This window comes from Pleurodeles waltl, chromosome 1_2 (genome assembly GCF_031143425.1).
Source record: "Pleurodeles waltl isolate 20211129_DDA chromosome 1_2, aPleWal1.hap1.20221129, whole genome shotgun sequence".
NCBI lineage: Eukaryota > Metazoa > Chordata > Amphibia > Caudata > Salamandridae > Pleurodeles > Pleurodeles waltl.
In genome coordinates this window covers 205,204,239-205,276,327 of record NC_090437.1, presented here as the reverse complement: position 1 = coordinate 205,276,327, position 72,089 = coordinate 205,204,239, and positions in this window count along the sequence as shown.

Here is a 72,089-nt window from a genome sequence, read left to right as displayed (position 1 = left end):
GTCGGTGGTGTCGATGTGTTTGTTCCGGGAGAGGGTCGCAATAAGTTAGTCTTCGGTGACGTTGTTCCAACTGCGGTGGGGGATCCATTGTGGGTGGTGGTATGTTGTGGGTTTCTTGAAGAAGAATTGGATACAGCGGTAATCTGTTCAGTGGAGTTTGATGGTGTGGCTGAAGGAGACATGATTGCTGGTGGGGAAAATAGGGTTGAGTGTGTGTCCTGCAGAGTGGGTCTGTGTCATGACGAGCTGTTTGAGGCTGAGGTTGGAGAGATTGTCGAGCAGGGTGGCAGTGTTGTTGTCGTTGGTGTTCCCAAGGTGGATGTTTAAGCCCCCTGGAGTATGTAGTCAGTGGATGCAAGAGCATGCGTGCTGATGACGTCGGTGATGGAGTCGCTGTACTGCTGTCAGGAGCCGGGGGCCTGTAGACGAGGGTCCCTCAGAGGGTGGTGTTTGGGTCAGTGTGGATCTGGAAGTGCAGGTGTTCGGGGGTGCTGAAGGTTTCTTCGGTGCTGGTCGTGATCCTGAGGGTGTCCTTGTGGATGATGGCAATGCCTCCTCCAGGTTTGTTGGAGCGGTCCCTGCGGATGATCTTGTAGCTGTCCAGGATGGCTGTGGCGAGGTCAGGCGCTAAGGAGGGGTTTATCCAGGTCTCAGTCAGGAAGGCGATGTCTGGGAGGCTCAGTTGAGTAGATTCCATAGCTCTATTGCGTGCTTGTAGATGGAGTGGGTGTTGAGGAGGATACATCTGAGATGGTTGCGTCCTGCCTTGGTGGGTGGGTCGTTGGCGTGGAGGCTAGTGAAGGTGCAGTTCCAGCAGGAGAAGGGTCTGCGAGTGTTTTGCGGGGAGGCTTGAAGGTAGGCGGGGAGCGGCCGGTGTTGTGGGCGCAGAGGGTGGCAGTATTGTAGTGAATGCGTGCGTGTCAGCAGTGGGGGGGACAAGAGCCAGGGGTTCTGGCGCTGGGGCAAGATCTAGGCATGAACGGGCAGAGACGGGTTTGCCTTTGGCCGCCATTAAGTAGGGAGGTGGGGAGGAAAGGACAGCTGGTATGCGGGAGCGGGGGTGAAAAATGGCACAAAAAGGTGGCGGGGCTGCGGGGCAGCAGCGGCGGGAGTGCAGCGCGAGAGAGAGAGAGGAGGGGGGTGGGGCGCAGGCACCATAGCGGCAGGGGATAGAAAGAGGGGGGAGAGCAAAAGTGAGAGAGAGAGAGGAGTGAGAGAAAAATAAGGAAGAGTGTAACACAAAGCAAAAGGAGCACAAAATGGACAGACACAGAAGTGAAAGCAGAACAGACAGCAAAGCAGAAAAAAGGAGGAGAGAGTCAGAGGGCAGCCTAGTAGGAAAGCAGAGCTCTCACACTAGACACCAGGAATGAGGCGCAGGCAGAAGTCTGCGGGTGGAGGAGGGCCTCGAACTCCTGACAGGGGTCAGGAGTTCAGAAGAGCGAGGGATGAGCGCTCTACTTACCAGGTGGAGCCACGGGAGGCAGAACAGTGCACTGACCAGGTGCAAGGGTGTGTGCAATTGTGCAAGGGGGTGCACATTAGTGACAAGCACCAGTGTGTGTCCCAGCACAGCCTCAAAATGTGTAATCTGTAGTGACAAAACCATCCAAATTATACATGCTGTATGTCTTCACACATAGTGCTACAGTAGGTGACTGTGTTGGGTTGTGTGTCAAGTAACACTAAGACAACCACTTACAATGCATTAAGAATGTGAAATGGTCCTTAAATGACTCAAATGTGAAGTACACTAACTTTTGACCATAAGCCTCTCACAATAAAAACATAAACCATTAAAGACTGCAGGGCAATAGCTACATCATGTACTCAGCTCAACATAATCAATGTTCTTAACTCTCAATGATGCAGTAATTATGATATTGTACAAATAGAAAAGGTTTTATTGATGTGAAATCTATTTAAACAAACTGCAACTACCTATCCTACACTAACTAACCTAAACACTACCTTATCCTATCTAAACCTCTCCAAAAACTACCTACATCTACATATCTTCACTACCTATCCTACACTAACTAACCTTAACTCTACCTTACACAAACTTAACTTATCCTAACCTATCTAAAAAACAAGACACAAATAACATGTTAATCATCAACCCCCCAACAACATAGATTGACACAATACAAACTGCAACTTTAACTACACATGTATACCTAAAAATATATATTTTGGGGTTTATTTATATTGTTTTATTTTAACAAATACTACACATCAACCCCTTACAGAACAATGATTCATACTCATGATGATGTCCGAAGTTTAAATTGGCCACATGGTCCAGAATGTGTGTTTTGGAATTGCATCATGCAAGTTTGCTGATCCTTATCCATCAACATAAATTAAAGTGTTTAAGGTGATACATTCCAGGCAGTGTGATTCTCCATTGCAGACCCCTTCTGTAACACAATGCAGCAGACATTGCTGAATTCACTTACTCTGTGTCAGATAGCCAATACATGGATGTGGGTTGTTATGTATCTCCTGCAGAATATGACTCGGTATATTACATTTACTTACCCTCAGGCAAATGTACAGAAATGTGACATGTAGCTTCAACTTCACACTTATACCCAAACACACGGTGAGTCATACTTGAACATGTTTCTGTACACACATCATCACAAGGCTGCATTCGGCTGCACCCATTATAAACTCAGTAATGTGTGTATACATGCCGGAGTACTCATCTGACCAAGAACATTGTTGCATATATTGCAGGAACCCTTGCCCCATGACTCTGAGGGAGGCTCAAGAAACCCTGAGATTAGATTACAACAGCCATACCTAGAAGAAGAAACTGAAGATCTAGGAGTCCACATAATAATATACAAACAATCAAAACAGTCACACATGTAGCCATGCCATTTGTTGTTATGGGTCAAATACATTATTTATGAAGAATTGTGTACATCACAAAAGAGTATGCCACAACTATCATATTCAAAATTGGTTAGATTGTGGTGACTACCCTGCTGACACTGTCATACATTTATTAACAATTCTGCTGTAGGCTTCTCATTTTGCATCAGGGACAGGTATATTGTCTACAAACAAACTAGATGTATGTTTGGCCACCATTATGGTCAGTCAAACAGAAATTTTGTAGCCCTAGAGCTCAAAAGTATGCAGCTTGTCAGAGTAAAATATGCTCCATGCTGATGGATCATATGTTGCATAATCACTGTGTCACGGTACTGACGTAGCGGTCTGCGATCAGCAGCCAGACAAGTACCCCGGGGATATGATGCCAAGAAAACCGACAGAGGCGTCCCCTGGGTGCATGGAGAGAAAACTCATCCTCCATGAGGACGCTGGGAAGACCAGGAGCGCAACGGGAAGGAAAGAGGAAGACGCCTAGAGCAATGCCGCCGAGGACTGGCACGCGCAAGGGGAGGCAGAAAAGGGGAAGCGGTACGCATCATAGTAGAAAGAAGATGCAGGACCTGGGTTCCAGATGACAAAGACGAGGCCCCCAGCAGCAGAGACCGGAAAAGAAGCACCAAGGTTCCCTGATCAACCAGAGAGATCCGGGGACCCTTATAACCTGGAGGAGCCCAGCCACATCCCTGGAGGGGCATGGCTCCACAAGGTACAGAGCCATTTTAAAAAGGGAAAGGATCTTACTGATGTGCATGCACGGAGGAGAGGGCAGAGAGAAAAATAATAGGAGCAATATAGCCTTTATTAAACAAACAAAACCCTGGTGACAGTAACTTAGGAGGAAAAGTACACCTATGTATGACACTGGGAACGGGAGCTAAGAAGGGAGAAAAAAAAAACCTTCACTCACTGGAGTTCACACTCCTCCCCGGTACCCTTACCCTTCAACCCACATAATAGTACACTTACCTGAGCCAGTCCTCTGTTTTATTTTTTGAGGAAACAAGATATTCTCTAAACCTCCTGAAGACTGAAGAGGAGATTTGACGTACCTAGAACAGACAAGAAGGACATTTTGAATAAGACTTATTTTTCTTCCACATAATAATTACTTCAAAATAAATAGATTACTGCTTTATATAAAGGACCTTGCAGGACCTGGTTCTTTCTAACATAAATTGCCACACACACAGTGTGAGATTCTGATTTCATGATACCTACCTGTTCATGCTTGCTAACAGTGTATGTGTATTAATATCGCACATCATCTGCAGATGTCTAATGCACAATTTTAGGTTTATGCAACATAACCCTGCCCAGACATGTTTAGCAATACACATTTCACTGTGCTGTTACATACGTGAAACATGATGATCTATGTTTGTGCCATTTATTGTATGAGCTAATGTGTCAGTGTTGAACACATGCAGATTCTGCACCAGATGATGGTTACTGTGCCCAAAGCCACATGACTATAGATCTGCAAACATTAACACAATCCTAGGTCCTGTGGTCCTGCTTACATACACACTACACTCACAATGATACTCCTCGTTGTTCATCCCAAATGAATCTGTGGGTGGGTTCTGTTCTTTTTCATATACTGACAGCAAATTGATAGTAGGTGAGTGTCACCTCCCACAACACATCACAATGTTACATTTCACAAAGAACACACACAGATGTCAAATGCTACATACATGTACTTATAAAACTTACTGGTAGCATTGGGGTTCTGGAAAGAGTTCACATCTACATAGGTAAATGATAGATGTCCACCTAGAAGACATCATTTTGGGCACTGTATTGTGAATAGTGCTTTCACATATTCTTACATTTATGTCTTGCAAACTATGCTACCACAGCTTTTCAAATTTGCACAACAGCTTAGACACATAAATCTAAATATGACCAGATTATCTGATGCAGCTAGTCCGCTAGCAGGCTGGAGCAGGTTGGATGATGTAGTTCAGCAGTATCCGTCACCATATGCCCGAAGCATGCCTCAGGCATGTGATGTATTTAGTAATGCTGGTCAGCATCATGTAAGGCTCCATTGTACCATGACACATGGGTGACAACATTGACCTTTAGAATATACAAGTGGTGCTTTAGTGGAAAAGGACAGACATACACAATATGTAACATCATAAAAGCCGTATAAGGGTTTACTGGCGAACAGAGTGCTGACTAGTGTTAAACCTTTGTACCTTTAAATTTTGTGCAAGAAAGCATGTCATGTCAGTAGGTACAATGTTTTGATGTTGCCCTGAAAACACTCAGATCTGCATATATAGATATTTATGAGGCATATTATTCTGTGTACATGCTCAGCACAATACAGCACACATGGAGGATTTCACATAAATGGAGTTTGGACAATGATCTCCTGCTTAGCCTTCAAAAGTGGGTGCTCTGGCAATTCAGAAGCATCCGCTGCCCATTCATGTATGCTATCTAAGCAAATGCTCATAATTCCATGAATTTCCATTTAGAACTACCACCTACTAACTATTGAACAGTCCCTTGTGCCATGCTATGGGAATGGAGAAATTGGCACTGTGCTTGCTGTATGTTTGCTTAATGTAGGCACTCTGAGGGATACAAAGGTCCCTTAGTTTCCCTCATTTCCTTGTATCTTACTTTATTTTATTTTGATATACATCTAGCATGTTGCAATATGAAAAAACAGCAAAACAAATGATGTATAGTCCTTTTTTATTAATGCCTTTGCTGAAATAGCTACGTCACAAAAAGCAGAATGAACATTCATGCATACCCACGGGCCCACCAATCTCCAGTCCAAAAGGTCGATGAGATCAGCTTCCAGTGCAACCACATCAATGCTTTACCTGGATGCTGGTTTGATGAACCTTAAATGTTTTCTGGTGGTGCCAGTGCACACCCTTCCACTGACCCTTCTTAACATTGGCTGGATAGCCCTGGGTCACCCTACCCCAGCTGCCAACATCCTAGGCAAGTAATGAATGATTAACCATATCAGTCCACCCAACTCCACCCCTGAAAAATTCTTCCCCCTCCCAGATATGTCCATATGCCTCCGAAACACACTAAACCCAAAATAACACCCCCTAGCAACTATAACTACCCCTAACAAATTAACCCCCCAAAAGTCAAACATCCAACAATACAATGACAAATATCTTGATAAAACAATTAAAAACGATAATAGGGATTACAAATACACAAGACAGGGACAGTGCACACACTAAAAAGACCAAAAAATCACCCATCGCACAAACACTCTCAAAACACCTCCAGCACCCAGGACAAACTAACAAAGAGTAAGAGAAAGTCAAAGTAACTTCACACTTCCTAGTATGCAGCCTGCCACATCCATTGCATCATTTCCTTGGTGTATCCCACCCGTTCTGTCAAATGTGTTCTTTTTTATGTCGCATCGTTACTGAATTTGCAATTGCGTGATTACACTGCATTGCAATTATGCAGTTTTTTTCCATGCATTGGCATCAAAGCGCTGTTTACCACTAGTGCAAGTGGTGCAATATGTTACACAACTGGGTCGATGCATGGCTTCTGACCCAGGCAACTGGCCTAATGTGTGGGATCTACTGTAGAGAACTGTGCAGTGCATTAAAACACACCTTGGACACATTTTCATTAGTCCTGTTTTTTTTGACAGACAAGTTGAAATTTTGCTGATATGTGACTTTTCAGTAGTCATAGTGTGCTTGTGTTTGACATTTTACCTTCTTAGGTGTGACCTATTGAGTGACAATTTGTTTTGAGGTAAAACAAGTAAATATTGTAGTGTATTGAGACATATTCAAGTTTTTCTTTGTTTTGTGGTTAGAAATAGCCTTCAGTGGACGTAGATAGCTGCAGTGATGCCAGAAGTATGTGATATATGTTAGAAATGGGGTCTCTAGTTGGCAGTGGTTTGCACCCTGTCCAAGTAGGGACCCTCAGTTTAGTCAAGGTAAGGACGTCACACAACTAAGATAAGCTTGGCATTAGCAGTCAGGCGTATCTCAGAGGCAATATGTAAAGTATTTGTATAAACACCCAGTACCACAGTGAAAACACCACAAAAGTACTCCTGACCAGTTTAGAAAAATAGCCAATATTTGTATCAATAAAACAAGATCAAAGCAACAAAAATTCAACATACACAATCAAAGATACAATTTTTTAAAGATTAAAATTCAGAATAGTGCTTAGAAACACAATAGCTTGAACTGAGGCTATCATGATGTAATTGATGGAGTTGTTACCAACAGTCTGGCGCCACTCGCAAGGGAGTGCCGGCTGGTCATGGAGTGTTATGGACCCCCTGGTACAGTACCTTTGAAAATTGATGAAACAAAGATGTTGCACAGAGTTGGGGAGGTGAGGCATCGCTGGAGCCGGTGCAGCGTTGGTTCCTTAATGCTACCGGGAAAGTGAGGTGTTGGTTCCTTACTGCGTAACAGAGGAGGTTATGTGTTGCTTCCTTACCACTGTAGGGGAGGTAATGCAGCATTGGTGTTGAGGCATTGGTTTCTTACAATCCAGTGGGGTTGATGAATCCAGCAGGTCAAGAATTGTTCCACCTACTTCTCAGTGTCGCAATCTCACTAATGGGTCACAGGTGCAGCGGTGGAGCCGGGTGTCTCGGATGTTGGGAACATGGCACTCAGGACTCACACTGCAGCGGGACGTCTGAGGCACTGCAGGGGTGTCGGCCCTGTGGAGTCAGTCGTGGTCATTGCGCTCATCAGGGTCCATAGTTCCTGGTGCAGTCAGCTCCAAGGAGTCAGACAGCAGCGCCAGTTCTGTAGTTGCTCTGGAGTTGATGCACTTGGTTTCTTCTTGGTTTTACCAGAACTCACTTCCAAGGGCCCAGTGACTGACTTGACAAGTCAAGACTCTCAGTAAGAAAGCCCAGGTGCTGGCAGAAAATGTATTTGTTGTCCCAGAGACTTCTCCGCAGGAGGCAAGCTCAGTTCAAGCCCTTGGAGAACCTTGGAAAGCAGGATTTAGAAAGCAAAGTCCAGTCTTTTCACTCTTGGGGCAGAAGAAGCAGCAGCAGGCAAGCATAGCAAAGCAGCAGCCAGAGTGGCAGGTCCTCCTAAAACACCCAGCTCTTCTCCCTGGCAGAATGTCCTCAGTCCAGAACTGTTCTGAGGTTGTGGGGTCAGCAGTCCAAAATGTATATTCATTTGTGCCTTTGAAGTAGGCAAACTTCGAAGGAAAGTCTTTGTATTGCACAAGACCCTGCCTCTCCATCTTCTGTCCCAAGACACACTCTAACGGGTTGGAGACTGTATTGTGTGAGGACAAGCACAGCCCTATTCAGGTGGAGATGTCAGCTCCTCCCAACATTCTAGCCCCGGAAGACCCATCAGGATATCCTGGACAAACCTCAGCTCCCTTTGTGTCAGTGTCTAGAGTGAATTAAAAAACAGCCCAACTCTCACTCTGACCCAGACCTGTATTCAGCAGCGATGCAGAGGCATTTTCAAACCTACAATCTAAAAACCAACTGTAGCAAATTATGTTTTTTTTTTTTATTGTAAATTCAGAGACCCCAAACTCCACATCTCCATCTGCTCCCAATGGGAAACTGCACTTGAAAGATCTTTCAAGGCAATCTTCATTTTACCCTAGGGGAGAGATAGGCCTTGCAATAGTGAAAAACAAATTTAGCAGTATTTCACTATCAGGACATGTAAAGCACACCAGTTCATGTCCAGCCTTTTAGATACACTGCACACTGCTCCTGGGGCTGCCTCGGACCTATGTTAGGGTTAACTTACATGTAGAAAAGGAATGATTTGGGCCAGGTCAAGCTGGCAGTACAAAACTGCCCACACAGAAACTGCAGTGGCAGGTCTAAGACATGTTTACAAGGCTACTAATGTGGGGGAACAATCAATGCTGCAGCCCCCCTAGTGGCATTTGATGTAATGGTCCTTGGCACCTACAGTACACCTTACTAGGGACTTATCAGTAAATCAACATGCCAATCATGGAGAAACCAATCACCAATCCAATTTAGACAGAGAGCACTTGCACTTCAGCACTGGACAGCAGTGGTAAAGTGCCTAAAGTCCTAAAGCCAACACAAACAGTTCAGACAAAATAGGAGGAAGGAGGCAAAAAGTTTGGGGATGACCCTGCAAGAGGGCCAGGTCCAACACATATACATTGTGTTACTATGCTTATGTGCACTGCCACTGTATTCCTTATTCTGCTGAATATCTTTATTCGGTCAGTCTGTCAGGATTCCTGCCATAAGAAGTGTTACAGATGCAACACACAGTTAGTGAAGCACAGAGATAGGCTGGATCACCCATCTTGCAGTGTCTGTGCCAGTCAGCTTACAGATATACTGGATTATTGAAAAAGATATGGTGTAATTCCAATATGGCACATGTGATTGTCAGGCACACAAAGCTAGGCAAGATCTACCATGTAATGTGGTGGCAATGACACATCTGAACTCAGGTCTATCTGTCTGAACCAATATGTGTGGTGCCTGCAGACTGCACCATGGTAAATGTGCTCCACAAATCTGTTTGCCTATTGTTTGAGTCTAACACACTCTCAGCATGTACACAGTATTCCACATTGCAACCTTTCTGTTATGCATGTCTTGCACGGGCACATGTGTTCTGCACATGGTGTTATAATGCACACATATTTCTTTCAACATGATGTTGGGCAGCGGTGAATGTGACACACAGCAACAGACCTTTAGAATAGGTGAGTGAGCCATTAGGCCTCACTGCAGTAAACCAGGGTCACATGGCCATTTTCACTACTGAGGTTCGATGAACAAAATGCTGCCAAACACATAAGATCTCTATCTTAGTACTGTCAAGGTTAGTAGGAATACATCTACTCTGAGGAAAGGTCTTTGTGTGGCCCTCCACATCCAAGAAGATTGCATTTCCTGACACAGGCATATGTAATGGCACACACTCAATTCCCATTTCCCCAGTGGGATGAGTCAAGATTTGTGATCCCCTCCGCTATGCACTTGTACAACAGATCAAGGGTAAACTACTCTTGACATGCAGAGGTAAGTTCATATCCAAAGTCCTACATTACACCTTCTTCAAAGAGTTAGTATATGTACACATACAGGCCCGTATTTATACTCCGTTTGCGCCGAATTAGCGTCGTTTTTTTCGACGCAAATTCGGCGCAAAACTAACGCCATATTTATACTTTGGCGTTAGACGCGTCTAGCGCCAAAGTATGAAGAAAGAGCGTAATTTTTTAGCGTGAACGCCTTCCTTGCGTTAATGAGATGCAAGGAAGGCGTTCCCGTCTAAAAAAATGACGGCGACGCAAATGCGTCGTATTTATACTCCCGGGCAAAAATCACGCCCGGGAGGTGGCGGGTCAAAAAAACCCGCATTTGCGCCTGAATTTAACGCCTGGGTCAGGGTAGGCGTTAAGGGACCTGTGGGCTCAGAATGAGCCCACAGGTGCCCTCCCCTGCGCCCAGGGACCCCCCTGCCACCCCTGCCCACCCCAGGAGGACACCCAAGGATGGAGGGACCCATCCCAGTGAAGTACAGGTAAGTTCAGGTAAGTATAATTTTTTAAAATTTTTTGATTTTTTTTGTGGCATAGGGGGGCCTTATTTGTGCCCCCCTACATGCCACTATGCCCAATGACCATGCCCAGGGGACACAAGTCCCCTGGGCATGGCCATTGGGCAAGGGGGCATGACTCCTGTCTTTACTAAGACAGGAGTCATGAAATGGCGTCTGGGAGTCGAAAAAATGGCGCAAATCGGGTTAAGACGATTTTTTAGCATCAACCTGGCTTGCGCCATTTTAAGACGCCCTAACGTCATTTTTTCCCAACGCCGGCGCTGCCTGGTGTACGTGGTTTTTTTCCACGCACACCAGGCAGCGCCGGTCTGATTGCGCCGTCTAACGCCATTCCATAAATACGGCGCCCGCATGGCGCTTCAGAATGGCGTTAGATGGCGCAAAATTTTTTGACGCTAAACTGCGTTAGCGCAGTTTAGCGTCAAAAAGTATAAATATGGGCCACAGTTTTCTATGTGGCTTTTGACATGAACACTTCACACTCTTGACAACTCTGTATACTTCCGGTGTTATGTTACTTTAAAAAAACATCTCCATTATCATAAATCTCTGAAAAATTACTCACTTTACAACATCATCTGCTCATATTGTTGTGTAACAGGAGTTTGAGTCTCACATTGATGTGTGGTGCCTGTAAAATGTGTATTTTGAGAACTGTGGCCAGAAATGCTATATATGACAATGTGGCCAGGAACTGACTCACATGTGTAATGTTGTGAAAATTCCCAGACATGCCTGTATGCATTCTGTACAGACAACATTTTAAGCCATGGCCCCTTGTTGCTCAATGGGTCTAACAACATGATTCATACATGTTTAGGCATACTTCTAGTTGAGAATATGTGATTGACTTGATGTTTATATTGACTGTGGCATGCAGATAACACAATGAATGAGTTCAAACATTTATTTTCATGTAGAACATTGATGATTTTTTCAAAATTTTCGTCCATTGTGGAAAAACAAATATGAAAAGAAATTAGACACAATGAAATCACATTGCTGGTGTCCTGTGTTGTGTGTTGCGAGTCTACACCATTGTCCTCCTCCTTTCCTCCATTGACTCACTCTTCTCTGGCTCAAAGTCCCATGGCACATCTGTTCATACACAAGTGTGCAAAATGGTACAAACCAAGATCATCTTGCACATCATAGGGGATGAGTAGAACAATCTTTCTCCAGACATGTCCAGGCACCAAAACCTAAACTTCAGTACCATGTTCTGCATCCTGGTCAGCACTTTGGTATGCCTTTTTTCAGCCCCCATCTGGGGATGGGGGGAGGTGGGGTCATGGCCCACACGTGCAGAACATATACGTGGTCAGCTAGAAGTAGAAAAAATAGATATGTTAATTATTATGCACAAAGTTACACAGACATACGTGTCCATGTGTATTATGCATCCTGACTAACTAATAGATATTTTATACAGTATAGAACTTTATCTGTTAAAAATACAGTTGACCAAGGTTTAGCATATGTCTCTTCCAGTTAACTGTGTCAATGCTAATGTTGTCCATGTCCTGATACTTTGGACACTTCCACATGCTGATTTCCATGTTCAGGTAGGAGGTAATTGTGATAGGTATTTCTGAAAGTGGACATCTCTATTTTCTGTGCCTGTGTTGCATACATTATCACTTTAGTGCAAGAAGGGGCACCTTCCAGCATATAAACACGCTTTAGAGGCATATTTCTCTGTCTATGTGTGCCACAGCATGCAGCACAGACAAAAAGCAGGAGTGATTTAGACCAGTGGTTCCCAACCTTTTGATTTCTTTGGACCCCCACTTTAACATTAATGGAACCCAGGGACCACCACTGAATCATCATGGGAATCAGGGGACCCCCACATGAGTCATTACTGGAAGCTAGGGTCCTAATTTGTCAATATTTGTAAATATTTTTTAATTTCCTAGGCTCTCGCGGACCCCCTGAGAAGGCTTCGCGGACCCCCAGGGATCCCTGGACCACAGGTTGGGAACCACTGATTTAGACAACTCATGTAATTTAGCTTTGTTATAAACAACCTGGGAAGGCATATTTATTTAAGGAATTCCCAGGTTTGCCATATTTGGTATACATGACATGCATCATCAGACATGGTTGCATGGATACACCCAAACACACCCACATGGAATACCTCCTTTACGCACAAAAATGCAACACAGCATTTGTCACAATATTGCATGTTTCCAGATTTAGTACGACATTCCAAACCACACAAAGTGGTTTGGCTAGTCCTCAAATATCTGACTTAGGAGGTTGCATCAGACATGTACCACAATGAATGGTGCAAGTTTGAGGCATACCTCTCTTCCATATGGCCCAAGCTCCATCAACAGACACAGAGATGGCTATTATGTCATACATTTCTATATGTTTGTTGGTATGTTGCGTACTTCAGATTTACTTACCAACAAGTAGGCCATTCCCATATCGATCATTCCAGAAACGCTTGTTGATATTACTGTGCCGGAAGATGTAGGCATCATGAGCAATTCCAGGGTATTTGGGCAGCACATTGATGAACATCCCCAGATGATTCATGATGGCCTAGACATTGATTGAGTAGGTATGTTCTGATTTTGGAACAGGTGTGCTGTTTTTGGCTGGTGTAACCAATTGCACATGTTTGCAATCCATAGCACTCAAGACATGTGGAAACCCTGCAATGGCATAGAATCCTTGCTTGGACTCCTTCTGTTGTTGGTGGGTCTTGAGAAAAGAGGAGGTACTGGGGTGTGAGGTGAATGATGGCAACTAGGACAGTTGGTAGGAAGGCAGAAAATGATGCCTGGGATATTCCTGCTCCTCTTGCTGTTGTGGCCTAGAATGAACCAGTGGCCAGCCTGTGAAGCACAGCCATCAGTTTCATCTGGGAAGGACTGCTGATGGGCCTATCAGTTAGTGCAGCAGACTTGGCCCAAACCTCTGGAGCAATTCTGTTATGGACTCCATCCTGAGCCCATAGAATTTTATAACCTCATCCTCCCTGAGGTTGATGAGAGTGATGCGCTGACAGCACACATGCTCCCTCCTCCTTCACTTCCTATGTGGTGGTGTTCTTGCAAAGCCAAACTGCAAGATCACAACCTCCATGGAGTAGTTGAGCTTGCCAAAGTGTTTTTGATATTCAGGTTTTATACCACTGCATATTTTCCTGGGTTACTGTTCTGCTTTCCCTCATATCTCATAACCGAGCTTACAGAACCTCTCTGGAATGCACTTCTGAGTTTAAAGAAGACATTTATTGTTATTAATTCCCCACCCACAAGTTCCTGAGAGACGAAATTAGTAGATTGGAAGCACACATTCAAAAGTAGTCGCAGCAATGAAAGCAAAATATATCAAAGTACTTCTCAGTTGCAATGTACACAGCAAATAGATGTGATTATATCATAGCATAACTTCAAAGCAAAGCATAAAAGTCAAAATTCATCACCGTATGGGCAAGGCGGTAGGGCCTATATTCAGCTTCATCTTTCTGGGGTCTGCAAGTTGATGACTCCGGTCAACTGCGAGAAAGAGATTCTCTACCCAAACGGGAGACAGGCAACTGACGTCTAGTTCCTGTCTGAAGTCAAGCAAATTCAATCTACCTCTCTGTAGCCCAGAGTCATCCTTAAAAGCAAACTCAGTGTGAGAGCCGAAGAACCTTGGAGAGTAGCCAATTCTCCCAAGCTCACTCGCTCTCAGACTGGATTGCGAGGTAAACACAAAATCTATGTGCTCTTATCAGCTAAGGTCTGGTGTGAAGAAAACAGCTTGGTCCATCTTGTGGAAAAACACAGCTTGGAAAACACACAGCTCATCTGCAATGTCTCAACTGCAATGTCTAACCCCACGTTAAAGCCAATAGGCAGCTAACCTAAATATCAAATGTAATGTCTAATGTCATGTCAAAGCCAATAGGCAGCTAAACTGAATACAGAATGTAATGTCTAATGCCATGTCAAAGCCAATAGGCAGCTAAACTGAATACAAAATGTAATGGCTAATGCCATGTCAAAGCCAATAGGCAGCTAAACTGAACAAAACATATAAAATGCTACTGGTGAACATTGAGCAACTAATATGCGCAGTGGTGAAACACAAAGTCTTTGGTCAAACACAATTAATTGCATCACAGTTACCAATGCACAGATTTTCTGGCGCATTTCAGGCTTTGCATGCTGCATCCAAATGGTGTGTCACACATTGCCTAACCCATAAATATCACTGCTTTAGTTTTGCATGATATTTTATGGGGGAATGCCTACCTTTTATATTTTTATTTGTAAATAAATGGTGCAGCAGGTTTCGGTACAGCTTTTGCCCGATGCAAGCCTTTAAAAAATATGCATTTGGACAAATGCATTGTTACATAAACATGGAGTAGTGCTTGCGCCACAGTTGAATCAAAGGTTTTGGTGCAACAGCAGCGCATGGCTCTCATGAATATTCCCCTTATTAGTGAAATTGTTTTTATCATGGCTTAGCAGCATTGACAACCACCTGACTATGCTACACCATATGAGGTTCCACAAAGGTCCATTCTTGTTCCCTTCCTGCTTCTCCAATGCATGCGACCCTTCGGTAACCTAAAGGATTTGGAACTGGTTACTACAAATAAAGTGATTATTCTCAGTTATAGTTATCATTACAAACCTTTGATGATGGATACTTTCTAGTCAATTGTCTACAAATCAAGTCCTGGATATCACAAATAAAGCTGCGTTACAACCACATGCTGTATTTTGACTGTAATTTTCCTGAAAAGATAATTCCCTGACTCAAAACTACCATGCATCTCTCACTGGCATTGCTGACTAAGGTGAAATGTTTGGGCTTCAGTAGCTAGGTGAATCTGGATTGATTGTACTACTGAATATGAACACCAACAATATTGTGTCATATTAATATTGAGAACAGAATGTTGAGGGACAAACTATGAAAGGTAAGTACATATAGGTGAGTATAGATTTACTATTCCTAACTCCAATCTACGTACCTTGAAGCATTAAAAGAATTGAGAAATTATGACACCATCATCAGCAAAGAATCTGATAAGGGAGGTAACACTGTGATTCTGGATCGTATGAAATATATTAAGGAGGCAATGAGTCATCTCAATGATAAAACAAGCTATATCAAACTAAGCACTAATCCCATGGCTGAGGATATGATGGAGTATCACGACAAATTAAAAAGTTGGCAAGATGTGGGTCTTCTTGAGGAAGAAGAAGTAAAGTACTTAAGGATAGTCGATCTCATAATTCCAACAGTATATTTCTTGCCAAAAATACATAAGAACAAAATAAACCCCCCAGGAAGTCCAAAAGTAAGCTCCATAACATCGTTATTAGAAAACACCTCAAGATTCTTGGATATATTTTTGTTTCCTTATATTCCAAACCTTCCATCTTATCAGAGAGACTCTATAGATTTTCTTAATAGAATCAATAACATCCCATGGAAGAAGGAATATATTATGGCCACAATTGATGTAGTTTCTCTTTATACTTCCTTAAGACATGAGGATGGTCTGGAGGCTTGTAAATATTTTCTAAGAGCAAGATCTATCAGTTTATTACAACAGACAGAGATGATTTTGAAGATGCTGCAATATTGTTTAACTCATAACATTTTCCTCTTTGATGGTCAATGTTACTTACAAAAGAGAGTAACAGCAATGGGTACTTCCTTTGCACCAACATATGCTAATCTTGTTATGGGTCGGTGGGAAGCAGAAACAATTTGGTGTGAAGATAACTTAGAAAGTTTAGAACATGTGGTATAATGGGTCCGGTACATTGATGATCTGTCCTTGATTTGGGAGGGAGAGCAAGAAGCATTAGAGAAATTCATCATCTCTTTCAATGATAACCCGCAACAGTTAAAATTTACATATGAAATCAGTACAACAAATATAACGTATTTGGATGTAGATGTGTATATAAAGGAGAATATGATATGCACACAGACTTATATAAAAGCTACAAGTGTAAATAGTTTATTGCATGGCAGCAGTGGTCATCCTCGAGCTCTCCAATGGAGTATAACGTATGGTGACTTTTTTAGGGTAAGGCGGAATTGTTCAGATGAATCCGCATTTGAAAGGCAATTGAAAGATACGTACATGCGCTTCATGCACAGAGTATATCAACATATTGTCTTAAAAGATGCAATGATGAGGGTGAGAAAACGCAAACAAATTGAACTCTTGATACCAAAAAATAAGAATACTTCAGTGATTTCTGAAGAATGTGAGATCAGATATATTATGAGATTTGATACTGCCAGTCTTGAGGTTAAAAAACTGTTGAACAAAAATTGGAGTTTATTGCAATAGGATGAGACACTGAAAATGATATTACCAGCTTACCCACAAGTCACGTACAAAAGAGCATTTTCCTTAGGAGAACATTTGGCTAGTAGTTTCATGGCCCCACAGAAGAAACATATTTGGAACTGGTTAGACCAGAACAAATTTGGATTTTGGAAGTATGGGAAATGCAAAGACTGTTCCTTGGAAAAAATACTTCTACCTTTCAGACCTACAATGGGAAGATCATGAAAATTAGGGAAAGAATTACTTGTGAGACAACATTTGTAATTTATGTATTGGAATACAGATATGGCAAACAATATGTGGGATATACAGTGAACAAATTAAAGCTTCGGATACTCCAACATTTGAGAGCAATAAAGATAGGACATACTCAATGGCAAAGCACGTTTGGGAACAACACAATGGAGAATACACAGGACTACAATATTATGGGATACAATGCATCAATCTCCACCCCCGGAGGTGGAAATCAAGAACAACATTTGCGGAGAACTGAATCACAATGGATTGTCCTAATTGACACTCAGAACCCTTGGGGGTTTAAATGTAGATGCAGAGTTACATGTTCATCTGTAACATTAGATCCCATGAAGGTTATTCAATATCAAAAGTAAATTGTATGTCTCTATGAGTAAAATCTGAGAGAGAGAAGATAGCAAAAATAAGATGAATAGGCATCCTCTGTAAGAATTAACTTTTCAATAATTATCAGTAACGTATAGAATTAATTGGGCATTTGATTGGAATAAAACATTTTAAGGGTGAAGCACAGGCACTTTATAGGGTATTTTCCCTTTAACATATTTGCTGAGCCATCACAATCCTTTCGGTCATCATTTTATTTGAACAAAAACAATCTGTGAAACTAATTTTAACATCAAAAGAGAAGAAACTGGTATATATATTTTAGAAACTAATGGGTTCTGATCTATTGCAGTTAGTGTGAGTTATTATCACACTAACTGAAGCTTACCATTCGCAGGCTTCCAAGTCACTCACATTTTCAGGGTTCTGATTGATCAGCAGACTCATGGTCACGTTGTGAAGGTTCACTTCTGCTTTCTCTGCTGTTCCTTGGATCCTGGACCAAGTACAGTTTCCGGCTGGCAGCCAGTGGTCAGCAGCCAGTCTCTTCCACAGCTGCATGCTTTGCAAGGTACTCTTTTTTCAATTACTTTTTAGCAACTCCAAAATTGTGCCTGTTTTTTCAAGTGGTCTCTCCTCCTTCACCACATTATGTCTGCATAGTTGTTCCTTGTTTTTTAGTAGGCTTTTTAAAGTTGGCTGTGAGAAGCAGAAGCACTACAATAAAATAGCTAATGAAGGCAGTCAGGTGCAATTTTCTTTTGAAAATGCATACATGTAAAGGAAGCCTTAAGGACATGTATCCGATTGGAGCAGAGTGCTTAGAAATGCGTCAGGCTGAGCCCTGGAGCCTAGCGCTCTTTGATGGGCCGGAGTAGTGCTCTCATGCCAGTATTATCATATCAGTAAGGGGATAGCCTGGGTACTAATATAGATCGGGCCAGGCCTTGCAGGCAGAGGGGCAGAGTAGGAGCAGGGAGAGTAGTGATAATTCAGCATCAGCCTTTGTCTGTGCTGTCTAGCTGGCGCCAGCAGCCTTTGAATTGCTACTTTTGCCTAGTGTCTAACAGCCGCTTCCCCTGCACCCACTCACTCCGATCGGCAGCCTGATTGGGGATGGGGGAAGATGAGTATTGATCATAGGTAGGGCATGTTTTTTTTCTTTACAAATGGAAATACGTTTTTGCTATTACCAAGTCACGTTTCTTTCCTTGGCAGCAACCATAGTAGGTGTGTGCGCTTGCAACATTTATCTGCAGCCATTGGCCTAAAATGGGCATTGGAGTTTACTTTACATAATTATTAATAATCTTGATCACTACCAGTCAATTCCACAGCTAAACACTGAAGGGATCAGCCATCCTCTGCGTAATATATGAAAGTACAAATATAAATCACGTCTTTCTCTTTTTATGGCACAGTGACATACAAGCTGGACTGTTAAAGGGCAACTACAGGCCCATTCTATTTTAATAAAGGCATCCTTGATAGGTTTTGCCTGCACAGCTCTTGTGCTGTGCTTGTGAAATCTATTGTATTTAATGTAAATCTTAAAAGGGGTTTACATCCCGGCACCTCGTTTTCTCTGCTTTTTATTGGTTCCCAATTTCCTGCATTTGCCAATGCTTGTTCTTCCTGTATTTGCTCTTATCAGTGAACCAAGTCCCAAGTACTGTGTACACCCATTTTGGTTTCTGAATTTCTTTTCTTAATTGATTTGCCACTTTAAACATAGGGTGAACACCAAAGAAGGTATCGGAGCGCTTTACAGGCACTGAGATAAAGTGATTTACACAGAAACATTGGACATTGTACAGCCCACTGAGACTTGATACCTGATCGCAACAGCACTCACCAGTCCCCCAGGGCAACACGCACTTATCAGTTGGGGGGACTGATCTAAAGCCTCACCGTCTAAAGCAGGCACCCACGCTAGTGCTCCTTTTTGTTGCAGAGGCCAGCAGTTGTTTTACCATCTTGTCTCTGAAACCTTGGAACTAATTTGCTTTTGAAGTCCTGGTGCCTACATAAGCTGCACAGCACCACTAGCACGCATCGGCAATAGACGTTCTCAATCAATGCCTCACTGTTATCCTGGTGAAATACGTGCAGCTTGGGACACACATCCTAACGTGCCTGAGACATTTTGAGAAGTAAGTTACACTTCTGGAGTATTTAGTTGTATCTTTCTCTTTGGTCCTATTTAAAAAGGTTGAGCTAGGTGTTTCACTTCCTGTGCTTGTGAAGCTTCAAAGAAAAACACCTTATTGCACAAAGCAGTTAGATTGGTCAACAGACTGGATTTGACAAAAGCACAGCCGTGGGGATCAGACAAACACCAGTGCTCAGTGTTATCATGTATCTCTGCATTACATCAAAGGTAAAGTTTCCAGTGTTTTTAAATTGATGGTAATAGCTAACTTCTCCCAACTGTTCAGATACATCTAGCTACTTAGAGCTGACACCGTTTTAGTCAAACTTTTAGTTCTTGCTTGTGCACAGTCTGGGTGACCTATTTTATACCCAATGCATATTTTGTTACGCCATTGTTTCTCTAGCCTCTTAAATGTGCAGTGGGTGGAGAGTGGATTCAAATTGCAAGTTTAATCTTGTGAACATTGCTTTTTCAAACCAAGGACGTGTTTGCCAGTCAAATACAATGTTGGCAAGTTCATAGTATATTGAGTTAAATAATGTGCAGTCCTATTTTAAATGTGACCCAGCGTGGATGTATTTAAAGCCCACTTTTATTTAGTAAGTCTAGAACTGAAGAGCAAACAATCGAATTAAATATGTCTAAAACATTTGTGAGATGTAAGTTACATACCTGGATCATTTTGTTGTATCTTTCTCTTTGGCCAATACAAAAAGGTTGAGCTGTGTGGTTTCGCTTACTGTACTTGTGAAACCTAAAAAACTGCCTTATTTCACAAAGCAGTTAGACTGATCCACAGACTGGATTTCTCAAAAACACAGCAGTATAAAGTAGAGAGTTGTTAAAACAACTGCTAGGCTTCTTATTTCTTCCAGTGTCGCTCTCATTCCGCTTTCCAGTTTGTGGCTTACCTGTCCCTCCCACCACCTCACTCCTATCACTGCATGCCCCTTCTCCACTTGCTTGTCCCACCCGCGACCCCACAAACTGGTACTCCAGTAGTGAAATTGCAATGTACCACCACTTTCTCAGCCAAAAAGTGCTTAAAAGTGGTTCTGTGTGGGCCCTGCTATAGCAACAACAAAACTCTGTAACATAACATTAGGCAAGTGTTGCATCACTTCTTCATCTCTTCAGACTATGGTAGCCCAGCAGGTTCGTGCACCTGTCCACTGCTGCGGAGATCCATGTGCAGCCTGCAAGGCAGGGAGTTGAATGCCAACATGTTGGCTCATATTTTCATCCTCCTCAGGATGAGAAAACTAGCGGCATTGGAATAGGTAATAAGAACGTCAGCAAGGTTGAGGTGTCATGGTGTTTTCACCCTTGTTTACAAGAGGCTTTTTTGTGCAGACATGAACTTGCTATTTTTTAAACACCTGTTAAAGTTCATCAGGCCTCTGCATACACCACACTTTCTGATGCATTAGGAGTGCCCCATCACAAACCCCTAGAACGTCATTGGATTTTTACAAATGGTGTATCTCTGTCATGTGTGCTCAAATGAGACCTTGTTTCAGTGTGCAGGTAAAAACACTTTTGTGTTTGGACACGTGTCAGTTGAAAGGAAATATGGACAGGTTTGATTTTAACACTCGTAGACATGTGCCTATTATGCATACATAAATATGTCAGTTTTTCTTTTAACACTTGTTGATGTGTGTCATGTGCCAAAGGAACCTGTCACTATCGTAGCACTTGTCTGGCCCTTCATTCCCCTGACAAGGCCGCAAAGTGCTTCTGTGTGAATGAGAAATAGAGCATACAATTTGTGGTGCACTGGAGTGTGGGATTATGGTGTGGACTATGTAGTGACTTCCAGGGTTTAACTGCCTGTACGAAAAGCAAGCATTGGAAAATACAATAGGATAAACCTATGCAAATTCTATTCGACTTTCTCAATGGTTTTACATGTTTCAAAGCACTTGCGCTATTGTGCAATATAACTCAAAGTAAAAAAAATATTCGCTGTGATTCGGACAATGTTCGTTCGTTAAACTTTATTTCGGCAAATATTGCCATAAAAGTCAAGACAAGAGATAAATACAACATACATATATACATTTCACAATTAAAATATAAGATACAATACATACAATTTGGCAAGGAATATATGGATGTCTCCATGATTAAGCAGTGCCGCATATAAAATATAGGTAACAATTTATAAATAAATTAAAAGCCAGAACTAAAAAAAATAATTAACTTGGCTCGAAGAAACAGTGCATCATATACCTATACAAGGAAGGGAAAGAGCGGGCCATCTAACAAAATATTACAGTTTGTGACCAAGTCGTTTTCTAATAAGGTACACATTGAATAAAAATCTACTCGTGCCAAACACCACTAATTGTGAAGTATTAGACTGGAATATGCGCTCTGCTTCTTTGTAGGATCTAACCCCCACATATTTACAGACGGGTTTGATCCAACAATCCCTTGGTTTCTTGTATACTGGGCAAAAGAAGAGTAGATGAACAACATCTTCTTTAGCCCCTAAAGTACAGAGAGTGCAAAATTCACAACCTTTTGCCCCTCCCCAATTGCATGTGTACGCATTAGTCTGTAAGACCCCATACCTAAACTGTAAGTATAGTGTTTTTGCCAGTGGAGGACGGATCTCATCCAAAAATTGTTCGAAATAAGGTGTATCTTTTATGTTCAAAAAGTTCAAAGTCAAAACACCAATCGATGAACTATGCAATAGCTCTCCGTTGACATAAGACCAAAAGGTGTCCTTTACATATTTCCTAGTACATGTTGTCATATTCTGAGGAGCTTCCCATAGGTGTGATAAACCCAATCTCTCATACCACTTAGATACATATTTTAACCAAGGGGTATTCATATGACCATCTATCTGAGTTAATTCAGTCAATCCACTCTTGTAATCACTCAACTCCGGGGTTACCCATAGCCTAACCCAATACAGCAGTGGTCTTAATAATGCTTGATAGTCTGCTCTTTTAAGGTTGATATCGAGGAAAACAGGGAGTAGAGGAGTTCTTGTCGGTATTTTGAGTAGCCTTCGTAAGAAGCGGTTTTCCGTTTTTCCAAAGTTATTATTACAATAGTAGCCCCAGAGTTCAGCACCATAAAGGGCGGCCGATTGGGCCTTTGCTTTATATACTTCAAGTGCCGGTGAAATTGCTTTAGAATAACTAGCTCCGTGTACTTTTAAAATAGGCATTGAGTTTTGTTTAAGGGATAAGATGCTTTTATCCATCTGTCCTTTCCAGGACAGGTTACTATCCAGTATTAACCCCAAATAATTAAAACTCCCTACCTGTTCCAGTTTTTGATTCTCCAAGGACAGATTATTCCTGAGGGATTTCTTGGGGTTTATGGACATATACTTAGTTTTGGTAGGATTTATTTCTAACCCCTTCCCCGCACAATACTTCTGGAAAGAATCCACCAAGTTTTGCAAACCTCTCGGAGTTTGAGAAATAAGGATAGTATCATCGGCAAATAATAATGCCGTAACCGGCTCACCACCTAGCTTCGGGGAGTCATGTACACAATTCCTTAAATAGCTTGGAATATCGTTAACATATAATGAGAAGAGTGTAGGTGCTAATACGCAACCTTGGCGCACACCACGGTCTACAGGTACGGCCCTTGAGGTTTCACCTTCTTTTCCCCATCTAATTTTTGCATAGTTCCCTGTGTGTAGTTTGATAAGTTCTTTAAGTAGTTCCCCAGGGACCGCCATGTCCCTTAGTGTAATCCACAACAAATTGCGAGGAACAAGATCAAAGGCGGCCCTTAGATCCGCAAATGCCACATAGAGACTACCCTTCCTTATGTTTATGTACTTCCAACAGATGCACATAAACCTAAACACCTGGTCAACCGTACTGATTTTTGTTCTAAAACCAGCCTGATATTTGGTTATTATTTTAGTCTCTTCAATCCAGTCCAAAAGCCTATTTAAAATGTGTCTGGCATATATCTTTTGAAAAGTGTCTATTAAACTTATTGGGCGATAATTGCTTGGATCATAGCGATCACCTTTTTTAAAAATTGTTGTAATTTCTGCCCCTTTCCATGAATCGGGGATCGGTGTGCCTGCCACAATGGAATTGCTCAGGTAATTTATATATGGCCCCCACACATCCACATCATATTTTAGTAGATCGCCGGGAATTTTATCAGGGCCTGGGGCTTTGCCCATTTTCACAGCTAATAAAGCCTTATTAGTTTCTTCTAAACTAAAAGATAATGGAGCGATACTCATTTCTAAGTTTGTCTCATAGTCCCCGAAGGGCAAACTCTCCTTTTTGTTAGCATAGAGCTGAGTGAAGTGATCACACCAAGTATTTTCATCTAAAAAAATATCCTTTGTTGATCAACCCTGCTTATTTCCCTTAGCGATTAAATTCCAGAACACGCTCTGATCCCGTAACTTAGCTGCACTCAAGAGATCATCCCAAAGATTTTCATCCCATACTTTTTTAGCTTGGGCCATAGCGTTTTTGTAGGTTAGTCTACAGCTTTTTGTATCCAAACAGTTCCCGGATTTTACTGCCTGGATCAGTCTTGATTTTGCTATTCGACAATCTTTATTATACCATGGGTTTGCTTTCTCAAGATGGTTCCTTATCCTATTACCATCTTTTTTATAGATTTTACTCACTAGTGGAGTTAGTGCATCTACCAGCTTAAGATGTAAATCAAGAACACCTTGTGTTCCCACTAATGCTGACTGTAAGTCTCCTACCGTTTCGGTAAATACATTGTAAATATTTATCAGCGTTTTTTCTATTCCCAAGATATATGGCCATCTTAGAGCACGCCTGTTATTGGTTACCTCTAGTTCCGCGACCGTGGTATTTAATAGGGTCTCTTCTTCGGATCTAATAATAAATGGTTGAGAGTCTAGCCATAGTTGGAGGGGGAAATGATCACTCTCCGTCCTATGGTCTACCTTGAAGTCAATTATTTGGTCCCATATATTCCGGGTAGCCATTACAAAATCTATGTGTGACCTGGAATTTCCCTTAAAATAGGTTGGAGCTGCTGGTCTGTCTGATCGAAATCGACCATTACAAGCCCTTAGATCATGTACCACAGTCAACTGTAAAATCTGTAGGGCGGCTTTTAGCTGAACTTGCAGATTCTAAGGGCAAGATATCATTAGCAGCATCTTGTTCATCAAGCAATTTTTCCAACCCCTAGACAGGCTCATATTTACAGTTAAAATCCCCACCAACTAACACCTTTACATTATCTCCTAATGAGTCTAGAAAGGAGTCCAAGAGTTCTACCACCTCTGATTCCTTGTTAGATGAGGACGGTCTATTATATATATTTATTAAATATATAGTTTCTTTCCCTCTTGTATCAATTTTAAGGCCTAGTAGGTCCAGAGAGGGGATGGATAATTGGGTGACAACTATTTCTAGAGTCACTTTAACCCAGATAACCAGCCCCCCTGAGGCTCTACCTCTAGTTGATGGAATAGCATAAGAACAGTATGTTTTATACCCCAACCTATGGGGGGTTTCTACCATCCAAGTTTCCTGTAGGAATATAATATCGTAATTTTCAATATAGGAACACCATACCACGTCCTCAAGGTTCCTGGCTAAGCCAGCTATATTCCAAGATATCAGTCTAATATTTGCTTTCCCTTTTACACAGGGTGAATCTAATACTACAGGTAAGTTATCTTTTTCTTTAACATCCTGTAGTTCGACTAAAGGATTTAACTCTTTGTCTTGGTTATAGTCTTTACTAACATCATTAACCTCCATTGACACTGTGAGGCACTTATCAGGTACGCCCAAACTGATTACCTCACTCAAAATAGAATAAGGGGATTTAACGCTATTTACCAATTTAACTGTCCATGAGCTTCTGGGGCTCGAAGGTACTAAAAGTTTTGGTTCTAAATATTCTATACTCTGTTTTTGTTCCCACGTCTGGGTATATACTAACATTTCTGTGATGGATTCCCCTGCTCGTGGGAGTCAATCGTTTTCATCCAAAGTACTCAGTACCGAAAATCTATTTTCGATTGGAACATAAAAATTTGTGTTTCTTCTATTAGTCAAGGGTCTGTGTTTTTTAGAAAATTCTGATGTACTGGCTAGGTGTCTATAAAAATAACCCAGAGGGTGCACACCCACATCAGACTCCCCTACATCCAGAGAAGCTGCTCTAAGAAGAACGGTCGCAACATGTTGAGGGTGCCTAAAATTAACAATTACACAATCCCCCTTACATTTTTTCCTCGCGTTTCCGATCCATGATACCCGTCTAGTAGACAGTATATCGTCGGATAGATGTGGGGGGAAACCACAATTTTTGTTTAGCCAAGCAACTGATTTCCGTTTGAGAGAATCATGTGATTCCTCACGGAAATTCATTGCTGTTGGGTCTAAGGGGGGAACATTCGAAAGGACTATAACATATGGTTCACAATCAGGTGGGAGATTAATATGATTTGGTCTGTTCTCGGGAGTAGTGTACCTCACGGTATTGGATGCAGCTGCTTTCATATGAGAGGTACTATCCACCATACATGGTGGCTCCCTAGATTCTGGTAAACATGGCCTCTGTGCTACAACCAATTGTGCAGTGTTACCAGATTGGACGGGTAGCTCAGACTGTTTCATAGTCTGTTCCTTACACATCTTATCTAAAAGACCACTCAACCTAGATACCTCCGTAGATAACAAATCAATTTTTTCCATAAGGGGTTTAGTCATATGGTCTAGTTTTTCCTCAAAAAGCTTAGTGATGTGACCCAAGAGATCACAATTCACTTCGTCCTTATGAATTATAATCTTGTTATTAGCTACATTACTTCTATGGCCATATTCTATTGTTGGTTTAAAATGTATGTTCCCCTGCTTTTTTTGCGTTTTTCTGCATTTTCTAACAGCTCTCTTAGGAGGAGAGTGAGACAATACAGACTCACTCGGGAGCTCCAATGGGTTTTGAATTGGTGGTTCTAAGACTAAGGGCAAAATGGCTGGGTTTTCCAAAGGGAAAGCTTCAATATTGGGGGGATCCGCCATAATAGAACCGCTACCATCGTCTACAGAAGGAAAAATTTCTGAGGTGGACTCCTTCCCTAAGGATTTCCTTCTATCAATGTTTATCTTGCTCACCATTTTAACTAAATAATTATCCAGGGTGGAAATATTTTTAGCCATTCTACACCACCCTCACGTATTTAACAACCACTACTAGTATTGATATAATACTCGATGGACTGTCTAGTATTTTATAACCCTGCCCTACATAGAGCTTTTATATCGTAACAAAGTATAGGGCACCTACATATATCAACAATAACACAGAACAGCAGGTGTATATGACCCAAAAGGCACAATAACTCAATTAAATGGAGCCCAAGTATACAGCTTGCTAAAGCGTAAAAATAGAAGCAATTAACAGCTTAGCGAATTGGCCCAACCCGACCCCTTCCGGCCCCCTAACGGCTATACAGCGGCCCGCCCTTTACCCGCGCTTAGCCCGGTGCGGCCCGGGCGCGGTCCTGCTCAGCCAGGGGCAGGACCAGTTTAATTGCGCCTTCGGGCACGCAAAATGCGTTGGTTCTGCTTCCGGGGTGCAAGGGGACCTAGGTAATGTAGTCCTGTCCTGTCCCGTCAAACGCTCCCCCCACACAGCGGTCGCGATGTCAGGCGACGGCGGAGGGGAGACGTGGAGGCCAGCAGAAGGAACAGCAGTCCCGAGGACCACAGGGGCACGCAGGTATGCAGCACGATGCGGGCGTAGGTAAATTTACTGTAATCTCTGACTTGGCCTCATGACATAAGTGGCCAACCAGGACGTTTCCAGTTCCGTTGCTTACAGACAAGAGAGGTGTGAAAGGAGACTTTAAGGTTTTAGATAACCAAAAGTGAGAGTGGAAACAGTTCCAAATGAGTAAGAGCGACAAGCTAATAAGCTATAGTTTCAACCAGACTGCGCCTTTTAAATGGGGTATTTATTAATTGTGTAAGCCAGGTTAATATCAACCCAGCTAAAGTAGTTAAACAATCTAGCAGAAAGTGATGTGTATAGAAAACACTTTGCCGAGGGGTAACAATCTGTTAGAGTATAAGTTAGGATTAAAAAAGGTGGAAGATGAGAAAAAGAATGAATAAAGAGATGATTGTCACTTATTTGTCCAGCGTGTGGTTGCTCCTGAGATGTTCCTGCTCTTGGTATCCCAACGAAGGCTGAAGGCGAGTCCCGAAGTTCCCAAAAAGACGCTGCTGGGCGGGTCAGGAAGGACGATAGTTCTCCGTTCCAGTTAGTATTTCACTTTCCTTTATGAGCTGGGGCCCTCAGAGGGCAAGTGAAAGGGGGGGGCCCAGCCCAGCCTCTTCCGGGCAATGACGGGCAAGGACGGGCCCGCCCTTGGCCCCGGCTTGGCCCGGGCGCCGCCCGCGCGCGTCCCACACAGCGGGAGCGCTAGTTGAATTTAAAGGGCTCCTGCCCTTTCACACAGCTACTAAGAGTTTCCCCGGTCTCTGGCTGTAAAGCGCTTCCCGCGACGGCGGGAGCGCGAGTTGGATTTAAAGGGCTCCTGCCCTTTCACACAGCTGCTAAGAGTTTCCCCGGTCTCTGGCTGTAAAGCACTTCCCGCGACGGCGGGAGCGCGAGTTGGATTTAAAGGGCTCCTGCCCTTTCACACAGCTGCTAAGAGTTTCCCCGGTCTCTGGCTGTAAAGCGCTTCCCCCGATTCGGACAATGAGAAAGCCAATAGATTTTGAATAGGTGATACCTATTGGCTTTGCCAATGCTTGTTGTAACATGTGCAGCCGCCGTTTTTTAGCTTCATGGCACTGCATATGATTGGTTGCACAACTTTATAGCTAATGCTATGTAAAATGTGTGCAGATTTTTTAACTAGATGCATTGCTTGTTGCTTGTTTTCAAAATGCTTTTTGAAGTAGCCTGTTAGCAGCAGAATCACTAAAGCTAATGAAAAAGTTAAATAAATGCTGACAAATGCATGTACTATTTTCCTCAACGTGGTACCACATAAAATAATCCAGGCTGTCTATACTGATTATGTCAGAACGCTGAAAGCACTTAACTTCTGCTGTTTGCCTTCAAGGCAGGGCCCTTCTGGGAAGGATTAGCTGGATGAGCTTCATGAAGAAGAAAAAGCTGGAGTGACCTTGTTTTGCTGCCTTGCACTAAGGTCCGAAAGAAATATTCGCTCCACAGCAGGGTGGGCGCCTTCACTGGATTCCATTGGTTGCTTGCTCGCTGAAGCAGAGGACTGAGTCTACAGAGTAGAATGTACTGTGCTTGAGGCCACATCTGTGCGAGTGCTGCATATGTGCACAATGTGGTTGTTTGTAGGTGTAGATCAACTCTGCTTCCCTCACGTGAAAGGAAGAGAAACAAGCATGCCATTGCTCAGTTTCATTTCAAGCACATGACAACCATTGGCGGTAGCATTAAAGCAAACTGCAGTGATTTTCTGCATGCCTTCCTAGCTCCAAGCACAACCACCTTCCAATGGGTCCAAACCTTCGCACCTCCCCACCCCTAGCAGTGATTTCCTTCCTGCTTGGACATGCTCAACTGTCCACTGTGAGAGGGGGTCAGCTGTCGAAGTGCGTTGATTAAAAGAAAGGGACATGTGATGTTGCATGCAATGTGGACGGAGCCAGTGAGCATGGGGGTGGGGTCACAGGTGTGGCTAAAAAAATAAAATATTCTGTAATCTTTTTTGCACTTTCATCATCAAGTAGATGCATATCAAATAGCATGCAGCTTAAATAAAAAAAATAAAAAAAAGGTTTTTACTCATTGAGAAATATCCATTGGTACATTTTGAAACCTTTATTAGTTAATGCACTGCAGAAGTATGTATGTAAGCAGAGAACCACTATATTAAATCTAGGTTAATGCAGTGGAGAAAAGTGACTTGTGTATTTTTAGTGTTACAAGGTCATAGTATGTGATAGAAAACAGTGTGAATAAGTAATTCATCATTTTAAACTTGCATTACACACAGTATAATATAGATTGCTACAAAATGTGCAAGATGCTTAAGATAAAACGGTTCTGCCAAAATATAGATTTTAGTCATACCCAGAGGGTATGTAGTGCATTTTATTTACATTACTGTTCCTTAAACACCTCCTGGTGTAGTAAACGTGATATAAATGCATTTATAATTAAAACCACGCGTTTCACAGCACAGTTGTTAACTCTTTGCACTACCACTCAAAAAAATAAGGGGCATATTTAGGAGCCCCTAGCGCCACCTGAGTGTCACCTTTTGTGATGCTCCGGTGGCGCTAACCTCCGCACCATTTTTAGAAGGTGTAATGCCACTTTTTGTGGTGTTATGCCTCCTTGTAAATATGGGCCCCTATGACACAGTTTTCTGCGTCAGAGGAGCGTGCAACGGGGTGTTGCTGTGGGCGTTCCACTGCAACACTCATTGCTTTTGACACTGCCCCAGATTTATGTGAAATCGTAAATCTGTGGCAGCACCAAAATCGAATGCCGCCCCAGGGTTGGAGTTAGCATGGCAAAACGAGGAGGAAGGGTTTTATTCCTCCTCATTTTTTGCTTTTTCTGCAGCACACATAGAAGAAACAAAATGCCATGGATGATTGTTTATGTGCAGGAAGGTACCCCTTCCTGCACATAAACAATCATTCTAAAATGACGGTTTGGTACTTCTATATGTGCTGCATTTTGCAGCGCACATAGAAGTGCCAAATCGCCATTATAGATTGTTTATGTGCAGGAAGGGACCTTCCTGCACATAAACAACCTATCCCCTCAGTACTGCCACCCTTGCACTATGGTGCATGGATGCCTGCACTGGCAGCTTAATTCAGTGTCGACACAGGAGGAAACGCAGGGGTGCGCCATATTCCTGTAAATACGGCGCATCCCTGCATTTCAAAATTGGCGCAGTGCTGCTATTTTTGGCGCAGCACTGCGCTGTGCCACTTTTGCATAAAGTTGGGCCTATATCTGTGTCATCAGAAACCTTTGAGTGATTAGTATAAATTATAGCCAGTACCGGCTCCAAAGCATCCTTTACAGTTGCAGATTAATATATACCTCACATTTGCATTTCTGTTAGACAAACAGCACTCTAGCAGGAGGGCTTCTTTAGCTGCATGCCCAGCTTCAGTTTCACCGCACAGGAGAATCACTGAATGACACTCAAGCTGAGGCATTTAAACTGTTGGAATTAACCGTCCTAGGATGGGTGCTTTTTTTACAAAGGTACGGGAGCAGTGTTTCATAAATCATTGACGTATGGGCACGTTGTGCCCCTTCGATACCGCCCACTTCAACCACTAGTTGGGGTAGTGAGTGAGATGTAGAGCACTATTTGTTCTTTTACTTCTTTACTTCTCAATGTCATGGTTGATTCGTCCTACAAGACTTTACTGCTCTCAGATTTGTCTTTGGGGTTTGAACTTTGCGTTGTTGAATCTCCCAAAATGAGAAGGGGCAGCCACGAATGAGGAATTGCCACTTCAAGAAATAACATAGAACTCTGTTGCTTCCCACACATCCCTCATGTTTATTACTCACCCTAAGCCTATAAATTCAAAGATTCTGTATTATCAGTGCGTGCATTGTTTGTGCATAAATCGATAAAGCCAACAGATTTTTGCATGGGCGAAACCTATTGTATTTGGCAATGCTTGTTACTTATAGCATTCAAAAGTCTAACTGAATTACATGAAAATGTATTTAGGCAATCACATTTCCTCCAGCCATCCACGCCTGTTACTTATTATTATCTCATTATTCGCTGGCCTTATGAAAAACACTCTATGAGAAGTGTCTGAACACCATGTAGACATTATAAAGCAAAACCATCTGAGATATTGAATGGCTAAATTATCCATAAAACTAGATCAAAATAAATCTGATTATTTGTTGTGCTGAATAAGAGTGCCTGATATTAGCTCCCAGAAGAGATGTATTTCCTGGTTTTCCAACAAAGTGATGGGCTTTCAATGTGTCAGTTGATGATGAATTAAGTAATGCATTCCATTAGTGTGCTCTAAAGACTAGCAGTTCCGTTTTTGCATTATATTACGACTGAAAATGCCCCTTCATTCAGAAAAAACGCTAAAGAGTTGGTTTCTTAGAAAAATAATTTTGACGGCATATCTTATAGCGAATAGTGTGACTGTATCAACGTTTGTTGAGCTGTGTGTAAACTTTGCTTTTAAGGTAGCCAAAACATTCAGGCCCATATTTATACTTTTTTAACGCTAAACTGCGCTAACGCAGTTTAGCGTCAAAAAATTTAGCGCCGTCTAACGCCATTCTGAAGCGCCATGCGGGCGCCGTATTTATGGAATGGCGTTAGCCGGCGCTAGCAGACCGGCGCTGCCTGGTGTGCGTGGAAAAAAACCACGTAGACCAGGCAGCGCCGGCGTAGGGGGAAAATGGCGTTAGGGCGTCTTAAAATGGGGCAAGTCAGGTTGAGGCAAAAAAATCGCCTCAACCCGATTTGCGCCATTTTTTTCGACGCCCAGACGCCATTTAAATGACTCCTGTCTTAGTAAAGACAGGAGTCATGCCCCCTTGCCCAATGGCCATGCCCAGGGGACTTATGTCCCCTGGCCATGGTCATTGGGCATAGTGGCATGTAGGGGGGGCACAAATAAGGCCCCCCTATGCCACCCAAAAATTTATTTTTTTTTAAAAAATTATACCTACCTGAACTTACCTGAATGTCCCTGGGATGGGTCCCTCCATCCTTGGGTGTCCTCCTGGGGTGGGCAAGGGTGGCAGGGGGTGTCCCTGGGGGCAGGGGAGGGCACCTGTGGGCTCATTTTGAGCCCACAGGCCCCTTAACGCCTACACTGACCCAGGCGTTAAAAAGTGGCGCAAATGCGGGGTTTTTTGACCCGACCACTCCCGGGCGTGATTTTTGCCCGGGAGTATAAATACGACGCATTTGCGTCGCCGTCATTTTTTTAGACGGGAACGCCTTCCTTGCATCTCATTAACGCAAGGAAGGCGTTCACGCAAAAAAATGACGCTATTTGCCCATACTTTGGCGCTAGACGCGTCTAACGCCAAAGTATAAATATGGCGTTCGTTTTGCGCCGAATTTGCGTCCAAAAAAACGATGCTAATTCGGCGCAAACGGAGTATAAATACGGGCCTCAGTCTTACACTCCCTTGGTAAACAGAATCCAAAATTACGTAGGCACCCAGGGCGATCGGGCATGCAGTTCATGGTTAACGAACATCAGAAAAAAGAGAAACCGAAAAGGAGGGACTTTTGCTCCTACATTTTACATTCAGTTGGTATTTCTGCCTGGAACTGCCCGTCAATATTCTTGAAGTTGAGTTGTTTGAAGATGTTCATGAGTTTTGTAAGTGCAGAGCAATTGAAAAGAAGCAGAGACGTGCTGATGTGCATGCTGGGTCCCCATGAAAGTATGGAACTTCGGCATGATGTCTGACCACCGTGATTAGCAATGGCACACTGGTGCTCCTGTGGTTGGTAGGTAGCTTGAGGTACTTATACCTGATTGTGTAGGTTTTTTTAGGAGTTTGAAAGGATCTGCTTTATTTAGATGAAAATTTAAACTCATTCAAATCTGCTCTGGTGAAGCAGGTTCGCAGTGGCGTAGCAAGCATGACACCGCCCCCAGGGCTAGCAAGAAAAATGTCTCCGTCATCAAATTTAGCTGCAAAAGCCTCCTATCGGGAGTCGTGGGGCTTTCACTCTGAGGGCAGGCTTTAGGGCGGTGCTAGCGGTGCGACCGCACCAGGCGCTGACCTCCGGGAGGCGCTGTGTTTAGTAATAACGTCCGAAACTTGCGATTTGAAAGCACCTGCTGAAAAGTTCCTTGTGCGTTTAGCCTTCAAGAAACAATTAAAATGTCAAGATACCTCTTGTGATTAATGTTCCTGCTAGAGAGAGAGATGGGAGTTTTGCCTATTAGCAGCTTTGACTCAACATAAAGTAGCATAGAGGGTTAATATGCCTGCTGCAAAAAACAGAACTATGGGCATATTTAAGAAAAGTGGCGTTGCACACAGTGCAGCACCACTTTTCTTGCAAACCTTAGCGCCCCCCCCCCCTAACGCCACCATGTGTGCATCATATTTAAAACACAGTGCACCGTGGCGGTAGTTAGGGGACTAGCATCAGAATTTTTTACACTGTTCCGGTGCTTTGCAGGATTAGCATCAAATCTTGCAAAGCACCCAGAGGCCCATTTTAACCAATGGAAGCCTCCTTTTAGTGCCTGCTCTGAGCAGGTGTTAAAAGTGCCGGGAAAAAATGACGCAAAGAAATCTGATAGATTTCTTTGCATCATTTTTTTTGGACCCCCTAACCTGGGGATGCCCCCTTTGCATACATTATGCCTGCCGCAGGCATAATGTAGCGCAAAGGGTTACAAATATGGTGCAGCATTATTGGGCTTCTAACGCCACATTAGTGTAAAAAAATGACACTAATGTGGCATTAGATTGGCACTAGGGGCTCTTAAATATGCCCATATGGCAGTGCTTCATTTGTGCTTGATGTTTCTGGTGCTGAGTACCAAGCACTTATTTTTCTGCCTCAACCATTTACTGTGAGAAAAAGACACATAAGGGAAAGACGGAGGAAGAGAAAAACAAAAAAGCGTCACAATGGGAAAAAGCAGAAATCCGCAAGAGTGAGCTGAAGGGGCAGGGAGTGCCTGTAAATGGATTGAAGAGGCCCGAGATGGCTTCAGGATTACGCTGCCTCTGTATTCCGTGTTCACACATTTATTTGCAGCAGCCGCGTGTTTAAGAGGAGGGCTTTGGGCACTGGCACCTTTTTATTTACAAATTAAGCACTGCCCTATGGGGTATAGTTGAAAAAAGTGGCACTGCAAACAGTGCTGCGCCACTTTTCTTGTGCGCGTTAGCACCCCCCCAACACCACCATGTGTGTGTCATATTTAAAATTCGGCACACCATAGCTGTAGTTAGGGAACTAGCGTCAGAATTTTTTATGCTAGTCGGGCGCTTTGCAGGATTAGTATAAAAAAAATTGATAATAATCCTGCAAAGCACCTAGAGGCTCATTGTAAGCAATGGAAGCCTCCTTTTAATGCCTGCTCTGATCAGACGTTAAAAGTGCCAGAAAAAAATGACCCAAAGAAATCTGTCAGATTTCTCTGTGACATTTTTTTGGCCCCCCTAATAGGGGGATGCCCCCTTTGAATACATTATGCCTGGCGCAGGCATAATGTAGTGCAAAGGGCTAAAAGTGGTGCATCGTTTTTGCCTTCTAACACCACATTAGTGTAAAAAAATGACACTAATGTGGCGTTAGAATGGCACTAGAGGCACTTAAATATGCCCCTATGGGGGTTCTTAATATGTGCTTGTTGTTTACGGTGCGGAGCACCAGCACTTATTTTGGAGGGCCGGCGCTTATTTTTCTGCTTCAAGCATTTACTGCGAGAAAAAGTCACATATGAGAAAGACGGAAGAAGAGAAAAACGAAAAAACAGAAATCCACAAGAGTGAGCTGAAGGGGCAGGGAGCACCTGTAAATGGATTGAAGATGGCTTCAGGATTACGTTGCCTTTGTATTCTGTGTTCACACATTTAATTGCAGCAGCTGCATGTTTAAGAGGAGGGTTTTGGCCACCGGCACCTTTTTATTTACAAATTAAGCACTGCCCTTTGGAGCAATTCCAAAAAAGTGGCGCTGCACACAGTTCTGCACCACTTTTTTTGTACCCCTTAGCATCCCCCCTAACGCCACCATGTGTGCATCATATATAAAATATGGCGCTCCATGGTGGTAGTTAGGGGACTAGCGTCACAATTGTTTATGCTAATCCGGCGCTTTGCAGGATTAGGGTAAAAAAAATAATCCTGCAAAGCACACAGAGGCCAAATGTAACCAACAGAAGTCTCCTTTTAACACCTGCTCTGAGCAGGTGTTAAAAGTGCAGGAAAAAAATGACGCAAAGAAATCTGTCCGATTTCTTTGCGCCATTTTTTGTCCTCCCCAACAGAGGAATGCCACCTTTGCATACATGAATACATTATGCCTGGTGCAGGCATAATGTAGCGCAAAGGGAAATAAAATGTCGCGCAATGCATTTATTGCTCCACTTTGTAAATATGGCACTGCGTTTTTGGCCTTCTAGCACCACATTAGCATGAAAAAAATGGCACTAATGTGGCATTAGAATGGGGCTAGGGGCTCTTAAATATGCCCCTATATTTTAAGTGGCTAGCTGAGTGGATTAGTAAAGCCAGCCTTTACAAGTGCTTTAAAACACATGAATGCATGTGAAAGGGGAGCACTGGAGAGATGAGGGGCACATTTGCCGGGTGGTAGTGCATGAAACCGAGGAGGAGGTCATGGGGTGGAGGGCACCACAATAAACTGTCGCACAGGGCGCCACCAGTCCTAAAGCCGGCCTCTCCTGGGTGATGGTTTTCCTCAGTGCTTAATTTGTAAATAAAAAGGTGCCAGTGCCAAAGCACTGCTCTTAAATACGCGGCTGCTGCAATTAAATGTGTGAACAGGGAATACTGAGGCGCCGTAATCCTGAAGACATCTCGGGCCTCTTGAATCCATATAAAGCCACTCCCTTCCCCTTTGATCACTCTTGCAATTTTTTATTTTCTTGCTTTGTGACGCTTTTTCGTTTTTCCCTTCCTCTGCCTTCCCCATATATGTCTTTTGCTCGCAACAAATGCTTGAGGCAGAAGAGTAAGCCCCGGCCCTCAAAAATAGGTTCGGGTGCTCAGCACAGGAAACAACAAGCACAAATTAAGCACTGGTTTCCCAGCATCTTTTGTGCGGATATTAGAAACACCACAGTCTAAAAGGTAAATTGAAGACGTCAGGTAGACCTCTGAAAGTCACATAACTGACTTTTCTCCAAGGACACCGGCACCTTCATACACTCTGGCACATATTGGAATGTTAAGATTCCCATTTAGGCCTGCCCATGTTTGCCCGCTCACTGCCGCGCTTCTGGACAAGGGCTTTGCCGACTAGCTATTGAAGTAAGAGTGAAATGGTGACAGCTTCGAGCGAGACACAAAGAAGAGAGAGCTGCAAGCAGGAGAGGAGTGCTGGTGAAAGAGAAGCAGATATGAGCTTTTAATTCAATAAACAGAGCTCAAGGATCCATCGATAGGTGCCACGCGCATCAATTATTAAAAAAGGTAACAGACGGTTTACCGACCCTGCTCTCCTTCTGCCAAGCAAGCCAGTCAACACACTCTATTGCTGCCTGCAAATACGCTCTCGGAGAGCAGCATTTGAGCAGAGCTCTTCTCTCATCCACGAAGAAGAGCGCCAAGGCTTGAAATACAAGTAAAGAATGTAATGCGCATCGATCCATGCATAAGGGACAAGCATCTCTAAACAGTAGCTGGGGAACAGGAATTGAGAGCATCTGCAAGCTACATGTGTAGCGTAGAACAAGTGTCTCCAAATTAAAGGTGCACAAAACGTCGAGCATGTTTTCTGAGATATAGGTGTCTAACAGGCAGAGTAAACTTCCCAAAACCACAGGAGCAGGAGGGGCAGAAGTAGCACCTCTAAACTATAGGGGAATGATATGAAAATAATCTTCTCTTACAGTAGCTGCAGGACAATTAGAGTAAGCTTGTCATATTCGTATGTGCAGTTTGACAAGCAAAGCAAACTCCTGTAAAGTACAGACGCATGACAACTGCAGCAAGCTTCTGTAACCTATAGGTGAAGATCAGACAGAGCAAGCGCCATAGGCACAGGGCATGTAAAGCAAGCTTCTGTATTCTGCAGACGTAGAACAGAGAGAGTAGGTTTTTCTAAATTATAGAGCCAGCATTGTTGGTTTCTCTAAGGAACACATACATAATAGGAAGCAAATGTATGGTACATGAAGTGAAGGCTTCTGCAGCGCATAGGTACCTAGCAAATCTCTATGAGTGGGAGGAAGAAGACAGGACAGGCAAGCTTCTTTGAATCAGAGTTACAGGTCAGGCAGGACAGCTTTGCTAAATCACACATGCAAGACGGAAAGAATAAATTCTCTAAACCCACTATGAGACATTTTAGTCATGATTCTGTTGGTTGTGGAAAACATCTAAGGTAAAGTTACGATTTCTCTATCGTCACTCTAGGTTCAGCATACAAGGCCTGCAAAGTCATTGATGATACTCCAGCTCACGTGACTCTTCAGTGGTAGAAATGGGCAAGCCATGAATGTCAAATACAAGAGAGTTGCTGCGTAGGGTGGTTTCAAAAACACTACAACACATTATCAGGCAGTATCCACATCCTCAACGTTACCTTATATTACAACACACAGCTCATCCTCTCATGGCACTCCCAGCACCTCAGTGAAGTGTATAGAGTAAATGTCAGAAGTCGCCCTCTGGATCAATTCCAACTGCCTGAAGCTCAACTTGGATAAGATAGAGATGATGCACTTTTGAAAAGATACTCACTGTGACCTTCTGCTTGGTGGCTGTCAGAACTTGGACACACCTCGTCAAACCAAACAAGGAACCTCTGGATCATGATCAACAGCCATATTATGAGGTCCAGCCAGGTTAACCTGATAGCCTCCTCTTGTTTCCACACCCTGAAGCTCCTCAGAAAAATGTCTGCTGGCTTCCACTTATCACCTGACGTACAATCTCCCAACTCTAATCACCTGCGAGTTAGACTAAGAAAAAGCACTTCACGAAGAATTCTCCACACAACTCTTCAAGAGGTTCCAGGTCATCTAGAAGGCTGCAGCTAGAGTTACATTCAGCCTCCCACCACCCACACAAATCTGCTCACCTCAAAGACCTCTGTTGGCTCCCCATCAACAAATGCACCCTTTTCAAATTTCTTACGCACACATACTGAGCATTGCAGGAACCTAGGACCTGCGTTCCAGAAGAGTCACAACAGCTTTTACACCACCGCCAAACGCATTCACCCCACCAACCATCAGCTCAACTGTGTCCCTCAGATCTGAAGAGCCAGAACCGGAAGCCACACCTTTTCAGACCTGGTTCTTAAATGCAGCAGCAACATCCCCCTCAGATCAGAGACACCTGCACAGTCCCGTATTTCTGAAAGATAATGAAAACCTGGCTCTTCCAACGGGCTAGTTTGCTCTTCTGTAAGCAACAGATTGCCCCACTTGGGTGATTTGCTTGCTCTACAAGTGAACATAACATAACATAACGTCATAATCTATAACAGACAAGGATTATTCAAAGGTTTTACATTTAACAGTTGTGCTTTATTATTCACGTAAACTAATAAATCTTTTACAATGATAATTGTTAGTGAACCTAACTGTCTTTTATCCCTCATGGTTCACACAATATGACCTCAAACAGTTTTATCACAATATAGCATGGAGTAACAGATTGTCGCTATGAGTGGAACACTGAAAGCTCACTCTTTTGAAGTGTACAGGGAAATGGTGCACCTCAACCTTTGCATGTCCACTTGACTTAACTAAGCTTTACCATCCTGGTGAAATTGCTTTGTTTCTCAGACAGTGTGATATTTACAAAAACAACACTGAATAGTCAGTTAGCAAAGCAACAGGCATAAATGGCTGCAAGTGTGTTTGCTAGGAGAGAAATTAAATGGATTTCAAGATGTTCAAATTTGTGGATGTATCTTTTTCAATTGTTTAGTGGGTATTCAAATATGAGAAATGCATTTTTGTTCAAACAGAATAAAATCAATGATGCCATATAAGACACAGGAACACAGAGAGGGTGAAAGTCCAGAAGACTGTTGATTTCCTGAGCCCAGGATATGCACAGGAAAGAGAATGCAAGGAAATAATAATAGTGATCATTGAGTTATAGCGAAGGTAATGTTGCAGATACGTTAATCACACTATACTACTATACTACTCTTTACACGTCCTGTTCTTATTGGTTCAAACAAAACAATAGGAGCAGGGTTGCAAAGGAAACTACTAGAGTGTGTTAAAAATTCTGCAGAAGTGTCATAACCCTGGGGAGACCCATGAATACATACACATTAAGAAACAATTTTATTTTCAGTACCAGTGGCTTGACTTCACTTCATGGACATGTGGCCTGGGGGTATTTGGACAAAATATTGGGAAAAAAATATTGTGATACAAAAATATTGTGTCAAGAATATCGGAATATCAAAAATATCATCAACAGGAATATCAAAGGTAAAAATATCCTTTTTCTTGTTAGTTAGTATCACTATAAAAATATCACTGTAGAGAATTTAGTTGTCAGTAATACTTTTTTCAAGCATATAATATTTTGGAGTGTGTTTGATTGTATATGTTTATTATTTTTATTTATTTGTGCATGTGGCAATATAAATCTTTACTTTTGAAATGTTGGAATTGGTATTCTTAGTTGTATTGATGTATGTACATAATTGTTATTTTATTTTTTTAGTTGCAGGATATTGGGTTTGAAGGGATAGTGTTGAGGAGATTTGAAAAAATATGTTTAAATAAATACATTTACGTTAATAATTTTAAAGATATGCAAATTAATAATTTAGAATTTTTAAATGACATTTTATATCCATATTTTAATACATATTAATTTCATGAAGGTATAAATTATTGCTATGGAATAAAATATATATACTATTTTGAAATAAATAGTATAGAATATAGAAATATATAGTAAAACTTTTAATAAAATAAAATATTCAAAAATATTTCAATGTAATTTCTTTACGTTTATTACATTTTTGTAAATTTGAAAGTTAATAGTTTTTGTTTTAAAATGTTAATTTTATTTTTTAAATTAATGTATTAAAATGGTTTTATAATTTTTAATTTTGTATGATGATTTTAGCTGTCATTTTATGATTTAAAGTTTAGGAATGATACATAGAGCACTGGGTTTAGGCATGCAGGTAACAAGTTCTTGTATATAACTTTGGTTTGGTGCCTTTTTTTTACTTTGAGTTTTCTCACAAACTTACATAGATCTATCCTTGTTTGGGTGCAATCAAAACTACTAGAGGGGCAAAGGTGAGGTCTACAGATAGAAGTTTCTATTCTTCGGTTGACAAATATCAGTTAGAGAGATTTACCACATTCATTGTGCTGTCTTCCTTGCCCTTGCTGCCATTCCCATTGGCCTTTGCTTTTCTCTTCCACTTTTTCTTTTTTGCATTTCAATTCTTCTTCCTCTTGATCGTCTCCCTCTGTCTCTCTGAAAGGATATCTCCTTGCGTTGATCTGTCCTCCCCTGGTTTAAAAGTTGAAACTGCTTAAAAAAATTAGACCTATTTTTAGCTTTGTTTATTGATAAACCTCTCGCTGAAGTGGTGTCCGATACATCCAAAAGGCTGCTGTCAGATGTGTCACTCTTATCAGGTTTCCCTTCTTGACAGATCTTTATCACTTCCAGTCGGAGGTATTTGGCTTTTAATCTCTTTGATATACATATGATCATATTTTCAATGGAAGGTCAGTATCCTTCCTTCTTGATAGTCCTTGAAATCCTGGATTAATTTCTTTTGTTTTTTTATTGATAATTTCTTCTTTCAGTTTCAAAAGTGTTTTCTCCAAGTTACTCATAAACTCATCAAAGACATCTTTGGAAACCAATGCCAATAATTCCAAAGTTATTTTGCCAATTTCATCCAAAATCTTGGTTCTATGCTTTAATGCATATTTTATTAGTATTCTAGCATGGTGAGGGAGGATTCTTTAGAGTTATCCGCCCATTCATCCAACATCTCCAGGACGGGAGCTTCATACATTGGTACCGTATAGATCCTCAAAACCCTAGCAACTCACTCCACTTCAATATCTCTCTGGAGAGAATAACTCAAGTCCCCGCCATGCACCGTTTTCTGCTAAATAATTTTACTGCTAATGTTACACTGATATTATCAATGATGTTATCAAAGATGTCATGAGTGATATATTATGTGGGGAAATTAGCAGTGCATGGCGAGGGCGAGAGTTTTAGTTACCTTAGGGCATGAGTTGTAACCGGTGAATGTCTATAGTTTGGTATGTTGTGAGCCTAGGTATAATGTCACTGTAATCGTTTTTTTGTTTAATTAGAATTTCTCTGTTTTTTCAAAATCTATTTCCTAACTATAGCGTCCCTGTAACCTTTGTTTTTTTCCATGAATTTCATTTGTTTCCTTAAAGTTAAGCAACTTTCATTAATATATGCTATTTCATGGTGGCCATCTAAACTCATAATGTAGCGGTCTGATCGCCAAAATTGTGGCAGTCAGACGGCCACCGATACCATGGTGGTTAACAGGCTGCTAAACTTGTAATAAGGCCCTGAGATTGTCTTGATTTTGTTGGCAGACAAGGCTTTCTATTAAAAAATTGCAGTGCAGGCTACCTCTGTGTGGTGGAACATAGGCCAGTGGTTTCATTTTTTTAATTTCAAAGGCAAATTCATTATTTGTAGCATATTCTACACAGTGCAGATTTTTGGAGGAATCTCCATATATTTTGAAATGACAGTAAAAGCCTTGTATGGCTGTGTGGGGGTAAATCTCTAGAACTGGTTTGATGCCTGGCTTGCTCAAAGTCCAAGAGCCTCATTACGAGTTTGGCAGACTTACAACTGCTAAACTTGTGGTGGTTGTCCAACAGCAGCACTCCTGATGGTCCACCAGCCACAGAGAGTCCTAGTGGTCGGACCACCAGGGATCACAGATCCTGACAAGGTGGCAGTGGTCGGAGTCGTGGTCAGCCACAGCGGTGCCCATGGCAGCACCTCCGTGCTGATCACAATTCCACATTCCACCAGCCTTTCCATGGTGGTTTCACTATTAAGTGCTGTATGTTCTACACACATGGATTGACATTAGGCATTGGTGATGCGTGTGGAATCCCTGGGCAAGATACTTTCAGACCATTGCCCATTGCTGCACACTCCCGGTGATTCCCACCTGTCACACCCATACCACCTGACACTTATAGCCTATGGCAATGATGAATTGGCCATTCAAAACCCATGTGGGTTATTTTGCTGACAATGAACGGTCTGCTGCAGATGCAGCAGTAGAATGGGATGTGTTCAAGGTGGTGATCAGGGGTGTGTGCATGATAACACATATGGCATGTGGGTTTAAGAGGGAGATTCTGGAGCTAGATGACCGCTTGAAGACCATGGAGAAGTAGTTTGTTTCTAACTCAGAGTTACTTGTGCCATTAAAGGGTTCCAGAGCTGAATACAAGGTGGCCTACAGCGTCTGCATTCCTTGGACTACAGGGAATACGTTAAATGCCAAAATGAGCTTTGAAAAAAGGGCAGTAACCTGATAGCTTGGCTGATGTGATCGGAGATACCCCACACCCCAAAGGGCAATCCAAACTGCTGCGGGCCTCATAGTGAACTTGCAGTTGGATATCAATGAGGAGTTTCAGAAATAATAAAGGACGCTCTACATGGTCAGTGGAGACTCAAAACATGGGTCAATAGTGGCTTATTTGAGTACTGTTGGGAACCCCACCCTTCACCCGCTACAGATACAGGAATTGGGCACCTCACTGATTCTTGAGGAGGTCAAATTGGCTACATATAATATGGGCAGGAATGGTACAGATGGTCTCCCCATCGAGTTTAATTCCACTTACACGTCCCAACTGGTGCCTCAGCTCATACAGGTATACGAAAAGGCAAAGGATCAGGGTAGACAGTCTAACTCCATGACAGAGGCCTAAAAACAGTAATCCAGAAACTGGGGTGTAATCTGTTGGAGTTGGCATCGTATTGTCCCCTTTCCCAGTTTAATCTTGATTACAAGATTCTAGGAAAAGTATTAGCTAACAGATTGACTCCACTTGTACAGACATTGGTACATTCTGATCAGAACGGGTTAATGGCCAGTAGGAACACAATTTTGAATTGGTGGCATTTTTTTATGTATTATGGATTGGGCTCGTAGGACAGACAATAATTGTTGGGAGGCCGCCCTGGATATAGAAAAGGCTTTTGACAGCCTGGAATGGGATTATTTGCAGTATGCCGTGTCCAAATCCGGGGTGGAGCCTGATTTCTACAGGTAGATTGGTGTTCTCCATGAGTGTCCTTTGGCATAGGTCTACACAGGGGAGATCATATCAGGCACGTTTGACATCGATCGGGGCAACAGACAGGGCTGTCCCCTCCCCCTTTACTATTTGCTTTACCCATGGAGCCATTGGCATGTTTTTTATGTACTCAAGTGTCGCTGGTGTGGAATCTGTGTTTCTGGATGCCCTCAGGCTGCATCAATGTATGGCAATGACACTTTGATCTATCTGAAAGCAGACAACAATGTATTGCAATGTCATGACAGCACTAGAGGATTTTAGATTGATGTCTTGGCATGGCATTTATTGGGGGAAGTTGTGTCTGTTCCTCCTGCTGTGGACCCCTGAACTCCAGTGCAGCACAGGTGTTGGGGATCCACTGTAATCGAAGTATGGCCCCAATAAGTACCTGGGGGTACTGATATACCACACAGAGCAGGATTTGGTTGATAGTGACCTGGGAAAAGCCCTGGCATTGACTCAACAGTACCTCTCCTCCTGGACACAGATAGCCCGTCAACTATGGGTAGGGTGTAGATAGCAAAATGTTAGTCCTCCCTAGAGTCCTATACTTTTTTGCGGATCTGCCAATTATACTGAATAAATCCTTCATTGCAAACTTGCAACACCTGCTTGCTTCCCTCCTACGGGGATCCGGTAGGCATAGGGTGACAAAAACAACTATATATGACACAGTGGAGAAGGGGGCAAGGGCTCCTAACTGTGATCTTTGCATGCTGCTGCACAGTTTCAATGGCCAATGCGCTGGCTAAGTGATGAGAACAAGAGATGATAGGGCTTGAGCTTGGTGGCGAGTCATTGTTGTAGTGGCTCTTGGGGTCCCTTTCTTACCGTAGCATCGCTAATGCGCTACCACAGGTGGCTATCTGGTGCTGGAGGAAGTATATAGTGGTAAGAAGGAGGCACCATACAGCTCAGGTCTCTCACTGTAGGCTTCTCTTTTCGGTAGATGCTTGTCAGAGACTCATCATGAAGAGAGATGGACTGCAGCAGCGCTTTAGCAATGGTGAGATTTGGCTACTGAGGGGAGGCTGCAGCCCTTCAAGCATCTGGTAGTCGGGTATGGTCTGGACCCAGGACAATTTCTTTTATACTTGGCTTTACATGACATGGCAGGCAACATGTAGGGATAGGAACTTGAACTGCCACAAGTGGCGGTTCAGCTGGACATGATACTGAACATGAGTAGGACAAGACAAGTAGTTGCATCGAGCACTGCTGCATGGGGCCGTTATCCTAGCTATTGAGCCTGTTAAGGGGTTGTGGGAGGATCAGCTATTGGTGGAAACTCCAGAGAAGGCATGGGTGCAAAATCTATGATCCATTAAGATGATCTTGAGGAACACTTGTTTCCATTTTACACAATTTAACTATGTGAGTCACACAGATCGCTCACCGGATCATATAAGAAAAGTGTATGAGGGCACCAAGTCCGTTTGCCCCTGTTGCCAGGTAGAGTCAGCAGATTTTGTTCATATGGTATGGGCATGCCCGGTAGTCACTGAGTTTTGGATTGAGGTTTTACAATGTATCCCAGCAGCAACTGCTTCCATCCTACTGCAGGGCACATTGTACTGCTTTTTTAACATGGGGGGGGAGGGGGTAACCAAGCAGATGAGGCATATCACTGGATTCCAGAACTTAACTTTGGTGCTTGTTAAATGCCGCACAGCCATGTCATGGAGGCTATTATGACTCCACCTGTGCATATGTGGTGGAAAGATGTGGTCAGATAGGCAATAGCTGAGTTAGACTTGTGAGCCGATGCTAGGGATGGGAGGTGACATAGGCGTCTTCCTACACAAGTTTATTATGATTATTGTACATTTCTGGGACATACCTACTAGGTGATAGTTGGCTTTGTGGAAACATGCATGTTGTCTCTGTTGGCATTGTTTGCATGTTTGGATGGGATTGCTCCCATTGTGTTATTGTTCCAATTTAGCTGGCATGGCACACATATAAGTGGTCCGTAGACCTGATTGACTACAATGATGGGATTTAGGTGAGAATTGACAAGGATTTAATCCCTTCTTATATGGGTCATAGATGTGTGAGGTGGACGCTGGTGCCCTGAGGAGATCCTTTAAACTGTTTAGCGGTCAAAATGTCAACAATACTTTCCCATGTGGCTAAGGATGGCTTATGTATTAAGGGAACAGTCTTGACATATAGACTAATCAACAGACTTATGATTTGGGCAATACCATTGGGATATGTGTTATGTGCTATTGTTATCTTTTGTTTATATGTGTTTGTGTATTCATGTGTGCACTGCATCATCTGCACTATTGATTCACTTCTTTACACGTTGTTTATGTTGATTTTGAGATATATGACAGAATTATATCTAATATATATATATATATTTATTTTGATGAAATGATATGGTATGTCCAGCTGCTTCTTTCTAGGGATCGTTCTATCATTATATAATCACAGAAATTGGGTTCTAATAGATTTTTAATAAATAATTGAAAAAGTATACAGGGCTTATTAACCCTTTGGGTTAGCAGCCCTGACAACAATAAGGCTCACACGATTATTGTTGTTTGTTGATTTCATTCACCCAAGTCCCGTGGGCGTAACAAGTGGTCCTTGTGTGTGGCAGCTACAGTGATGACAGCAAGAATCCAGAAATTACTACAGCTGCCATCATATTAGTTGAAACATCAGTAGCCACATCTGCCAGCAAGGCACGAGCAACAACATTGAGCACAACTATAGCCACAATATGGACAACACCAACTGCCTCAACAGCAGGAACCACATCAGTGATAACAGCTGTCACCAAGGCATGGACAAATCCACAGCAACAAGTGCCTGCATGGAAGGAACAAAAATAGCAGCTGCATTAGTAACTACCTAAGAAAACAATAAGGTTAGGAGTCAAATGCTTAAATTAATCATAGCTGCTGGTTACTGTAATGACCATAGGCAACATTCTAGTACAGTGTTTCTATTATTCACTGTGCAATTGGAGACAGGGAACAACTAAATACAAAGCACACTTCTGCCTGCTGTAATATAAACGATAAATCCAGAATTGTGAAGCTGTATCTCCACTAAACAGGAACACAGGCAACTCTAGATCTGTTTCAACCACTTGGGCCTCTTCATTTGGGTACATCTTGGGTTCTACACCACAGTGAGCATGAAATCCATGTCTGGGTTTATCTTTGGCACTTAGGGCGTCTTACTAAGGAAAATAAACAAGCAATGGCAAAGCCAATAGGTATTAATACATGTGAACACAAAGTGTACAGACGATGTGTAACCTACCTTCTGGAAATCTTATGTCTGTAGTGTGTATTTCCCAATATTGAGGTGTCATGCAGGAGGTCAGACAGTAAAAGAGCACAAATATTTTGTGAATAGTTGTGCATGCCTATGTTTACATTCATTAGCACATTGAAACTCTATCTGTTGGCTTTACCATTCCTTGCTGTCAAATGTTACACTTTTCCTTGCTTTGATCTTCACACAGTACCTCATCTGTACCTCACCTCCATCGCCATCACCCCTGGCTTTAATCCTCTTCACCTGTTTTCTCTCCATTGTCTTCATGGCCCTTGATCGGGTGTACTCTGTTACTTCCTCTTCTTGTATGGATTGTATTAGGTGTAGAAAATGGACTCCAACTGCCTCTTTTTCTTGTTTGAAAATTAATAAACCTTGAAGGGCATTGTTTAAACTAATTTGATGTGTGGTGGTTGTATTCCTCACATGATATTTTCATTAGGCTATGTTTTTACCTCTATGATTATGGATTGATATGATCTGATTTTTGTAGATTTATGATAGATCCTAATTGTGTCTGCTACATACTGACTACAGTAACATTTGCATAGCTGTTCCCCTCTGTCTAAATAGTATGGCAGTTGTTGTGTGTCAGAACGTATGGATGTTGGTTTACAGCATATTTCCTTTTTCCATTTCTAGAGCAGTCTGTCCTCTAAATGTTAAGACCCATAATTATTAAGGACCTGCTTTTTCCTTATGTCATTTAAGTCAATGCAAGGAAATGCACTTCTTCAAGAGATATTTACTCAGCCTCACAAGGGGTGATTTCTGCCATCTTGTGTGACTTCGTAAAGAAATGTAACACAACTCAGAAGCTTGCACTGTCTTACATTACATTTCCTAACAGTAAGTATTCAATGGGTTGCGCCTGGGCATTTCCATGCACCCACCCATGGAATTTGTGATTGCAGTAAAATGGTACACATCCCTAGGATGTCATAACAAGGAAAAGTATTTTTACTTCTCGTTGTTACTTCCTCTTTCTGTTTGTGATGCATTCGTCTGTTGGTAACTCCAGAGTAGAATACCAGGACAAACGCTGAGACACTTGCAATGAGGCCCTAAATGTGACATAGGACATATAATTCATGCAGGCTTTTTCCATGTGTTAGCAGTGATATAACCAGTTTAACATAACAGATTCCAACCAGTTTGATTATGTAATGTTTAAAAAAAACAGCCAGGCCCATGACCCAGTGATTCTGTTTTGGTTATATTAGTAATTGTTAACTGTAGCAATCAAGGGCATTTATGTGTAAGTTGGACATTTTTGGGCTGTGCAAGTAATACAACATATTGCACAATTAAAATAAATGGAATACTTACTCTACTTACAATCAGCACATCAGTATCATGCCCGATGTTTGAGAATATCAACATAAAATAAACATACATCTTGTGTAAATCAAAATGATTTAGCAGTTAGCAATTATCATGAAAATCTACCATGAGTTTGGCCCTCATGGTTTGATGTTGGTTAGTCGTGCTTTATTGGAAGTTTAAAGAGAGCTAGGAATAAATGTTACTGATGGCTACAATCTTTGTCTATTAGGATATTACTATGTTCATACTAAACAATCAAATCATGTGTTAATTACAAGTGCCATATTTTGTTAAGCTGGTTGTGAGCAAGTGTCACAGATACAGAATGAGTATAGGTTAAGTGCATCCATTCCGTTAACTTTTGACATGAACTTCGCACTGATTGGAACCTCTGCAGTTGTTAGGATGGCCAATTTTTGGTTGTGCAAGATTTCACTACAGAGACAGATGGTGTCCTCCTGCATCCAGAGGAGGAGCCTGAATGAAGGACTTTATCAAGGGTTAACAGTGAGTCCAATGAACGCTTCAGTGCATAACCTTTAAGAAGTAATAAATGACTAACGGCCTAATTTAGATCTTCGTCAAGCTGACAGTGGTTGACTGAAGAGTATTCCATCTCCTTCGGGAAGGTGGCATTGCGCCAACCATATTTAGATAACACAGTTGAGCTGACGGTTTACCAGGGGTGGTCCCTTGACAGCAGGAGTCCATTGAGGGACCCATTCTGCATTGGACTGTGGCTGCTGCTCTTTATTGGATGTCAGCAGCCCACACCTGATGTGTAATAGATAATTGTGAACACCTGCAAAACACACTACAAAACATACTCCATTTCAGACCATGATTCTGTGCCATTCCACTGCTGACCACCATTCTGAAAGACGACCTTGACACTGAACATTCATGTTATTTTTTTGTTTTCCTGTTCTCCCTCTGTTTATCACTTTTTTCATTCATTCCAAATCACTACAGGGATACCAGCATATGTTTTTTCATGATCACAGTGGCAGGGAGGAGGTCCTCATGTTGTACAGACTGAGAACTATCAGTCAGGGTGGATGAAATCCTTAGAGGAGAGGCACAATTGTTTGGATCATAAGTACTAAACACTACCATTTCCCAGAAAAGGCAAATGTGGGACAGAATAGTCAACAGACTAAATGCTGTAGCAAACAATCTGTGCACAAAGGAGGAAATTAGGAAGTGGTGGAACCCCCCTGGGGATGTTAGAGTCCTTTTCCTGCCTCCAAGTGTCACCTGGAGATCCAGAAGACCAGTGGTGGTTCTCCCACCCCCCCCTTAAAACTCTTTCCATTGGAGGAGAAGATCTTGCAGATTCTACATCCTGAAGGCTTGACAGGAATCCCTTGTTGAGTGGAGGCTACTAAGTTACACCTATGTATGTTTCACTAATCACAAATTTAGTCCTTGTCCTTAATGTAGCTTTTCAGAATGTTTCTAGACACCTATCAAAGCATACATAGTTAAACTTCATTTAAAAAATATGTTGTGTCATCCAAATTAGTTGCATCATGGTTTTTACAAGTTATTTAACTATGACCAATATGTGTTGTCAGAATGTGTGTTGTCCTCCGTAGATCACTACTTTCATTTGCCTGTCCTTTGTTGTATCTCAATGTAGGTTGTTTAACTTGAAAAAACAGGTTCCAAAATCCATCCATCTGCATATGAAGGTATCGTGCTTGTAAGTGGTGTCTTGCCTAATTACTTTATACACAAATGAGTGTACATATTGCAAATGTGTGTTTAATTTTCACTGCATGAATTTAAATGGGTATGTATTACCCACTTTTTCACAAGTATTGGCCATAGTGTTTACAAATGACAAACCTACCAATCTCTACAAAACAGTAGTGCAATGTGATGTAGCACAACCTCCCTTTACTTCCAGATATGGCCAAAAGTCAAAGCTTTAGGAATGTGACATTCAACATTTCATGACATGTATTGAAATGTCATCTGCTGTGTTGATCCATTATGTATTCACCTTCTTGTCACTACATTGAATTGATCTACTTTCTTGCATAAATCATCGTTTGTGTACTCAAAGATTTCCAACCTTGCTCTGTGGTGTGCTGATTGTAAGTCGTTTTGATGCACAATTTACTTTACAGTGTTCATCCGATGACCAATTCCATTAAATACAATAAATTGTGCCATGGCTTTTTGAGGCTGCTAGGTCTTGAAATTGTACAGCTCTCAAATCTCATCTCTGCTGAGTTGAAGTGCATATCTGGTATCTGGAATGTACACAGTCTAGTTTACATTTTAAGTTTTGAGGACATTTTCTCCATCCTTGTTACTGACGTTTGCCTCTGTGTTCATTAACCTATATGAGTAAAAAGTGAAAAAACACACAAAGGCCTCAACAGCCCATTAATCATTGTTTTTTGTCTTTAAGTTGCATCATCTGGAGTTGAAGACAGATTTTAGATACAATATAGACGTTTTAATGTCTATTTATTTCATAATTCCAGCCCCAGTGGACCACGTCTGCTCTGAAGACTCCTTCACTCCAGGCCATGAACACACCTTTAGTGAAGACACCAGTCCTGCAAGTCTGGATGATGAGGGGATGTCTGGTCCATCTGGTCAGTCTGTGCAGACAGTCCCATTGAGTTTCACTTGGCCCACACATTCATCTCCCACCCCAGCTGCTACAACAACAATGCCATGGATACCTCTACTTCCTGTGTCCAGAGGAACACAACTCTCATCTTGTGCCCCCCAGTCCTGGTTACTGTTATACAACCATCTCCACTACCTCCAGTAGTTCCAAGACCCAGTGGAATGGGCCATACAGCCTCAATGGCACAAGGTAGTTGGGGAAGGCTTGATGGGAGGGAATCAGTGCGCCAAGAAAGTGAAGCCACCAACACCATTGCCGCCCAGACCACCATTAGCAGAGTCTTGGAAGCAATACAACAGTCCCAAGACGTAATGGGCCAGGTCATAATAGAGATCAGGGATATTAGGCAGGTGCATAGGGAGCACGTTCAAGAGCTACAGAATCACAACTCAAATGTGTGCTCCTTGACTGGGGTGATGTATGACATTTACCATCATATGTACCAGGCACTTTTGGTACCATCAACCTCTGTCTGTGGTCCTTCTACATCAGGACACAATACATCTTCTGTAGCCACAGTCAAGGAGGCTGTGCCACAGGAGAAAACTGTTGCACCCACACCAGTCCCTGCACCTGTTCCTCCCTTTCCCCTGGAGGGGACATTCATCTGGGCCACCAGGAATGGATGGCAAGACCTCCACCACCACCTCCGAGAAACACAAACCTAATTTCCTCCAGTGTGTGTCTACCATTCACTCTGTGGACTAGTACATGGACACATTTATCTTTTCTGAGAAGAGCTGTATTTTGTACATTGTACTAAAACAATTTGTTTTCAAAAAATATATTTTCATCCACCATAAAGGACTTAGGGGGTCATTCTGACCCCGGCAGGCGGCGGTTGCCGCCCGCCTGGCGGGAACCGCCATTTGGCCGCACCGCGGTCAAATGACCCCTGGTGCCATTCTGACCTTCCTGCTGGGCCGGCAGGCGCTACCCAAGGTAGCGCCCGCCGGCCCAACGGGAAGGAGCCCTGCAACACAGAAGCCGGCTCCGAATGGAGCCGGCGGTGTTGCGGGGGTGCGACGGGTGCAGTTGCACCCGTCGCGCTTTTCACTGTCTGCTAAGAAGACAGTGAAAAGCTTAATGGGGCACTGCGCCAGTGGCATGGGCACCCGTTACCGCCAGCCTCTTCCTGGCGGTGACAACCGCCAGAAACAGGCTGGCGGTAATGGGGTCAGAATCCCCATGCCGCCATGGCGGATTCGCCCAGCCGGGGGTAAACCGGCGGGAAACCGCCGGCCCCGGTTTTCTGACCGCGGCTTTACCGCCGCGGTCAGAATGGGCAAGGAAGCACTGCCAGCCTGTTGGCGGTGCTTCCGTCATTCGCGGAATGACCCCCTTAATTTCTTTTGTCTTGTTCTTTTTAATTCTGATTCACAGCTATTGCACTCATCTTTTTGCTCAACATAAATGCACGTAAAACAAAGTGAAAGACTGGTCACATCACCATTTCAGGATACTGTGGCAGTATGAGAGCAATGTCACAACCACCATTCAGTGTTGTGCTAAAAAAGCTCTTTCAACAATAAGGAGACACATCAACAACTTACTACACTGAACACAAAGTGAAGATTTAGCCAATGTAAAGGAAGACCAGGTTGCTATGGCATGCGATACACATGCGGTTAAATCAACTTTAGAAGCACATATTTCCTTGGTGGCAACATCCTGCAGTAAATAGGCTTAATACAATCCAAAGAACTTCCATTCAATCACAATGCAAGTTGTCTCTGTACACAATCTGTCTATTCCCAGTGAGTGTTTGTCCCGGGAATAACCAATGCTCCCTTTTTAATTTCCAACAGCAAACAATCACTGCAAATGTCACAACTGTGAAATGTCCAAATGAAGATGACATTGTAAAGGACCCTGAAAAAGAACAGGAAGGAAAATTAATGATGTTACATATACAATTTAACTCAAATGGTAAGTTAGGGGGACACATAAACTTAGCAGAAGCAAAGTTAATCTATGTCAATAAAAATAGTAGTCAATGTAGGGAAACCCTGACTCCACAGACATCTTTGCCTTGGACTTTCCTCATCTGACCATTCCTACCACATTACCATCGCTGACTGATATGTTCACTATGTCACAAGCTGTTCTGACACTGGATATCTTAATATTTAAGGGTAACACACAGTAAGGTGAAGAAGTGGTCAATGACATCTTGACATAGGTCAATTCCTTCCTCTTCACCACTGTCATCTTCATTGGGCATTTCAACATCCTCACACGATGGCTCTTCACGGTCTCCATCCTCTGCTATGATTGGGATGTTCCGTTGCAGGGCAATGTTGTGGAGCATGCAGCAGGAAACCATGATTTGGCACACGGTATTGGGTGAGGGGAGGAGGGCTCCACTTGTCCTGTCCAGACATTTTAATCTGGCCTTCAGGAGCCCAAAAGCCAGCTCCACTGGCCTCCATGTGCTTTGATGGGCCTCAATGAAGCAAACGACCTCTGCCATTGTTGTATTCCTCAGCGGTGCCAACAACCATGGTTGTTTAGGATATGCTGAGTCTCCTACATGGAAGCAATACATTGATAAGTTAAAATCATATCAGGACATTGTACAATCCTAAACAAGAATCCAAGCAAATGATCCTAAAGTCATATTGTACTTACCAACAAGCCAGGACCTCTCAGGGAAAGGTTGTGACATTTTCAGGGGTATGGTGCTGTTCTGTAATACATAGGAATCATATGTTGACCCAGAAAGCAGGCACAAACGCACTTGAGATGTATAAATCTGGTAAGCAGACAACCTGCACATTCATGGAATTGAAGTTCTTAAGTTTGTGGTAGATGTACGACATGGCATCCTTTGCGTGGCCTCCCCTAACTTTTTGCCTCTGTTTCCCAGGTTGTTGATGGGTGCTGTACTCTGTGTTTTGATGTTTATGTTACTCTGGGCACTTTACCACTGCTATCCAGTGCTGAAGTGCAAGTGTTCCTATGTAAAATGTATGTGTAATTGGATTTCCATGATTGGCATATTTGATTTACTGGTAAGTCCCTAGTGCAGTGCACTAGAGGTGCCCAGAACCTGTAAATCAAATGCTTCTAGTGGGCCTGCAGCACCACATTAGTAGCCCTGTAAACATGACTCAGACCTGCCACTGACATGTTTGAGTGTGCAGATTTTAAATGTCAATTCGACTTGGCAAGTGTACACACTTGCTAGGCCTAAACCTTCCCTTTTCTTACATGTAAGGCACCACTAAGGTAAGCCCTAGGTAGCCCCATGGGCAGGGTGCAGTGTATGTTTAAGGTAGGACATATACTAATGTGTTTTATGTGTCCTGACAGTGAAATACTGCCAAATTAGTTTTTCACTGTTGCAAGGCCTATCTCTCGCATAGGTTAATATAGGGTCTGCCTTTAAATATGATTAACGCGTAGATTCCCTTTGGGAGCAGATAGACATGTGGAGTTTGGGGTCTCTGAACTCACAATTTAAAAATACATCTTTTAGTGAAGTTGGTTTTGAGCTTGTGTGTTTGAAAATGCTACTTTTAGAAAGTGGGCATTTTCTTGCTTAGACCATTCTGTGACTCTGCCTGTTTGTGGATTCCCTGTCTGGGTCAGTTTGACAGTTGGGCTGCTTGCACCTCTCTCTAGACGGTGACACAAAGGGAGCTGGGGTGTTGCCTGCATATCCTGATGAGCCATCTGTGCTAGGAGGGAGAGGAGGAGTGGTCAATTACACCTGAAAGGGCTGTGCCTGCCCTCCCACAATACAGTGTCCAACCCCTGTTGTGTGTCTGGGGCCTGGCCTGGGCAAGGCAGGATTTCACAAGCAAGAAAGCCTTTCCTTTGAAGTAGGCCTACTTCAAAGGCCAAAATAGGTATGGGAAAAGCACCCAAACCCCTGAAAATTAGATCACTTCTGGACATCAAGAGAAACCTCTGCCTGGAGAAGAGCTGAAGAGCTGAGGATAAGTGCTGCCCTGTCTGTGACTGTGCTTTGTGGAGCTATCCTGCAGTTGCTACTTCTGCCGGTGCAAGGGGACAAAGACTGGACTTTATTGTGCATTCCTGTTTGTGAAGATATCTCCAAGGGCTTGTCCTGAGCTTGCCTCCTGTTGTTGAAGTCTCAGGGCCATCAAAGACTTCTCCTGCCAGCACCTGGACTCTCTGCTGAGACTCCTTCCCTGCCAAGTGGTGCCCTATCCAGTTTCTGGGGCCTTGGAGGGTGAAGCTGGCAGACCAAGACAGAAAATCCACGCAGCACAGACCGCTGTGCAGGGCAAATTTTGACACTCCCTCCGAGACACGGTTGAGAAACGATGCGCCGCTGGCTTCGCGGCTGAAATCTATACTCCGCCTGCATCGCGGCTGGAAGATCGACCACAATGGCTGGAGAAACGATGCGCAACACCTGCTGACAGAGGCTGATAACGTCGCAAGGATTTTCGACCCAAACATCGCTGGGCGCAGAAAAGTGATGCAAAGCCTGCCCAGACCCGAGATGCCTGTCCAGATCAACGCATCATTCTCCTGCGGAGAGGTAAAATGACACATGCTGACCTGACTGGAGGAGGAACTACGCACAGTCTCGCTTGCGAGTGAGAAATCGACGCATCGCTGGCCTTTTCCAATGCATACTCCCCTGTGCAGTGTTATTTTGATGCAACCCAGGTACTTTTTCATGCTAACAGCGTTAGCAGTTTTCTAAAGGATTTAAGACACTTTTTGCTTTTTTAATTCCTAACTTGATTTGTGTATGTTGGATTTTTGTTGTTTTGGTCTAGTTTTGTTTAGATAACCTTACCTATTATTCCAAACCTGTGTCATGTCATTTTTAAGTGTTTTCACTGAGTTACTGTGTGTGTTGGTACAAATACTTTACAGCTAGACTCTGAAGTTAAGCTTGCCTGCTTGTGCCAAACTACCACAAGACTCCTGACTAGAGTGAGGGTCCTTTCTTGGATAGGGGGTAACCTGACTGCCAACCAAAGACCCCATTTCTAACATTGGTGATCAACGGTTGGGATTGGACTTGTATTTGTACTTGAATACAGTAATTAAGTGTACACTACTGTTTACAGTGCAGACCACTACGCAACCACATATTACTTGTCTTGTGATTTTGTTGCCTTTTCTCTTTTTTTTGGATTTTTCCCTACTTCCATTTTGTGGTAATTCTTGATTGACTTTTGAACTTCATTGGGAACTTGTTTTCTGCCTTTGGAACTTTGCACTTCTGTTAACTTTTCATCATGTCTCAGTCTGGAAATGCAACAGCTAGAGATGATTATGATTTAGGGAAACTGGAGAGTTACACAGTGGCCCAATTGAAACAGTTCTGTAAGGAGCTTGCCTGCCCCATTAAGAGCTCCACCAGGAAGGAGGAGGTGCAAAAGGCACCAAGGAAGCTGAGGGGCACACAGAAGATGAGGATGAGGGTGAGGAGGAGGAGGAGGTGCAGAGAATTCACAATGTTGTTGTGGGTGGACCTGTTCTGCCTGGGGGGAGGATCTCCAGGGCAGGTAACAGTGTCTCTTCTAAGTGTCTGACTCCTGAAGAGTTGCAGGACAGACAGGTAGAGAGGGCTCACCATTTGGAGTTGGAGAAAATGAGGATGCCATAAAGGAGAAAAAGTCGTTGTTAGCTTATGAGCTCAGCTTGAGGTAGCCGGATAAGAGGAGCCAGTCTAGTAGGGATGGTGGCAGCAACATCAAAGTGCAGTCTGAGAGGAGGGTACACATTTCTAAGGACCTTGTGAAGGATTACAAGAGGGAGGATGACATCCTGTGGTGGTTTAAGGGGTATGAGTCTGCTCTCCATATGAATCTGGTCCCTGAAGCTCATTGGGGGGGAGGGGTCTGTGGAAGCACTTTGAGGCAAAGGGAAGGGATACTCTGATATCCTTAGGGGATCCCCAGGGGCTCACTTCCCCTATCATGAAGGAAGCCCTGATCACTAAGTATGGTCTCACCCTTGATCAGTATAAGGACAAGTTTAGGTCCAATAAGAAGAAGGAATCCCAAACATAGTTGGAATGTGTTGATTAATTCTGCAGGTCACTGGATGGATGGGTGAAGGGCAGGAAGGTGACAACGTATGAGAGGCTTTACAATTTGATTGCTTAGGAGCACTTGCACAGTTTATGTTTTCCAGAGCTGCACCAGCACCTGATTGACAGCAAGCTGACTGACCCCAGGAAGCTTGCACAGAAAGCGGACCGCTGGGAGATCACCAGGGTCCTGAAGAGGTATGGGGGAGACCACGCCAAGGGTGGGCAGGGTTACTCTCAGAAGAAAGGGGGGTAAGGGTAAACAGGGGGAGTTCTCTAAAGGGCCCCAATCTTATTCCCAGGTTAAGGATTCCCAGCCCCCCAGTGAGAAGAATTTATGGTTCTCCAAAGGGAAACCTGTGGCAGGGGGTCCCCCACTTAAGTGCTATGCATGTGACCAAGTGGGTCATGTGAGGGGGACCGCAAATGCCCCAAAAGTACACCGGCACCCACTGGTGCGCAGTCCCAGTGTTTGGCTAGTGTAGCGCTTGGTGAGGAGTTGGTTCCAGGAGGAATGGAGCGAGCTGAGATGACCCTTGCCTCACTAGGGGACAGTGAGATGGTCCAGAGACCCCTTATGCCTGAGTACACTAATAAGTACAGGCAGTGGGAGACCATCAATGGACAGAGGGTGGAGGCTCTGAGAGACTCAGGAGCCAGTGTGACTACAGTGAGGAGTCACCTGGTGTCTATAGAGCAGATAGATCCCTGGGTACTTCACAAAGTAGTTGCAGTGGAAAACTCTGAGTGCCTGTGCAGAGTGGTGCAGGTTCCATTTGAATGGGGGTGGTCTCAGGTTCCTTAAAGGTAGCTGTGAGTCCAACCATGCCTGTAGATTGCTTGCTTGGCAATGGCCTGGAGGGTTCCCCTTGGAAGGAGATGGAACACAGGTCACACTTGGAGATGTTGGGTCTGCCTGTGTGGGTATGCATATCCACCAGGTCTATGGTAGTTTGTCAGGGTGATCAGGAGACCCTGGAGCCTGAAAGAGTGGCCCAGGTGTCTGCCAGAAGTAGGAAGGGCAAGAAACATGGGAAACCACCCCCAGAAGCTCCCACGGTCCAGGAGGAGACTGAACCTGAGGGGGAGGCCCGGAGCCTACAGGGGAACAGGTGGCTGCACTGGGTGAAGTCCCTGAGTTGTCAAATTGGCAGCAGAAAGGCGGGCCCACCAGGGAAGCATTCTGTGAGGCACAGAAGTCATGCCCTACTTTGGAGGGTTTGCGGCAGCAGGCTGCAGACCAGGCATCTGGTAAGGAGCCTGGATCACATGTGGTTTACTGGGAGGATGGCCTCCTATATAGCTAGCCTAAGGTTCCTGAGCCTTAATCAGCCTGTGTGCTGGTGGTACCCCCGTGCTTCAGAGCCTTCCTACTGGGTCTGGCTAATGATGTGCCTTTAGCTGGTCATTTGGGGCAGGACAAGACCTTTGAGCGGCTTGTCACCCACTTCTATTGGCCCCAAAGGCGCAGGCACTCTGATGCTCATTGTAGGTCTTGGCCAACTTGTCAGGCAAGCGGCAAGAGTGGGGGAAATGTAAAGCTCTCCTCCAACCTTTTCCTGTTGTTAGTACCCCCTTTGAAAGGGTTGGTATTGACATTGTGGGGCTTCTGGATCTCAAGACAGCCATGGGCAACAGGTTTATCCTGGTCTTGGTGGACCGTGGCACCCGCTATCAAGAAGCCATTCCTTTAAGATCAATCACTGCCCCTGTGGTGGGCTGTGCCTTGATGGGAGTTTTTTCCCACATGGGGTTCCCCAAGGAAGTGGTGTCCGATAGGGGTGCCAACTTCATATCAACGTATATGAAGTCTCTGTGGCGGGTGTGTGGGGTAACCTACAAGTTCACCACACCTTACCACCCCCAAACCAATGGTCTAGTTGAGAGATTCAAGCGCACCTTGAAAGGCATGATCATGGGCCTGTCAGAGCACTTGAGGCGGAAGTGGCATGTCCTCTTGCCATGCCTTTTGTTCGCTTACAGGGAGGTGACTCAAGAGGTCGTGGCTTTAGTCCTTTTGAGCTGATCTATGGCCACCACGTGAGGGGACCTTTAAGTATGGAAAGGAGGCTTTGGAAAAAGCTCCTAGTAAACCCACCAGGTTGTATTCAGTTACATGCTGGCTCTGAGAAACCAGACTGCCTGCTTCAGGAGCCTCGCACAGGAGAACCTAGAAGCAAGCCAGGAGGATATGAAACACTGGTATGACCAGAATGCCACTCTGGTCGAGTTTCAACCTGGTCAAAAGGTGTGGGTGATGCCCCCAGTAGAGCCTAGGGTGCTCCAAGACAAGTGGACTGGGCCACTTGAGGTGGTAGAGTGAAGTCACCTACCTGGTGGACTTGCAGACTCCCAGGAACCCTTTGAGGGTCCTGCGCGTGAACCGGCTCAAGTCATACTTTGAGTGAAATGAATTGTCCATGCTCCTAGCGACAGATGACAGGGTGGAGGAGGAGAGTGAGCCTCTTTCTGACCTCCTGTCTGCAAGAGAGAAAGATGGGTCTGTGGAGGGAGTGAACATCTCCCCCTCCCTGACTGCAGAGCAGCAGAGGGACTGTCGCCAGGTGCTGGGACATTTCGCCTCACTGTTCTTGATTCCTGGGGTCACACACTTGTGCACACATGATGTGGACACTGGGGACAGTACACCCACTAAACAAAAGGTTTACAGGGTGACTGAAAAGGTCAGGGCTAGCATCAAGGATGAGGTGTCCAAGATGTTAACCCCAGGGGTTATCGAGCATTCCAGCAGTCCTTGGCCAGCCCTATGGTTTTGGTCCCAAAAGCTGCTGCCCCTGGTGCCACCCCAGAACTCCGGTTCTGTGTTGACTACTGGGGTCTCAATGCAGTCACTAAAACTGACGTGCACCACATCCCCGAGCTGATGAGCTCATGGATCGGTTGGGAGCTGCCAAATACCTCAGTACGTTTGATTTAACGTCTGGGTATTGGCAGATTGCCTTGACTGAGGGTGCCAAGGAGAGGTCTGTTTTTTTCTACCCCAGATGGGTACTTTCAGTTTAAGGTAATGCCATTTGGGATGAAAAATGCCCCTGCCACCTTTCAGAGGTTGGTCAACTGGGTGTTGGCTGGGCTGGGTGAGTTCAGTGCCTCCTACCTGGATGACATTGCTGTCTTCAGTTCTATATGGGAGGAACATTTGCAACACCTCTGCAAAGTGTTGGAGGCCCTGCAAAAGGCAGGCCTCACTATTAAGGCAAGCAAGTGCCAAATAGGGCAGGGTTCTGTGGTGTACCTGGGACACCAGGTGGGGAGTGGCTAGGTGGCACCCCTACAGCCAAAGACTGATGCCATTCTGGCTTGGGAGCCTCCCAAGGCCCAGACTGAAGTGAGAGCCTTTTTAGGTCTCACAGGATACTATAGGAGGTTTGTCAAGGGGTATGGCACAATTGTTGCTCCTTTGACTGAGTCCAAAAAGCAGCCCAGAAAGGTAATCTGGAGTGAGTCTTGCCAGACGGCCTTTGATGCCCTGAAGGCTGCTGTGCACAGCAACTGTGCTGAAGGCATTTGACTATTCCAAGGAGTTTGTTGTGCAAACAGACGCCTCAGAGCAAGGTATTGGAGCAGTACTCTCACAGCTTAAGGAAGATGGCCTAGATCAACCTGTAGCTTTCATTAGCAGGAGGTTACTTCCCAGGGAACGTAGGTGGAGTGCCATAGAGCGTGAAGCTTTTGCTGTAGTCTGGGTGCTGAAGAAGCTAAGACCCTACTTGTTTGGGACTCACTTCCAGGTTCAGACCGACCACAGGCCCCTCAGATGGTTAATGCAGATGAGGGGTGAGAATCCAAATCTGTTGAGGTGGTCCATTTCCCTACAGGGCATGGACTTTACGGTGGGACACTGCCCTGGCACAGAGCACACCAATGCTGATGGTCTGTCCAGATTCTTCCACCTTAGTGATAAGAACTCCCATGAGTTTGGATAGTTGCTCCCCACTTTCAGCTAGGGGGGACACATGTTAGACTTGGCATCCTTGGTGTGGTCTCCCAGGTTGTTGATGTGTGCTGGACTCTGTTGTTTTACGTTTTTGTTACTCTGGGCACTTTACCACTGCTAACCAGTGCTAAAGTGCAAGTGCTCCTATGTAAAATGTATGTGTAATTGGATTTCCATGATTGGCATATTTGATTTACTGGTAAGTCCCTAGTACAGTGCACTGGAGGTGCCCAGGGCCTGTAAATCAAATGCTACTAGTGGACCTGCAGCACTAGTTGTGCCACCCACATTAGTAGCCCTGTAAACATGGCTCAGACCTGCCACAGCAGTGTCTGTGTGTGCAGATTTTAACTGCCAATTTGACTTGGCAAGTGTACCTACTTGCCAGGCCTAAACCTTCCCTTTTCCTCCATGTAATACACCCCTAAGGCAAGCCCTAGGTAGCCCCATGGGCAGGGTGCAGTGCATTTTTAAGGTAGGACATATACTAATGTGTTTTATATGTCCTGACAGTGAAATACTGCCAAATTTGTTTTTCACTGTTGCAAGGCCTATCTCTCACATAGGTTAATATGGGGGATGTCTTTAAATATGATTAAAACACAGATTCCCTTTGGGAGCAGATGGACATGTGGAGTTTGGGGTCTCTGAACTCACAATTTAAAAATACATCTTTTAGTGAAGTTGGTTTTGAGATTGTGTGTTTGAAAATGCCACTTTTAGAAAGTGGGCATTTTCTTGCTTAGACCATTCTGTGACTCTGCCTGTTTGTGCATTATCTGTCTGGGTCAGTTTGACGGTTGGGCTGTTTGCACCTCTCTCTAGACAGTGACACAAAGGGAGCTGGGGTGTAGCCTGCATATCCTGATGAGCCATCTGTGCTGGATAAACAATGTGCAACACCTGCTGACGGAGGCTGATAATGTCGCAACCCACATAGTGAGGTTTTTCTGATACCGTGCGGTAGAATTTTCGATGCATACATCACTGGGCGTGGAAAAGCAATGCAAAGCCTGCCCGGACCCGAGGGGCCTGTCCGGATCGACGGATCGCTCTCCTGTGGAGAGGTAAAATGACGCACGCCGACCCGACCGGAGGAGGAAAGACGTACGGACTTGCTTGCGAGTGAGAAATCGACGCATCACTGGACTTTTCCCATGCACACTTACCTGTGCATTATTATTTTGCCACAACCCATGTTCTTTTTTTACTCTAACAGTGTTAGTACGGTTTTCTAAAGGATTTAAGACTCTTTTTGCTTTTTAATTCCTAACTTGACTTGTGTATGCTGGATTTTTGTCGTTTTGGTCTTGTTTTGTTTAGATAAATATTACCTATTTTTCTAAACCTGTGTTGTGTCATGTTGTAGTGTTTTCCCTGAATTACTGTGTGTGTGTTGGTACAAATAGTTTACACATTGTTTCTGAAGTTAAGCCTGCCTACTCGTGCCAAGCTACCAAGGGGGTGAGTGGGGGTTAACTGGGGGTGGTTCTCCTTTACCCTGACTAGAGTGAGGGTCCTTGCTTCGACAGGGGCTAACCTGACTGCCAACCAAAGACCCCATTTCTAACAGTATACCTGTTCCATTGTGTGTGGGGGCACCTCAGCAATATGTGTGCCATCAATTTCTCCAACCATATCTGCCAGGGTACCCAAATCATAAAATTCACCCTTCACCTTGGCCTAATCACAAGCTCTTGGAAACTGGATGAAACTGTTGCTGTGTCTCATCACTGAAGCACTGATGTCTTGAAACACACCACTGAAGGTTAGCTGTGACATGCCTCCAGATACTTCCACCATGTACTGAAAAGAGCCAGTGGGCACAAAATTAAGTACGGTCATGAGTTTCTGCTGTAGTGTGCATATTGTGAGTCATGAGATCACACTCTAGCTGCTGACACAAATTTAGTATAGTTTGCTATTTAATTGAAACCTTTTGATTATGTAACTTTACTCTATGGTGGCAAGATCTGGAAATGGTCTGAAGACCTAAGGATTCCTTCTTCTCCCCTTTGAGGGGTTCATATGTCTGCATGTAAGAAAAACAAACTCGCAATAAAAATTGTCACACAAGACTTTCACAATCAACACATATCTCATGTCTAGGTTAGATTTATGATCTTAATGTGTCCTATATGGCAGAACAATGTTCAATTGTTAACCTTGCTACTTTTAACTTTTGCTACTGCAAATCAGTTTTTTTTTTATTATGTCTGATATTGTTTTACAAATAGTGTGTGAATAAGGCATTTGAAATGTATTGTTTGCAAAAAATATATATTTTTTTCTCCATTTACTGTCAACAGAGGTATTACATACACCGCAGCAATATCAATATCACACACAGTAGCGGTTCACTGTTTTATGTGTCATATCTTGCCAAAAATGTATTTGAGATATGTACACAAAGTAGCCACCATTTTGAGTGCTGGTGATGCACAACAATTCAAAAATACACAGCTACACATCATAAAATGGTGACTGCCGGACCTTGCCATCAGAAAAGTGGCTATCTGACGGCTGTCGGCAGAAGTTGACCACACAGTGGGTGCAACACTCCAGAACAGACACTGCCATAGGCTAATATGTGTGATGGCTATGTATGAAAGTCAATGGCTGTGTTCATCTCTGTCACAAAGCATGCACGTTATGTACTTGAATGTGGCGTACTGAAAAAAAGCTCACTTACCTCCTAACACTGCAGCTAACAAAACCGTCATGCTGTTTGTGCTGCTGTTACCGAGCTCTGGGAGCCAGAATGCGGGCAAAGCAGGAGACAGGGCCTCTTCCTTCTTCCTGTGGAGTTTGAGCTTCTCACCAGGGAGATCCTGTCCCTGCACAGCCAGCTGTATGGAACCCCAGAAGAATAGATATATGTTTGAATGGAGAATGTTTGCCAAAGTAACTTGTTTCCTCTATGTCCAAGGCTATTTGGTCCCTTTTTGTTCCTGAGTGAAGTCTTGTGATTGGAGTGTAGTGAGCTAAATGATTTAGCTGGGTACAGGGTGTTGTTGGAGGATGTAAGAAATGTTTGTGCACTGAACTGAAAAGTCACCTTAAAGAATTAACTGAAATTTCAGTGCATGTTACTCACAATTACAGTTTCAATTAGACAAACTGCGGGCACCTTACTTCCAATGGCTAGCAGGCAATGTACTATTAGTTTAAGTGAAAACGTACAGCACAGGATGAATTGAGAGAAATGTTAAGTCCAAGTAGAAGCTCTAACGTTATAGGGTTGTCTGATGCTGTTCCGTCAAGTGTATGTACAGCCCATTTGTGTAATAGGAGTATCTGCATGTGTTAAACATGCCATGATGCCACATACAGAGAAAGATATTTCCTGTGTTGCCAGTCTCAATGACCCAGGTTCTCAACCAGCCATACAAGTATGTCCCAATATAACACACATATTTTCATACGCCCTAAAACCATACTCTCATAGACACAGGGAAGCCCACCCATTCTGCCCTTAGTAACTGTATGTGGGGGAAACCATAGTATCTGACTCTTAGAAGGTTCTGCATGAAGACAATGTTGGTGTGCATGTGGTTATGTTCAAATAATGTACAGGTTGTTTAGCCTTCAATAGGTCACATTGAGTTGGACTAATCTGGAGTGGGTTTCTCTACATGAAAAATTCCCTATCCCTGGCTTAGATGATGTTTGTGTCCTGGATTGGTAAAAAGAGGAGAACAAATTTGCTGAGGCTACTCCACCAACAACTGCAAAACAGAGTACTGACTGATCTGGGAATGCATGTAAGAGATGGCAAAAACTGTGTCACTACACTAAAGACAAAAAAACATCAAATGACTCAAAACATCTTTTGATATATTTGGTTCTCATCCATACAGGTCAACACCCATCAGAAGTGGGATTTGTGGAAAGTCATTGTGAAGAAGGTGCGGACCCTGAGGGACTTTAAGCAGCGCAGCCTGCATTGCAAGAAGAGGTGGGAGGACCTCTGACACTGGACCAGAAAGTCAACAGAAGTCCAGCTTCACCAGGCCTCCCAACAAGGCAAACATGTGTGCCACACTCTGACACCTCTAATGGCCGGCATCATTGAGGTGGGAAACCCAGAGCTTGATGGACAGTTGAGGGTCCAACAGCAGCATTAAGGAAGTGAGATATTGTATGCAGTTAATCTTGTTGTTTAACCTTCTTAATTTACAGCAAAGTTGTTTGGCATCACCATGGCAGTTGACACACATCCAACGCAGACAAGGATTTCTGGAGGTGTAAGTTTTTCAGACGGTGTCTGATTCTGTGTTTTGGTGTATTGTTTTGTGCTAAAGGTTGTCACTAGATTCCTCATCACAAGCCGAGTACTGTTTTGAGCAGACACATGGCTGTATGTGAATAAAGGGGTACCTGCATTTTTTCCATGTTATGAGGGACATTTGTACCAAACATGCCCCAATTGAGGACTGGGTCAGGTGTGACGCTCCAACATAAATGTAGGTAATGGAGGCCCTATTCCTGCTGACATGAAATAGTAAGCACCTCATAGTCAGTTCATGTTTCAGACTTACATTGGTAAGGTAGTCCAATAAAAATACGATCATGGGCATGTGTACCAAAAGGACGGGAAACATTTAAACAATGACATCATTCATAATCTGAAATATGTTAGAAATAAGATTCAATAGCAAACTTCAAATCATTTCATGTAGACAATAGTAAATTGTTTTGAAGTCTCAGTTCCTCCCAAATGAGAATGTAAGCCAGTCTGTGTCAAACAGCATGATTTGTAATTCTATGGTGTACTGACTGAAACATGGAGGAATGTGTCCACATTGGTGACAGAGCTAAATATACCCTAAATTACATTTACATGTTCTTATTATGATGAGAAAGGTGGACCGCAAGATCAGCAGACAGGAAATTTGGTGTTTTTTTTTATGGCAAGACCACTACCGCCAAGATCTAAATCAGGACCTAAAAGATGTTCCTACAGAAGATCATGCTGTCTCCACAATATTATGTCAAAGACAATAAAACATAGTGAAATTGAGTATGCCACTGTCATCACAGCCTGTTACTTACTCACGGTGCTATGCTATGTTTTCCACATTCATACCTCGCAAACATTTTGAGATTGTTATTTCACTGTTAAATAGTGCACAGTAAACCACAATTATGGCATTGCAGCACTTTAAGTAAAACACCATATGTCAAATATACAAAGCTTTTACAACTAAATCAGTTGCACAATGACTTGCAAATGTAAAAAAGTAAGTTTAAAATATATCAAAATGGTTTTCGGTTCAATTCGCTAAAATAGTAATCCAACCCAAATATTTCAGACTCGCTATTTTTGCAACCAATTTCTAAATTGTGTTTCCTAAAAAGTATGTATTATACATACGTAAACAGGGAATGGTCAGAAAAAAGGGTTTGTTGCAAGAGTAAATTAGCAATGAGTGGGAATAGATCGTAATCAGGCAAAGCATAAAAGGAGAAGAAACATCGTATTTTCACGATGGCTACTCTGTATGATCTGGCAAGGAGTATGAGTGTTTTTGCTCCACAGCAGCAGAGCAGAAGACAAAGACAGAAGCACATTTTCCGAGTTAGAGTAATGTATGTCTGCAAACTGAGGAGATTTATGATAAGTATAGGCTGAGCATCAATATTATTTTAGATATCATTACAGAATTAGACCCAGTATTGTGTAGGGATACTCACTGAAGTGTGCCTTTACCACACATGTACAAGTTCTTTGCTGCCTTTACCGTTTAGTGTCAGGCAGCTATCAGGGTGTATTACCCACAGCAAGAATTGTTCCCCAATGCTCACACTCCTGTTTTTCCATAATTACCTTTGGTGCAATTTCGCTTCAAAGAAACATACATACTGCATTTCCAAAAACAACATCTCTAATCATTGCAGCAAAAAAAATATTTTTTTTCTGTTAATTGATTATTTTTCACAGGGTTTAGGCTGTGTAGGTTTTACACGTTTTAAGTGGTCTTCCAAGTGGTACTGAATATGTATGCAGGATTGGTAAATGCCAGCACTCTTTAAACACACACATAGTATATAAAGTAGGCTATTTAATGACAGAATTTGTGACTAAATTACCTGATCTACACACAATTCCTACAATTTCTGGCACTGTGGCCTATACAACTATGTTTCCAGAGGAGACTTTGGCGATTACTCCTTATTAGATATTTATTTTGATGTAGAAATTACTTTTTTTAAATCTGTATCTGCACTGATTAAAACTGTAACATTATGTTTGTCTTAGGTGACCTTGCACCCACTCTCCATACCCGGATCACGAGAGCACACCTGAATGCTACTACTTACAGTAAAAAATACAATGTTGCTCACAGGTGATCCAGGACAGTAATTAAGCATGCTTTTAGACTTTAGAAGGGGAGATGTCCCTTCCTGCATAAAAGTGGTCGTGCTCTTCAATATTATCCGGAAGTGGCAAGTAAAACGGTAGCAGCTTGTGTAGTTTTAAACATCTTTGCAACCAGAAGGGGTCTTACAATACAGTCTGATTTTGACAGTTCTGATGAAGGAGAAGAATTTCCACTACACGGTAGACTTCATGATGCCATGAGGGCTGCAGGTGGAAGAGATCAGCTGACATAGTACATAAACTATTTCTAAGGTAAGCATATTTAATTTAGTTTATATAACTAAATACTCATAGACCAAATGCTGATGAGTAATTCTTTTGTTCCATGGTTATTCACGGGAAAAAGGGTGCAACAGAATGAACTGAAGTAGAGGTAATTTTGTGCAACTCTGATATTTAAGATCAAAATACAAATGTATGTATTGTTTTTCAAAAGTAGCTTTTAATGTATTTTCAATGTCTCTGTGTGTCAGTATTTGTCTCACATGTCCACTTCTCTTTCAGTAACCTGATTACAAGTATGCCTACATCTTATCACATTAGACACATACAAACTACTGTGGCTGAATGCCTTCTCACATCCTTGAACAGGGGTTGCTTGATCACTGGAAGGTGTTTGCATAGTTTGCAGCAATTCCAGGGATGATTCAACCTGCCCCAAACCTGTAGCTACATTCTTGCTACAGTTTGTCATTACCTGCTGAATATGTAGGGTCCTTCTGCTAAGCAACTCATGGCGATATCTTTTATTCTGTTACTGAGTCTTCTCACAAGTTGCCCCACATAATTATTTCATAACATCTGTTCAATTGTCAGTGCTATCAACAGTGGAAGACAATCCTTCCATCTTGTTTCTGCCAATCACGTGTATTCCATCCAATGGTTTATTTTGGTCCTCCAATATAGATTTTTAAATGTGTACAAATTCCTCTCTTGAGGCTGTTACACCTGACACATCCTGAGTTACAATAGGGTGTGCTCTTAATGGTGTTAATCTTTGCCTTTCAAGTTTTTGAATGTAGTAAATTGCTCTATGTTCTAGAGGTGGGGGTGAATGTGATGGAGGTGTTTCTGTTCTTCTGGGAGGTATTCTTCTTTCACAAACTGAACCAAGACTCAATTAGAGGAAGAATGTCAATTGTAGCAGAAAGTTGATCTGCTATCTCATCCTGGATATCCTCCTCATGGACCTCTTTTAGGCTTGCCTCAAAATCCCAGTGAAACGGTGCAAGTACAATGTTATTTGTTTAACATGTAGTTTTCTCTTTATAAATGATATGTTAATGTAAGTACTTATTAGTATGTAAGTGGAAGCTTAAATTACTTTTTTACATTTCATTACATTGTGGCTCACATAAATGCAAATTTACCTGCTGCATTTCAGATACTTGGTGATTTGTAAATTACTATATAGCAGCCAAATGAACATACGAAGAATGATTTCCGTGTGCAATGTTTGTTTCTACTTGGAAAGATAACACATTTGGTATGTTAAGAAATAGCTGAAGCTGACAATATTTTAATAAATACGTTTGCTGTATAGTGTGCCCCTTTAATATAGCAAAGCACGCCCATTTTTAAAATACACAACATTGCATTCATTTCAAAATACTGTGAATCCCATGATGCAGTTCATCATGCAATCCAAGGGATGTCTTATACCTTTGTAATTTTAGTTTGAAAAACTCAAAATTTATATTGAACTGTTATTTAATGTTACAGTAAAGGACAATAATAGTTATTGCACAGCACAAAAAAAAGTATTGTATTTATTTTAAGGTCCCAAGGGTGACTGAGGACGTTCAGAAGCGTCACTTGAAGTTAATCCTGACACATCCTCTGATGACAAAGTACTCTGAATTGCCTCCTGCAAAGGTGTGGGTGGTGGCTCTGTGGATGGACCTTCTTCGCTTCTGGCAGTATTCTTTCACAACTTGCAATTGTCTCCTTTGTTCTGGAGCGAATGTCATACCATTGTTTTATGATTTTTACCATACTGATGTGGTTACACCCACTGTACTCTTGAATTTGGCTCCAGATTATTTTTTTGTTGCTTCTAGAATGATTTTTCAAAAAGATGTTCATTGTTGGCCACACACTGTTCCTCAAGCATCTCTTTTACATTTGTCAAAAATCCTCTGCTTTGTTTTCCTTCCTGCCTTCTCTTGACTGACTTTCCTGACTTGCCATTCCTATAGATTAAAGGAGATTGTATGCTTTGTACTTCTCTCCTTTCAGATCCTGTGATGTCCAATGTGATTGTGACAACGTATTTTCTGATCACATTGCAATTTGCGAATGCAACCAAATCAAATTTGATGATTCATGCCCAGATTTATGTAGGTCTAGTGTCATTCCAATGCCACATTAGTGTAATTTTTATGATGCCAGTGTGGCGTTGGAAGGCCAAAAATGCCACACCATATTTACAAAGTAGTACAATGCTTGTATTGAGCCACTTTGTAACCCCTTGCGCCACATTATGCCTGCACCAGGCATAATGTATGCAAGAGGGGCGTTCCAGAGCTAGAGGGGCAGTAAAAATGGAGCAAAGAAGATTCCTTTGCATCATTTTTAACGGCATTTTTTTAACGTCTGCTAAGAGCAGGCATTAAAAAGAGGCTCCCATTGTGTTCAGTGGGCCTATGGGTGCTTTGCAGGATTAGCATTATATTTTTTGTAACTAATCCTGCAAAATGCTGGACTAGCATAAAAAATGATGACGCAGTCATGGTGCGCCATATTTTAGTGATGTTATGGGGGCACTAAGGGGCGCAAGAAAAGTGGCGCTGCACTAAGGGCAGCGCCAATTTTCATAAATCTGCTGCTCAGTCTTTTAATAAAGATAATTTAAAGAAAGTTCTATTAAAATCATGTACTTGACAGTACATTTAATTTAGTTAATCAATCAATCAATCAAAAAATGTATTAAGCGTACTACTCAGCCGCTGAGGGGGGGGAGGGTTGCCGTTTACTGCTCAAAAAGCCATGTCTTGAGGTGCTTTCTGAAAGTTAGGAGGTCCTGGGTCTTGCGTAGGTTGGTGGGGAGGGAGTTCCAGGTCTTGGCGGCTAGGTGGGAGAAGGATCTGCCGCCAGAGGTGGTGCGTTGGATGCGGGGGACCGTGGCGAGGGCGAGGTCAGTGGAGCGGAGAAGTCGAGTAGGTATGTGGAAGTTTACTCGTTCGTTAAGATAGGCTGGTCCAATGTCGTGGAGGGATTTGTGAGCGTGGATAAGAACTTTGAAGATGATCCTTTTGCTGAAGGGCAGCCAGTGTAGGGATCTGAGGTGAGCAGAGATGTGTTAGTGGCGAGGGAGGTTGAGGATGAGACATGCGGCTGCGCTCTGGATTTGCTGGAGTTTTTTCTGAATCTTGGCTGTGGTATCAGTGTATAGGGTGTTGCCGTAGTCCAATCTGCTGCTGATGAGGGCATGGGTGACCGTTTTTCTTGTTTCCAAGTGAATCCATTTGAAAGTCTTCCGCAGCATGAGAAGGGTGTTGAAGCAGGAGGACGATATAGTGTTGATTTGCTGGGCCATGGAGAGAGATGAGTCTAAGATGATGCTGAGGTTGCATGTGTGGGTGTTGGGGGTGGTCCGAGGGTGGTGGGCCACCAGGAGTCATCCCATGCTGGCTTGTTGGGGCCAAAGATGATGACTTCTGTTTTGTTGGAGTTAAGTTTGAGGTGGCTTGCTGTCATCCATTTGGCGATGTCGAGGAGTCCGGCATGCAGGTTTGTTTTGGCTGTGGAAGTGTTCCTGGAGAGGGACATGATGAGCTGAGTGTCATCTGCGTAAGAGATGATGATGATTCCGTGGGGGCAGAGGATGTTGGCGTGGGGGGGCATGTATATGTTGAAGAGGGTGGGGCTGAGGGAGGATCCTTGGGGGACCCCGCAGATGATCTTGATGGCTGGAGACCGGAAGGGATGGAGGCGAACTCTTTGGGTTCTTTTGGCGAGGAAGGAGATGAGCCAGTCTAGGGCCTTATGTTGGATTCCTGCGTGTAAAAGGCAGTGCGAAGGGTTCGGTGGCATACAGTGTTGAACGCTGCGGAGAGGTTCAGGAGGATGAGAGCGACGGTTTCGCCCCTGTCCACTCTGGTTCTGATGTCGTCTGTGTAGGCTATGAGGGCGGTTTCAGTGCTGTGGTTCTTGCGGAATCCAGACTGGGAGGTGTCGAGTGTGTGGTTTTTCTCTAAGAAGTGAGACAGTTGGGCGTTCACTATCTTCTCAGCGAGCTTGGCGGGGAAGGGGAGAAGGGAGATGGGACGGTAGTTTGTGAGGTCTTCCGGGTTTGCTTTGGGTTTTTTGATGAGTGATTTGACTTCAGCGTGCTTCCAGATGTCTGGGAAGGTTGCGATATCGACGGAGTTGTTGATTACAGTGCGGAGCTGGGGAGCAATGATTTGGCTGGCCTTGTTGAAAATGTGGTGGGGGCAGGGGTCTGTGGGGGAGCCTGAGTGGATGGAGTTCATGGTTCTTTTCGGTTTCTTTGTTGTTGGTTGGGGTCCAGGTGTGTATTTGGTTGGTGTGGGGGGGGGCGTTTTGCTGTTGGTCGTGTCGGTGGTGGTGACAGTGGGTGCAGATGCTTTGAAACTGTTGTGTATGTCTACGATTTTGAGGTGAAAGTAGTTGGAGAGGGAGTTGCAAAGGTTTTGGGTGTGAGTGGGGTCGATGGTGTTGGATTTGGGTTTGGTGAGCTCTTTGACGATGACAAAGAGTTCCTTGCTGTTGTGTGAGTTATTGTCTATGTGTTCTTTGTAGAAGGACCATTTGGTGGTCCGGATGAGTTGGTGGTGTTTGCATATGGTTGTTTTGAGGGTGGAGAAATTGCTCATTGAGGGTTCTTGGC